This window comes from Triturus cristatus, chromosome 6 (genome assembly GCF_964204655.1).
Source record: "Triturus cristatus chromosome 6, aTriCri1.1, whole genome shotgun sequence".
NCBI classification, from domain to species: domain Eukaryota; kingdom Metazoa; phylum Chordata; class Amphibia; order Caudata; family Salamandridae; genus Triturus; species Triturus cristatus.
The window spans coordinates 1,436,436,083-1,436,508,171 of record NC_140589.1 but is presented as its reverse complement, the minus strand read 5'-3'; positions in this window follow the sequence as shown (position 1 = coordinate 1,436,508,171).

The window sequence follows — 72,089 nt, the reverse complement described above, 5'->3', positions numbered from 1 at the left end:
GTTTTTCAGCAAACGAACACTTAGGGGCCTATTAGGATGGCGGTCGGAAAATCTCCCCGACCTCCATGGTAGCGGGAAAAGACCGCCCGCAAGGACCGCGGCATTACCATCGGTCCAATTACGATGCTCCGCAGTCGAAATCCGACCGTGGCGGTCGGATTCTGGCAATTAACATTGCACCGGTTGCTGCTGCCAGCAGCACCACCGCGGTGTGAAAAGGAGCATGTCATTCACGTCACTGCACTGCATGGCAGGCACTGCACAGTGCCTGCCACCTGGTACAGGGACATGTAGGGGGTCCCACGGGTGATACACCCCCAGTGCACCCACACACCCCCCCAACCCATAGGGGGCACATAATGGCCCCCGTAGACATTCTCCGCATGCCTTTCCATGGCGGTTCCACCGCCGCAGAAAGGCTGGCTACCGCCGGCATCATAATCATGCCAGCAGAGCCTGGCCCTGCACCGGCATCATTGTAGCGGTCCAATTCCGCCCACTAGGCAAGTGTGCGGACTGGTACCGGCGGAAAAGTGGCAGGCGGAGATTCTCACCGCTGCGGTCGTCACTGCCATGCTAATGGGACTGGCAGTTTTCATGGGTTGCGATCGCGGGCGGATGTCCGCCACCGGTCCGGCGGTTGCCACCACTGGCCCGGCGGCCACCGCCAGCCCAGCGGCGGCCATCCACCCGCCATCCTATTAGACCCCTTAGAGTCTTTTTCTCCACCACAGATTGCTGTGTAACCAGTTCAAACACCACTCCGGAAGTGCTGGAAAATCCCTTTACCGTACTTTTGTTCTTTATTTACACAGTCCAAAAAGACTTCCTTAACCCTCTTTCTTCTTCTACGGAAAGTCCCTAAATTTCTTCTTCTTCCTCTTGGGCCTAGGTTATCATCTTTAAAGTTCTTATGTACAGGATACAGTTCATTCACAATCAACAATAAATTCAGATCCAATTGCAAATAAAACATGTTGAAAAACTTCAAGACGAACGTGCATTATCAGAATGCACACCTTGCTCAAAACCAGAGATTTCGGGAACTGTGATTGTCAGCACCCCTTCGATTTCAAGTCCTGGAACTAGCAGTTCCACATAGATTTTCAGTAGGGGATTCCTGCTGATTACTTTCATGGACCTCAGCCTCCCGGAACTCACTACTCCCGGCATCAGTTACTGCGTAAGTCCCCTCCGGGGCAGCGTATCTCTGGCAAGGCACCTTGTCCTTCTTGATCTCCTCAGGCCTCCTTGAGCTTGTTCTTCTTCACTCACTTCCGATTCAGAGGTCTCGAAAACAGGGGCAAGATCTCTCTCGGTAACCAGTCTCAGATTCAGCCTTCTCTGTCTCTCAGGCCACGCTTCTTCTGCTCGTTTAGTCCTTCTGCTTTCCTCCTGAACACCCTGCGCACCACTTCCTTCCGCTGAGTCTGACTCTATACCACTCACAACGTTACCTTCTTCCTCAGAGTCAATATCTGGGTTGTGTGTAGTGTAACCGTGTAACCCTGTGGAAATGTGTAATATTTTACTTAGCATAAGCGGCAGCCATTTTTGGCTGTAGTGTCCATTTTGTTTTCTTCGTAATTCTCCCGTCCTCTGCTGCTTGTCTTATTACACTGCTTGTGTTATCTATTTTAGTTGACTTCCAGACTCAGCTAAAAGCAATGTTCCTTGCTGAGAGTTTGTAGCTGCCAGAGCACCTGGTCTCAGATGTTAACTGTAAATCATTTACTGCTGTCATAAGCATTTCTGCTCCCCCTCCCACTTTGCTGACCACGTAGTTATTTATCTGCCCTTATTTGCTGATAACTATTTCTAAAACTTGTTCTTCCTATTTCTGATCACATGCTTACACTGCAGAAACCCGGTATAAAAGGGACACCGTTTGTGAATTCAGTTTACTACCTCTTGCAGCACTTGAGAGTGTTGTGTGGATGTGCTCCCACTCATGAGTGATTAATAAACTTGTCATTTATTCCAACTCCAATGCTGATCTCTATTGTGTTGGTCTGTGGACCCGTGGACAAGAGGGTGACCTTTTTAGGCACATTTCACCAGTTGGTGCCTGACTCGTGGGGCCCCATCGGAGACGCGGCCGTCCGAAGGAGTGGTCTTGACGGAGGATCGAAATCTTGCTGAGGAAGTGCACTGCACGAGGAGACCTTTGTCTTTGCAGGCCGACGTGACTTTTCCGGTTTTCCCGATTTGACCCTCCAGGCGGTGACCGGTCTTGACTGGGGTTTCTTTTGGCGCAATTTTGCAGTGACCATAGGTCAACCAGGGATCGGCAGGTGGGAGTTGGAGATTTCTGTTTGGTAAGGTCGCTGAAGCGGCACTCTTGATTTGTTTGGCCTGGGCTTTTTGTTTAGATTTGTTATTCATCCTTTGCAAAGTTTGAAGGCAGGTAATGTGGAGATTTTTCTCCTTTTGAAATATTTTGTAGTAGTAATATTTTACACATATTTATGAAACATGCCTGTTCTCAGCACACTTCGTAGGTGGTGTTGCTTCTCTTGTGGTACCAAAGTTACCTTAGAAAAAAGTCAGCCGGCTCCCCCAGAGGGGACACCTAACAGAGACATGTATGTCAAATATGGTATTTCTTCCATAAAGTACAGTACGCTGTGGAACAAATACACAAAGAAAGATTCTGATCTGCAATGGCCTGTGAATAGGTCATTCGATTCTAAAAAGTTTCAATATGTAGAGCAGTGTTTATTTGAAAGAAAAAGTCGACAGGATATGTTTGATTGTTTGCGTATGTGGGAGAAAGAAGTAGGAGAGAGAGCAAAGAGAGCAGAAGCTATAGCAGAAAAAGAACAATGAAAAACTATATATCAAAAAGCGCTAGAATTAAAAAATATAGAAAAGAAGGAAAAAATAGAAAAAGAAGATAGGGAACTTAGATTTGGGGATTAATGGCCAGTACCCTATTAGACGCCTGTTTATCCTATACTTAATAAACCTCAGGATGACTGCCTCCTATTAGAACGCCCCCACCCCGATTAAATTTCCCACTCCAAGTGCCCCTGCTGAGGTTTCTGACGACAAGCATTTGTCTTCAGACAATAAAGAACAAGATGGGCGACAGACTCGCTCTACTTTGACTAAAGCAGAAAAAGATAAATGAAAAACCGCTGCTCGAGAGGAGGCTCGTTGGCCTCACACTGCATCTGTCATTGTAGCTATGGTTCAACAGTGGCAAAATATGGAGCAATTCTATTTTGTAGAAAATTTTGCTTGGGAGGTGATATTTGATTATAGACAAATTTCTCAGGAACTAGAGCCAGCTGATATAAACACTGATTATAAACGATTAACAGAGGGGACTTTCCCTTTTTCGGCCTTATCTGACATGATTAGATGAGAGGTTAAAATACAAGACGCAACATTATGTTTACGAAAGGCGCAAGAAATAGCTAGAAAACAAAGAGGTATAGAAGCAGTTCAAACTCAAGCACAGGACGTACTCTCATGCTCCCATACTCAGCTGGCGCCTAGGTGCCCCAAATTTTGAATGTTACTATAGGGTCGACCAGGCCTCTCATGCATACAGCTGGGTGCATGGCCCTCACGATTTGCCTCATCTACGGATAGAGGGGGTCGCTGCTGCCCCGCATTCGTTGCCTCGCTTCCTAACTCAGGCGCCTACGAGACGTTGTGGAATTTGCAACTCGATCAATTCCACTGTTCACGCATGGAATGCACTTCTCAGAATGTATAATGGAGCACGCTTGTATTCCCCTCGGCTACAGGTAGAGTGGTGCCAGTGGTTTGTGCTCAGCTCGGAGAGGAGCACACTATACTCCCTAAATAAACTGCACATAGATTTAATTGGAGATCTGTTTAAACACGGAAGTGTGGTCACATGGGTGGAGGTGGCTGGTGATGACAATTCGCATTCAGCACCAACGAAATTCAATTTTTTTAGAACCCGGCATGCTATGCGAGCAGTCCTTGGTGATGAGCTCTTAGAGCCTATGGACATCCCACCCCTGACTACACTTTTGAGTTCACAAACTCCTTGTAAATTGATATCTAGACTTTATGCCTTGGCTTTAGCCACTAAGTCCTCCGCTCACAGTAAGGTCAGACAGGCCTGGCAGGAGGACATAGGAGTCCCAATCATGGATGGCGCATGGTCCTATTGTTGGGAAGTCACTCGCAAGATCTCCGTAAATGGTCATCATAGATTGGCACATTTCAAACAGAGTTTATTATTCCCCTCTACGTGTCTTCAGATATGGTTTGCGCAACTCTGATAACTGCGAGCATTGTGGTATGCGGGGGGCTGGGTTCTTTCATCTGGCTTGGCAATGCCCTCAGATAGAAGCCTATTGGGGTAGGATCTTCCAGGTCTTGTCTGACATAATTGGGATCACCCTCAATTCGGAACCTATGCTGGCACTCCTAGGGTACCCTAAGCATCTCCAAAAAAATGTGCGGAACCTTGTGGCGATGGGCCTTCTATTCGCAAAGAGCCGACTGGCAATGCGGTGGATGAGGTGTCCTGTCCCTACTATTGTTTGAATAGGAGCAGGATATGATTTACTGCAACACCCAATCAGATGTTTATAACAAAATGCTCCCACCCTGTAACCGCCCTAAAAGCTTCTGGGGTTTGTATGCCCAATACCGCCTGGCTCAGCAGTTGCTTAACACAGTCTTGTTGCACTCATTTATTGTGTACAGCCCTGTTATATTCTTATTGATAATTTGACACTGTCATGTTTTATCTATTTCTGTTCATGATGCCTCTTTATTGTATATTACCTTGAGTGTATCTTAGTTCCCTTGCCGAGGCGCTATCTGAGATTCCTTTTTTCCCTCCTCCCCCTGCCTGCCACAATGTCACGTTTCAATCTTTTGTGTTTCATAATTGATTATGGTCAATGTGATCTGTTTTTGTTTTAATTTATATGCATTTTCTGTTTGTGTTTTTTGTAATTTGAAATGTAATAATAACAATATTTTTTTTTTAAACTGTTGAAACTGACAAAGTCGGTGGCTGAAGTTTTCTATAGAAAATAAATGTCTTTTGAATTGTCGTACTTTAGAATTTGGGACCGCGTAGGAGGCAGGGCCCTACCCCTGTCTATCCCGGTATTAGTGAACCGCAAATGGTTAATGCGGTATGTACAAGTGCTTTTTGTAACGTTTTAGCTATGAATGCACTGTGTATACGCTATTATACATCACTACGTGGGTTCCATTTTAGAAGCGGTGGCCATCTTATGGTTGCCCTCACATAGGCTACATAGCATGAAGCAAATACGGGCCTTTTAGAGCACATGTGCCTTTCCTTTGACTTTTCTGTGACCTGGGCAGCTTGGCTCCGCTGCCCCAGGTCAGTCCGGTCTCACGAGTTCCCCGTCCTCTGGCCACCTGTGATTAGCATCAGGGCTTGACACACCATAAAGCCTTTTCATCCTACACAAGCCTCCAGCTAATCTCTTTCGCACCTGACTGTTCCTGCTTTATGGCTTGTTTTCCAAACAGGAGATGCTCATGTTTATTGGGGCCTATCGATATCTGATGTGGGATCTGAGCCTTGCTGGGTAAATAATTACGGGCTGGCTTAACTGGAATGTGGGATGGTCATCATGACTCTGCCTTTTTCATTTGTAATGTATACATGTAATGGCCATATCGTAAACCAAGGAATGTGTGCCTGAAGCAGGATATTTTGTATTTAAGGAGAAGCCCGTTTCTGTGATTTTCAGCAGTCTCCTGAGAACATACACGCTGTTGTACTTCTAGGATACCTGTAATTGGTCTGCAGCCAATAAACTGATCTTTGACTTCACCCAGAAGACTCTGTGTTTCTGTAGGTCTGAAACAGGAAGAACCCGAAGTCATAGGGTGTGTTCCCCTGCACCGCTGGGCTTAAAATACCCAGTACTTCAGTTGGCGCCCAACTCGGCGCGATTTCAGCGGTACCGGTTCGAGCCAGAGGTTCGTGAGGAGCTTCGTGTGGAAATTCTGGAGGAAGGCCGCCACTTCATCTACCCCTGCATGTCGACGTGGTCCAAAAGTCTTTTCTGCGAGGTTCTCCGCGTCCCGACGGCTACGAAGGACTGCTGCCCTGATTAATCGCCCTGTTTTGGACCCTTGACGATTTTGGTAGAGCGAAACAATCAAGAGAGTCTTCTGGTGACGCCATCGATCATCAATATTCAGTTAAGTATAAGTGGAGCGTTTCCTAGTTTGAATTTGGTATCCTTCGGGATCATTTTGATTTGGTGCTTGCAACTCCCAAAGCCAGAGGACTCGTGTATTCACGAGACTATCGTATTCGATAATCCTTTGACGTTTGAAACTAGACTAGTGAGCGAAGATGCCTGGTTCTAGTGTATTTTGTAGGTTGTTTTGTTTGGGTTGTGGAAGGGATTTCCAGTTAGAGGATTCATGTCCGGTTCCTCCAATTGGAACTCCAACTTATGAGCTTTATGTAAAACATGGCGTGGGCCCCATTGCATATAATGAAATATGGATCCGATACACCAGAAAGGACGGTGTTTTAAAATGGCCCCAAAATGGTAGTTTCGATACAGATATCTTAGATAATTTGGAAGTTAAATTGTTTAAAAAGAAAGCCCGGCCGGCGATGTTTGATTCTTTCCGCCTATGGCGAAAGGAAGCCAAACAGAAGGAAATTAAGCTAGCGAAAAGAAATAAGAGAGAGAGAGGTATGTCAGTGATGCAAGCAGCTGTGCAATTTAAAGATAATGAGGAGGAACAAATGAAGGAACAGTTACATAGACAGCGCAAACTAGGGATTGATAAATGTTACCCTGTTTTGTCACCCCTTGTGCAAGATGAGACAAAAGAGAATGAGAAAGATTCCCTAATGTCCCATTTGTTAAGTTCGCCACCATATGCGCAAAATGCCACCGCACCTCCACAGCTTGTAAATGCGCAACCTCCAGTAAATATGCCGCAAGCCTTCCCACAGGCGCCAGCTCCTCCTCAGCCGGCTCCTATCCCTGCAGTGCAGCCCTCTCAAGGGCCGCCAGTTTTGCTACCTGTTGCCCCTGCGCTTCCTGCGACTTTGTCTAGCACGCCAGCGGCCTCCTCTGGCGCTCCTTCTTGCACTACCCCGGTACCTGTATCTGAATCAGTTTTTCTTCCCTCTGTCTATCCCCCTGTTTTCATAAATCTAAGCACAAGGCCCCCCTTAACACATACTTTGAGGTCCAAGAGAAAGGGGGAAGAACTAGACAGTAGGGGAAAAGCTCTTTCAGGACCTATATAATTTTATTTGAGACTACAAAGAGTTCTCACCTGCCATCATCAAAAAGATAAAATTAAACAAAAAGAAACATGTATTTATTAACAGTTTTTATTTGTATTTTTTTGAATTTTATGAATATTCATTAAAAGAATTTCACTATTATTATCATTGCTTATTCACATATATATTCTCATTGAACGATATCCAAAAAACACCCTAACACATGATCCCGTGGCTAGTCATATAAAAATACAAATCATACTCTCACTCATACATCAGTCATACTCATATTAAAATATAACACTAATCATTTGGTTGTTTGACATAGTCTCCAGGACAATATAACAACAAAACAGTTATATCAGATATTATCGGGTCTCTGGGGACCTCTCCTCTGGATGAAAAGGGGCCTGTTTTCGCCTCAACTTCTCCTTCAGCACGACAACGACTAGCTAATGTAGTTACTAGTTTAATGTCGCCTCTCTTTGGGTCATCTAGTGCGACTCCTGATTTACAGCGTAAGCAATTGCGCAGTCAGCTGCCTGATCCTGAAGAGAAAAAGACATTAGATCATATGGCGCGTAGGTGGATTATTTTTTCATCACTCTATGATGTGGAATCAGTTGTTGACGTGTTTCATCAATGGGATGCCCCGAAACAGAGGTATGTGTTCGAGAAAATGTGTGAAATCCTCTGTGAGGAATTGGATGATCATGGTAGAGATCCAAGCCCGCAGGAGTTGTGTCGAGTGAGATTCGATTTTGGAAAAGGTACGATTGTGGGCCCCGATGTCAATAGAGCAGTTGCGATCTTATTATCCTTGAGGAATGATGATTGTCAACAGTCGTTGTTTACACAAGATTTCTCTGTGGGGAGAAAGGGAAAAGCGCGACAATACCCTATGAGAGAAGTCCCTCCAGTATGGAAGGAAGCTGTTGCGGCTGATGCCGCTCATGGTATTGCTGCTATGCCAGCACATTTTCAGCGTGTTTGGGTGCATGTCCCTTGGAAACGATCTGAAGTAATAGCGCTTAAACAGACATTGCCTGATCCCCGTAAAAACCCTGCAGGATATTATAAGGAGTTATCACAAACTGCAGGATCATGTATCATGAATTTAGCTGACATTGATATGTTGTTTGGAAATGTTGTTCCACAGCCTTTGTGGGGGTCAATTCGCAATGTAGATCACGATGCAGAACTAGGTGCTACATGGGCTAATATTATTGCCGCAGACACTAGACAAATTGGTGGTGCAAAACCTGAGCCTTTGGTAGCAGAGCTCCCTGGTCGAATTATTACCTACATGAAAACTATAATGCCCGTGATGCGCGTAAATTGGGATAAACTATCCGCATGTAAGCAGAAGAAAGATGAGACAGGGTCTGATTTCTTTACCAGGTTTGAAGAAACGTTTATCGACCACAGTGGTCAAGACATGAGCACTGAAGGTGGCCAACGGTTATTTGTTGATAAATTTGTGCAGAATCTACTTCCCGAGTTGTGTAAGAAATTAAAAGATTCAGAAAGTTCCTGGGCTGTTTCCTCTTCAGCACAAATACTGGCTACTGCACAGTATTATGAGAATAGAGACAAAGATGAGAAGGATAGAACAGATAAGAAAACGAAAGAACTAAAAACAAAGGTCCTCTTGCAGCAGGCTTATCCGCCACGTGGAGGACAGAGTAATTATAGGCAAACACAAGGTATCTATCAGCAGCCCCAACAGTTTCAGAATAGTCAGCAAATGAATGGGTATTATCAACCACGAATCCCTGTAGGTCCCAACCAATGTTCATATTGCAAAGAGGAAGGTCATTTTAAATATAATTGCCCTAAATTAATGCAGCGTAACAGTAATGCGTATGGCGCAAGAAGAAGAGGTGGTCAGCAAGCTCCTAGAGGCAGAGGGCGTGGAAATGCTCCCCAGAACGCGCGTCCTCTTCCGCCTCAAAATACCATAAATAGCTTTGATCAGCAAGCCAACGTGACTGGTAATACAGCTCAGTACTACAATAATGATTATTATGCAGAAGATGACAATGTAGAAGATAATGATTACTAGGACAGCCATAGACAGAGAGAGGGAGTTGTTTCAGTGCCAGTGGATCAGAGTGGACCCTATGTTAAAGTAACTACAGCAAATGTAACGGAGCCCTTTCTGCTGGATACTGGTGCTGCAAAGAGTTCAATCATGCATTCAAAACTCCCTGGCGCGCCTTTGTCTGGCGAAATGAATGTCTCAGTAGGTTTTTCTGGCGCCCCAGTTAGGAACCCGATTTCTAGTCCTATATCACTTTCTGTTGGTCCTTATGAGCTAAAAGCACCCCTCATTCTAACGACAGGTTGTGGTGAAAATTTGCTAGGCTTAGATTTGCTAAAAAGATTGCATGCAACGCTATATTGTTCTCCCTCAGGAGTACAACTTACATTAGGTAAGAAAGTGATTTCCCCGATGTATTTGTCTAAAAATGCAATGCCGCCTGAATTGTCATCCCTTCCGGATGTCCTTTGGGCTACTGGTCCCAATGATGTGGGTCTTTTGGAAATACCGCCATATGTGGTCACTTTAAAAGCCAATGTCAGATTGCCACGTATTCCCCAGTACAAGATCTCCAATGAAGGTCAGAAAGCATTGTTAGCAATTGTCAGTGATTTGATTAAAAAGGGTGTAATTGAAGAGACAAGAGGCAACGTTTGCAATAGTCCTGTTTTACCTGTCTTAAAACGAACGGACCCTTCACAGCCACCTGTTTACAGATTTGTGATTGATCTTAGAGAGGTTAATAAGATTGTTGTACCACAGTTTCCAGTTGTCCCTGATATAACTGCCTTGTTAACCATGATTCCAGCCTCGGCTGCATGGTTCTCAGTGATCGATCTGAAGAATGCTTTCTTTAGCATCCCAATTGCAGAAGAGAGCAGAGACATTTTTGGTTTTAGTTTAGGAGGTCGCAGTTTCCGCTTTAAACGCGCTCCCCAGGGCTACTGTGAAAGTCCATCATTATACAGTCAGGCTTTAAAAGCGCAGCTTGATGCACTGGTTTTACCCAGTGGCGCTATCCTCATTCAGTACGTTGACGATTTACTAATCGCCGCGGATACTGAAAAGATTTGCAAAGAAGCTACCTTGTCATTGTTGCGTCATTTGTCTGCCTTTCATCACAAAGTGTCTCTCTCAAAGCTGCAATATTGTCGACAAGAAGTGACCTACTTAGGTCATCTCTTATCGAAGGAGGGAAGGAAACTGACCCCAGAAAGAATCCAAGCCATTGCACAGTTGAGTGTGCCAAGAACACAGAGAGAAGTGCGTGCTTTCTTGGGCATTACTTCATACTGTAGGCATTGGATTCCTAATTTTTCCTTGTTGGCAAAACCTTTGTTAGCATTAACATGCAAAGACACACCGAATCCTATTCCATGGTCTGAAGAGTGTCAGAAAAGTTTTTTGGAATTGCGTAATGCATTATGTTCAGCTCCTGTGTTGGGTACCCCTGACTACAGCAAGCCTTTTACATTGTATGTTCATGAGAAAGATGGTTGCGCATTATCAGTGTTAACACAGCCTTTTGGCGACAGACCGCGTCCATGCGCATCTTTTTCGTCAACCTTGGACCCGGTAGCGAGGGCATTGCCAAGTTGTCTGAGACCTACAGCTGCCGCAGCTATGTCTATTCGACAGTCTGCTGGCCTAGTAATGGATCATACATTGATTGTTATGGTTCCACATGCTGTGGACACATTGTTAAACAGGACCAGGACACAACACTTAACTAGTGCGCGAATATCTGGTTATGAGCTGACACTGTTAGCAAACCATATACACATAAAGAGATGCAACACATTGAATCCAGCTACACTATTACCAATCCCAGCAGACCTAGATGAGATTGAGCAACATGATTGTCTGTTCAGAACAGAAGAAGAGACGAAAGGGAGAGTAGATCTTAAAGATACTCCCCTGACTGAGTGTGATGGTACTTTATGGGTGGATGGTTCGTGTTTCAAGGTTCCGAATGGTGATACGACTGCTGCATATGCTATCACGACTTTGCACACGATTGTTGAAACTGCACGTGTGCCACAAAATTCGGCTCAAGCAGCAGAATTGATTGCCCTTACGAGAGCATGCGTGTTGTCTGAAAGAATGAAAGTGAACATATATACGGATAGCCAGTACGCCTTTGGCGTGGCTCATAGTTTTGGGCGATTGTGGAAGGAACGTGGGTTCCTGACTTCGCATGGAGCTAAGATTCAGAATGGCAAGCTGGTGAATGATCTCCTTGAGTCGCTGACCCTACCATCACAAGTTGCGATTATGAACTGCAGTGCGCACAAGAAAATCACTGATGATGTTGGTCGTGGTAACGCGTTTGCTGATGAAGTCGCGAAAGAAACAGCAAAAGATGTGAAGACTCGAATGTATGTTGCAGGCCCTGCCAGATGGGTTGGTGATGTTGGAATGTGTGAAAACACAATAGAGAGTGTGAAGTCCCTTCAAGCTGAAGCCACAGAGAAAGAGTTGAGCAAGTGGAGAGAAAGTATGGGTAAGTTGGATGAGAATGGTTGTTGGATTGATTTGTCAGAACATAGGCGATGGTTGTTACCTGATGCATATGTGCTTCCAGTGGTTACTATGGCACATGGAATGGCACATATCAGTACGAAAGGAATCTGTAAGTTGTTGGCTCCAGTATGGCAGAATGCTGGAATTCCTAAGTGTGCAGAGAATGTGGTCAAGAATTGTATGGTATGCTTGAAGTACAACCCTGGTAGGGGAACCCCAACTCCAGCTGGTCATTTTGCGCCTCCATCATATCCATTTGAAGTTTTGCAGTTGGATTTTATCCACATGGAAAGATGCAACAACCTGAAATATGTATTGGTGGTTGTTTGCGCTTTCTCTAAATGGATAGAGGCCTATCCCCTAAAGGATAACACTGCTCTGTCCACAGCCAAAGCCCTTGTGAAGGAATTTTTCCCTAGGTTTGGAATGCCAAGAATGGTGTGGAGTGATAATGGGAGTGAGTTTGTGGGTCAAGTGATGAAGAATGTGTGTGAGGGAGTAGGGATAAAGCAGAAATTTCACGCTGCAAATCACCCCCAATCAGCTGGATTAGTAGAGCGCTACAATGGCGCTCTAAAACTCAAACTGGCCAAAATCCAAGCGAGCTCAGGTCTTAAATGGCCTGACGCTCTGCCTCTAGCACTCCTGTCCACCAGAATGACTGTGCATTCACGAGTGGGACTTAGTCCCTACGAGGTTGTTTTTGGCCGCCCGGCCAATGTATGGGGTGTGCCAAGACCGACAAAATTCAGTGAAATCGAGCATCCAGTACTGCTTGATTACTTGTATGATTTGACGGTTAAACTGCGTGTTTTACACCAACAGGTGCATGATACTCTCCCCCAGGCCTCTGAGGCTCCAGGACACCTTATCGACCCTGGCACGAGGGTCTTGGTGAAAAATTTTCAGCGCAAGAGCAACGATGAGCCTCGTTGGATCGGCCCTCATCTCGTGCTCTTATCTACAAGATCAGCTGTTCGAGTAAAGGGGAAAAAGAACTGGATCCACGGCGCCCACGTGAAGAGGATCCCTTTGCCTCTGCCGTATGACCAGTGGGTCCAGGAGGGTATCGCTGACTCTGAAACAGACACTGTACCTCGTTTTGTGCCGTTCAGTGATGCACGCATAAAAGGCACAACTTCAGCACAGGAAAGTGACGATATTTTGCAAGAAGCTGTGCCACCGTCAATTCGATTGGACACTACAGAGCCTGAACTTTTGTTTCAAGATCAAACAGTACCTCGCCGTTTTCATTACAATCTAAGACCAAGGCCTATGGACAAATAAATATTCTTTTTCTTTTACCTTTTTATTTTTTGCTAACCAGAGCTCTCCCATCTGAAGGACTTTCTTGATTTTTGTTTTTCGAACCAACATCCGGGTTCAGCCGCAGGGTCGCGGTGCCAAGACTTTGGGGTACAGGCCGAAGACGTTAGGTCGACGGTTCTGGTTGGTCTAGGGCGTTCCCTGGACTGACAGGCGTACTCCTTAGCAGAAGATACTCACCCGCCGCGAGCGGCACGATTAGAGGATGGAGTTTTTTAAGATGGAGAGACTCACTGAGGAAATTAACTTTAAAGCAAGAATGTGTAAAATAATGAAGAGCAAACGTTTTGTATTTTTATGCCTGTTTGTATTATGTAGTATGGTAGTGTTTACTGTAGGATTTGTATTCTTCTCCTCTCAAGAGCCCATTGCACCCACTGAACAGCCTATACCTTCTCCTACTGTCTCATCACACTCTTTTCACCCTCTGCCTGAACATGAACAAGCTAGACGGTCTGAATTTGTAAACAACTCGTTTATCCAGCTCCTGCACCAGCACCAACTAGTTATGAATACAACCAATTGCTGGGTGTGTGGTTTAATGCCACATACCATTAATAAGGGTATTCCCTATCTAGTGCTGCCGTATAGTTACAATGGATCGTCATGGGCATTCCAGACCATATTTCTCTATGCACTAGATGCCTACTCCCCGCAACAATCGCGTTCCATCAGACCTAGCACCAATAACAAAGCTTTGATGAAAGGAGTTGCCGATATGAGCAGAGATATCGACGCATACTCATCTATTCCCAAAGAAGAGTTGAGAGCTTATGTAGGGTGGAACGCGACGGGGTATAGTATTAGTCTGGGTGAAAGACAGCGAAAATTTCATCCCCAATCTGGGTCGTACCCCACATAGGTCGGTTCTGTTTGCAAGGTAATGGTCAGAATCCTAGAGCTCAACTGGGAAGAAGTGACTGTACTGAAACGTACACTTTTCCGTCACAGTTTTCCCCTGCGTTTTTGGCTGCCAAGGGTACATATTTTATCTGCAATGACCGAGCATATACATGGTTGCCCCCTGATTTCTCGGGCACATGTTATATTGCAAATCTGCTACCGCCAACATTTACTGCCGCCTCTGACTATCACAAGACCAGAGTTGTGACAGGCGTTGTTAGTAAGGAGGATACTGCCGGTCAGGAAGCGGGAGATTTCTTTTTGGGTTTCCTGCCGTTTTGGGGACCTATGGTCAATAGTAGGAACTTGAGACAACTGACTCGTGTGGTTGAATCCACTGTTAATGTTACGGCTGGTGCCCTTGGTAATTTGACAGCTGAGCTCCAAGCGGATCGCCTCATGACTTTGCAGAACCGCATGGTTCTAGACGTCATACTTGCAGACCGCGGTGGGGTATGTAAGGTTATCCAATCTAGTTGTTGCATTTTCATACCAGACAACGCTCCAACAGTTTATCAAGCCATCTCCAAACTACATAAAATATCTGAGTCCATACACGTGGATAAAGGAGATTGGTCACTGGTGGGGTGGTTCTGGGAACTGATATCTGCCTGGGGTTGGAAAGTTCTGATGGTCATTGGAATGATCTTAGCCATCCTTTTCCTGTTCTGTCTGTGCATACAGTGTGCTCCTGCGATATGTGGCCTCTGTGCTACATTATGTGTAAGGAAACCTGTATCGAGGGACGAGCTAAGTAATAGGATGATGCTACAGCAACATCTCCATGACTTCATGAATATTGACCTAGACTCGGATGGAAATGAGTATAGTTATTGCCTATGTAAGGGCAAAAGGAGGGTCTGTCGTACTTTAGAATTTGGGACCGCGTAGGAGGCAGGGCCCTACCCCTGTCTATCCCGGTATTAGTGAACCGTGAATGGTTAATGCGGTATGTACAAGTGCTTGTTGCACTCATTTATTGTGTACAGCCCTGTTATATTCTTATTGATAATTTGACACTGTCATGTTTTATCTATTTCTGTTCATGATGCCTCTTTATTGTATATTACCTTGAGTGTATCTTAGTTCCCTTGCCGAGGCGCTATCTGAGATTCCTTTTTTCCCTCCTCCCCCTGCCTGCCACAATGTCACGTTTCAATCTTTTGTGTTTCATAATTGATTATGGTCAATGTGATCTGTTTTTGTTTTAATTTATATGCATTTTCTGTTTGTGTTTTTTGTAATTTGAAATGTAATAATAACAATATTTTTTTTTTTAAACTGTTGAAACTGACAAAGTCGGTGGCTGAAGTTTTCTATAGAAAATAAATGTCTTTTGAATTGTCGTACTTTAGAATTTTGGGACCGCGTAGGAGGCAGGGCCCTACCCCTGTCTATCCCGGTATTAGTGAACCGCGAATGGTTAATGCGGTATGTACAAGTGCTTTTTGTAACGTTTTAGCTATGAATGCACTGTGTATACGCTATTATACATCACTACGTGGGTTCCATTTTAGAAGCGGTGGCCATCTTATGGTTGCCCTCACATAGGCTACATAGCATGAAGCAAATACGGGCCTTTTAGAGCACATGTGCCTTTCCTTTGACTTTTCTGTGACCTGGGCAGCTTGGCTCCGCTGCCCCAGGTCAGTCCGGTCTCACGAGTTCCCCGTCCTCTGGCCACCTGTGATTAGCATCAGGGCTTGACACACCATAAAGCCTTTTCATCCTACACAAGCCTCCAGCTAATCTCTTTCGCACCTGACTGTTCCTGCTTTATGGCTTGTTTTCCAAACAGGAGATGCTCATGTTTATTGGGGCCTATCGATATCTGATGTGGGATCTGAGCCTTGCTGGGTAAATAATTACGGGCTGGCTTAACTGGAATGTGGGATGGTCATCATGACTCTGCCTTTTTCATTTGTAATGTATACATGTAATGGCCATATCGTAAACCAAGGAATGTGTGCCTGAAGCAGGATATTTTGTATTTAAGGAGAAGCCCGTTTCTGTGATTTTCAGCAGTCTCCTGAGAACATACACGCTGTTGTACTTCTAGGATACCTGTAATTGGTCTGCAGCCAATAAACTGATCTTTGACTTCACCCAGAAGACTCTGTGTTTCTGTAGGTCTGAAACAGGAAGAACCCGAAGTCATAGGGTGTGTTCCCCTGCACCGCTGGGCTTAAAATACCCAGTACTTCAGAATCATCAAAAAAAACAAACTCATGCACAGGACGTAGATGCTCCGGTGGAAGAGGTTGCACCCAGTAGTACTATAGTAGCTATAAAACCTATGCGTGAAGCAGCACCCCTGTATGTTCCTCCGAAGGGTGCGCTAACCAATAATGATAAAACTTCGGCTGATGAGAAGGGATATTTTATATATAATTGGGTTTACACTCCTTGGAGTAGAGCTGATGTGATGGCACTTAAAGCTGCTTTGCTCGACCTCCGGAAAAATCCTGCCGCCTTCTATGAGGAGGTGGAAGGAGTCATTTGCTCCTGCACTTGGATCTTGCCAGATATTAATATGTTCTTCTGGCTTATTTTGCCCCCTGATATGTGGAGAACAATACGTAAAATAGATGACAATGTGGCATTTGGTGATACCTGGGAACATTTAGAACAAATAGATGTGGAAAGGGAGCCTGCGCAGAAACCTCAGAAGGAGATATTAGATCTTCCTAAAGCTATTGTGACTAAGTTAAAGACTCTCATACCCCCTAAGAAAATAGATTGGACTACGTTAGCGTCCTGTAAACAGAAAACGGTTGAGTCAGTTTCTGGTTTCTTTTCAAGATTTGAGGAAACATTCCATGATTTTAGTGGTCAGTCATTGGCCAATGATACGGGTAAAAATGTGTTTGTCGATAAATTTATCGCTAATATGTTACCAGAAAGAGCTAGTCGCTTAAAGGCCAGCGAGAGTTCTTGGACTACGTCTTCCCCAGTTTCCATTTTGACTATGGCCCAATATTATGAGCGGCAGGAACAGGAAGCGAAAGGCAGGGATGATAAGAAGGTTAAAGTATTAAAGACAAAAGTTATGCTGGCTCAAGTATATGGTCCCCCATTTAGGGGAGGTGGAAGAGTCGGACGTGAAATGTATAAACCTGGAGTGCCCCCTCTCCCTCGAGCAAATTTGTCACCTGATCAGTGTGCTTATTGTAAAGAGACTGGGCATTGGCGTTCTGAGTGCCCTCTTTTGCAAGGTCAGCAGTACCAGCGGGGAAGGGGAAATATGAGAGGACGCCCAGCGAATTCAGGAAACAGGGGAGGTACAGGAGCTCGCCCCAAATTTGACGCAGTTAAACAAGGACAAAATTACTCTAATACTTTTGATAGACAAAATCAATATCAAATGTCTGATTATTCTGCTGATGCCCTTGCAGATTCCGATTATGCATAGGGATGCCTAGGATGGGGTAAGGAATCGGTTGAGGTGCCAATAGATCAAATGGGTCCTTATGTTGACCCAAACGTCTTGGGATTTACTGATCGGTTTCTGGTTGATACAGGGGCTACCCGTAGTGCTCTGTCTAAAAAAATTGGTTCCTAGTGCTCCCCTGTTCGGCACAATGATGACATTGATAGGATTTGATTGAACACCAACACCTAGCCCACTTTCACAGCCACTTGAATTCAGACTTGATAAATTCACTGCAGCATGTCCATTTTTGTTTTCCACTACCACACCGGACAACATTGTGGGTATCGATATGCTTAAATATTTTCATGCCACAATACGTTGTTCTCCGGAAGGTGTGCGTGTTATTTTGAATGACAATTATCCAATGGTAGAGAGATCTTGTCTTATCAATGAGGATGTCGCTCTGGCATCCTTACCCAGTACTTTGTGGGCTAAATCAGATACTGATGTGGATCAAATGGTTATTCCACCTGTACATATTCAAGTATAGGAGGGTGTTTCATTGCCTCGACTGCCCCAATACAAAATATCCCCAGAAGGTGAAGAAGCATTAGCACATATTGTTCAGGATTTGATTAAAGTAGGGGTAGTGGAAGAAGTCCCCTATAACACGTGCAATAGCCCTTTCCTTCCTATTTTGAAAAAAGACACTGACACTAAAATCTACAGATTCATTATAGATTTGCAAGAAGTTAATAAAATTGTAGTGCCCCAATATCCAGTAGTTTCTGATATCACTACACTTCTCACTATGGTCCCCCCTACTGCCACTACATTTTCGGTGATCAATTTGAAGAATGCCCTCTTCTCGATACCCATTCACCCTGACAGCCGTTATTTGTTCGGGTTCACCATGAAAAATAGATCATTTCGGCTGTGTTAAGCTCCACAGGTCTATAGAGAAAGTCCTAGTATTTACAGTCAGGCAACAAAAAGGCAGCTTGATTCCTTTCCTGTACCTAAAGGGGTGGCCTTTATCCAATATGTCGATGATATCTTGTTGGCTGCAGATACCCCTGAGCAGTGAGAAGAAGGAACAATGTTATTGTTATCATTTCTTGCCTCTCGTAATCACAAAGTCTCACGAAAGAAATTGCAATTTTGTAGACAGCAGGTTACCTATTTCGGTCACCTCCTGTCTAAGGAGGGACGTGTAATTACACCAGACCGCATTTAGATTATATTAGATGCTCCCGTACTCAGAAGGATGTTCGTGCACTGATTGGCCTCACTTCTTTTTGTAGACAGTGGATCCCCAGTTTTTCACACATTATTAAACCTTTATTGGGCCTTTTTACTAAAGACACTACGATTCCCCTCCCATGGACTACTGAATGTCAGAATGCCTTCCAACAGTTACGCCAAGCTCTTTGCTCTGCACCAGTATTAGGAACTCCAGACTACACTAAGACTTTCACATTTTATGTCCACGAAAGGTAAGGTTGTGCCCTCTCGGTTTTAACACAGACACACAGCATTAAACAACGCCCTTGTGCATATTTCTCAGCTGTCCTTGACCCAGTCGCCCGTGCGCTGCCTGGATGTTTCTGAGCGGTGGCGGTGGCGGCAACGGCTGTATCAATACGTTAGAGTGAAGGAATAGTTTTGTGGTGCGCAGTCAAAATATCAAAGTTTAAATATCGATCTACACTAATATGGAGTTCTTAATATCGTAGGGACAGAATATCGAAGTCAAGAATATCATTGACCAGAATATCGACATTAAGGTAATATCGATTTCTTTAATATCGAAGTAAGTGTTATCGAAGTAAATAATATCGTTTGCAAAAATATAGTTGTAAATAATAACGATAAGGGCCTCGCCACCGAGCATCCAGGCAGCTCTTCCTCCCGTGCTTGCAGACAAGCACCCTATGACCGAGCACAGGTCGTGGCACAGATCACTTGAAGCTGGAACAGCGGCAGCTTGCACCTGCTGAGACACAGAATGGACCACATCAGCTAGTCCTTTGCAGTAATCAAGGATTAAGTCATCAGTGATGTTTATCTAAGCGGTGGCTGGTACTGCTGGCAAATGCATTGCCCTCCCCATAAGGATTTTGTGCGGTGAAAGACCGATCTTCCTATCTGGGACACTGCGGACACTCATCCATACCAAAGGCAATGCATCAGGCCACTTCAGGGACGTAGACAAACACACTTTTGCCATTCGTGCCTTCAAAGTTCCATTAATCTGCACCACTATCCCAGAAGCCTCTGGTCGATAGCTACAATGAAGTTTCTGATCAACATTTAAAGCAGCACAAAGCAACTTCATGGTTTCACTGTGGAAGTGTGTTCCTCTATCCGACTCCAAAGAGGTTGGAAAACCGAACCTGGGGAACAACTCCCTCAATAGCAGCTTCGCTAATGTGAGGGTGTCACACCTTCTTGTTGGGTAAGCTTCCACCCACTGTGAAAAAACACACATTACCACTAAAATGTACCTCAGCCCATTGCACTTAGGCATCTCGATGAAATCTAACTGCATTCTATTGAAGTGTCCTCCTGACCTCCCAATATCACTTAATGTAGCCACAGTCTTGTTTCCAGCATTCATCTGTTGACAAGTAACACACCTCTGACATACTGCTTCAGCAACCATACGAAATTGTGGATTGTATCACATTTGTCTGAACACTCGCACCATCGCGTCCCTTCCTAGGTGCACAGCACCATGAATTTGCCTTGCCATTGTGCTTAATAAGTCATCTGGTAACACTGCTCGACCATCCCTTGAAAGCCAAATGTCAATGTCCCCTTTCTCACATCCTGATTTGATCCATACATCCTTTTCCTCCCCTGAAACCTCTCCCTGCAGGCGCTTGAGTTTCTCCCAAGTGTCTGCCATGGCTAACATCATGTTGAACTCAGTTCTTTCTGGGCTCTCTCCTGTGTAATCTCCAGTAAAAATGCATCCTTGTTCAGCTCAAAAACGTGCAACTTCATCAGCGTATTTGTTTCCCAATGACACAAAATCCGTGCACCTCCCATGAGCAGCGAACTTTACTACAGCTATTTCCTTGGGACATTGCAACGCTTCCAATAATTGTCTCACATATTCTCCGTTTCTAATGGGAGAACCAGAAGAAGTCATGAAACCCTTCTGAGACCATTGCTGTCCCAAATCATGAACCACACCGAACCCATACTGGCTGTCGGTGTAAATGGTGATTTGGATCTGATCAGCGGCGAAACAGGCGTGAGTCAAGGCAATAATTTCAGTATGCCCCTTCTAAGCAAGCAGCTTCAACCACTCCTGTAATGGTACATACAGCGAACGCTGCTCTCAACTGACCCACATTGTCTCTTAAACATGAACCATCGACAAAGAAAATTTCATCAGGTTCGGTCAGAGGTTCATCAACAATGTCAGGTCTTGGTGTGGTGCAAAGTTCAGTCACATGGAGACAGTCATGGTCTTCACAATCTTCATCATCTACATTTGGCAATGGCATCAATGTAGCAGGATTTAAAACAGAACACCTTCTCAGAGTCACATTCTCCGCGGCAAGTATAACTTGCTCATAGCGTGTGAGTCTATTGTTTGTCAGGTGTTGTGTTTTAGTCCTCGTAATCAACAGTTCAACAGAATGTGGGACATGAAATACCAAAGGGTGACCCATGACAATGCTCTCACATCTCTCAATGCTGACACCGGTTGCAGCAACGGATTTGAGACATCCGGGCAACGCTGATGCTACTGGATTTAAATTAGCTGAGAAATAGGCAACTGGTCTACGGACACCTCCATGACTCTGAGTCAGGACTGACAACGCACAACCTTCTCATTCACAACAGAATAATGAACAGAACTTGTTGTAGTCTGGCATTCCTAGAGCTGGAGCACGACACAGGCCCTCTCTCAACTCCAAGAATGCCACCAGACAGTCATGTCCCATGGTACCGGATCACTCACATCCTTGTGTGTCAGCCTTTGCAAAGGCTTCGCCTTCAAGGAGAAATTGGGAATCCATTGGCGACAGTAGCCAACAATCCCCAAGAACAGTCTGACCTTCCTCTGAGAGGTAGGCACAGCTATATTCATGATCGCTTCAATTCAGTCTGGTGACACCTTTCTCTTGCCTTTCTCAATTCGATGACCCAAGTACTGTACCTCACTCAAACAGTACTGCAACTTGTTTGGAGACATCATGTGTCCATTTTCTACCAAAATATTCAGTAAGGCAATTGTGTTGATCCTGCAAGCATCCTCCGTTTCTCACGCAATAATGAGGTAGTCGATGTATTGCACAAGAACTGAGTTCTGCGGCAATACGAGATCTCAAGATTCTTTTTCAAGATCTGATTAAAAATCGACTGACTCTCTGTATACCCTTGAGGGATACAACACCACGTTAACACACGATCTTCCAGCCGGCAAGCAAATAAATATTGGCTTTTCTCATGGAGAGGTATCGAAAAGAATGCTGGATGCAGGTCAATCACAGTAAACCACTCGGCCTCGCATGGAATCTGGAATAGTATCACTGATGGATTCGGTACCACTGGACGACATGGAACAACAATTGTGTTGACCTTTTGCAGGTCTTGCACGATTCAGAATTTCCCGCTTGGTTTCTGTAATCCCACAATTGGTGAGTTGCATGGACTGCCCATTATCTCCTTCAGGATTCCCTGCTTAATCATGGAAAAGATTACAGGTTTGATCCCTGCGATCGTCTCAGGTGACAGATTATACTGGGGCGCTCTCTGGAACTCAACATTCTGTTTAATCTGGATCTTAACTGGTTCGACACCCTTGATTAATCCAATCTCTTCCCCTGTAAAATCCCACACATCCAGTGGAACAGAGTCTCTTAGGTCAAGTGGAAGCTCTTCCACTGTCAACATAGGATACATCTCTATGCACAAATGTTGATTTGCGACCTTAAAGGTGGCTTCATCGTCCTTAGTCTGTACTTCCACTCCCTTGGGCGTGCAGTAGATGGTACAATTCAACTTACACAAAGGATCCCGTCCTGACAAACAGACTGGGCTTGAGTTGCACACCACAAACTGGTGTCGATCTCGGAACGTCCCTATTCTCACAGGAATCGGCTCAGTCAATGGGCTAGTCATTTTCTTATTCGCCACTCCTACAACTTGGATTGATTGTCCCGAGAGGGGTAGGTTGGGAACTACTGCAGATCTCACAGTAGAGCGGGTAGCACCAGTATCAACCAAAAAGGTGGTGGGATGACCATCAACATCCGCCTCTACAAACGGTCCCCTCTGGTCTACCTCCAAGACTGCCCCAAGAGTGCAGTCTTCCTCCCCCCTCAGGCACCGTCATTTCAACGAGTCTGTGCTGTACTCATTGTAGCTCTCAAAAAGGGGCATCTGCTGGTACGTTCGATTTCCCTGTGGGATTCTCAGAGGTTGCGGGACTTGCACCTGCGGGACCATCGTCCCCCCTTGCATGGACCTAGGTCTCGTTACTGTATTGATAACCTCAGGTACCTGCACTATCTCTGCCTCTTGTTGCACCTGGTTTGCTGGGTTCAATCTACACTTGCGCTTCCAAATCCCGATCTTGTGACAAAGGTGACACGCGATGGTCTTTTTCAGTGTCGCCACATCCATCCCTGTCTTGGGGTCCACAGGTTTCCCTTTCCCTTGACCATGGGCATTCTGGGTCCCTCCTTGATTGTTTCCCTGTCTTCTCCCTAGTGTCCCTCCACTTGGCTGTGTCTGGAGTTCCCTGTCAGTCGTTTGCATTTGGAGTAGCATCAGCTTATCCTTAAACTTCCTGTGTTTCGAGTCCACTTCATCGCTGCAGTACCTGGCGTACCGCAATATTTCATCCACTGACTTGTTCTGCCAGCAGATCAGATATTGCTGAATCATGAAGCTAACTTCTGGTCTCAGACGCAACACAAATTTGGAAACAAACTGTCCCATTTCTTTGGGGTCATAGGTGTCTAGCCCACTGTACTGCTTGAAGGCTTGTAAGCGCCTTTCATAGTATTCATGTACAGACTCCTTTGGTTACTGAACAGTTCGATCTATCTTTACCCAATCAATATCTTGTGGAGAGATTTTGGATATCAGCCATGTAATTACCTGTTCAAACTTTTTCATAACAATAGGTGAAGGACCATTAGTAACAGAGTCCCTGTCTGGTTCAGAAGTTGGCCAATCAACTGCAACCTTACAAGCTGCCCACAAGTCACTTGGCACTACGATATCAAATAAAGTATTCAAGTCAACCACAACACTTTAGAAATTTTGACAAAACGATCGACCTGTTTGTACCATTCGACAGGTATCTCCGTTCGTAAATGCTGCCAAGTCACCTCTACTCCAAGGCACATTCACATACCCTCCACTCTGTACCTCTTGCAAAGGATAGTTCTCCACTCCTATCATTCTCCCTCCTGGAGGCGGTATCTCTCCTACGCTCTTTTTGGTACTCTTCTTTTTGGACCATGTTTCCTCCCACTTATCGAGCATGCTCCTTTCACGTATCCCTATAGTCAATTCTCGAATGTGAGCTTTCAATCCTATGACTCTCTCCTCGTTCAGTTCCTGATCACTGTACTGCAATCTGTGACTTACCTGCAACATCTTCATTTTAGACAAATCCACCTCATACCTCTTTGCCAAATCTGTCAGTTTCTCATGTGCTGACCTTGCCGCGAGGGTTACATCCTTTGCTACAAACAGCAGCTCGTTTGGTTCATAAAGTTCCACTCTTTCCAAAGGCAGGTTCCCGCTAATTATCTCATCTACCTCAGCTTTTAATCTCACAACGTCCAACATCTTTGCTCTTATAGCAACTTTCAGGGTCCCTCTACTAGATGCACCACTCGATTCTTCATTCTCGCTGCTCTGATCTCCACATCGGTTCCCTTCCACTATATTCCCAAGGGCTGGCCGGCTTCCCGAATTTCCACGATCCCAATCTCAATCTCCTGTCATCCTATCATTCTGGCCTCTCACTGGTGGTTCCCACATTCTTAGGTCAGATCTTGAATCGGCCATAATCAGCCATTCCACTAACCTTGCCATTCCCTCCAGAGCTAGTCCACTCTCTCCCTTCTGACTGTGTTAGACTTCCCTCACTTACTTGGTCCGGGTTGTATACTGACACTATGGGGCCAATGGTAACCGGTACTGTAAGAGCATCCGGTAACCTTGGAACACCTGTAACTCCATTAGCTTCGGTACATGCTGGTGTCTGCGTTCTCATCCCTTCTGTTCCTGTCAAGATTTTCCCAATTACTCTTGCACTAGGTTGAGTCTGCAATTCTCCAATCCCCTCTATTGGTACTAATTTTCCCTCTTCTGGGTCTGGGGTATATGGAGGTGGTCTTTCTGATAATAATCTGTCTAACAAGCTGTCATCCGTGTCACCATCATCTTCCCCACTACATTTCTTCTGAGTATCTCCTACCTTCACCATCAACAGAAATAGCCTATCCCCCTCAATAGTTTCCACCCGCCATCTTTTCTCTAATGCGTCCCATCTCTCATCTTGAAATGCCCTGATTGACTTTTTCAGCCTTTCCTGTTTTCGTTCCCTTTTCCTGTCATGTGCTGCTCTCATCCATGCATGTAGCGCCTCAAACTGTGACGGTCTGGGTAGAGGTCGCAATGAAAACATCACGGATTTCAACCGGTACAACACTTCCAAGAGAGTGCCATAACTCGGAAAAGTCAATTCTCCCTCTTTTTCGGTCATTTTATGAAAATTTTCAAGCCAAATTATAGTATGCAATCCCAAATTCGTGGCCATGTAATGGGCTGGTGTATCCTCAGGTGGAGAATCTTCTCCTCCCCAAGTAACCATCCTTCTATCGCCTCTACACATATCTCGTAAAACTTTAAAGCATTTCATGATGGAATCAACCTTCCTTTACGCACAGTATTTTTGTTTTTACTTCCTGATGTCAATCCACCAATACTTCACACTAACTGACCAATCACAGTGTGGCACTCTCTAACGTCCCTCTTCCTCCTCATGCAGCAGTTCCCCTCCTTTTCAATTTGTCTCTCACACTCTTGTGCATCTCTTTCATACAATGAAGTAACTGTTTGTCCACCAAATGACCCAACAGTCACTTCTCAGACTGTCTGTCCACCAAACGACCGGACAGTCTCACGAAATTGTCGACCTCTACTCTGGCAACCGTCTGTCCACGAAACAACCAGACAACTGCCTCAGACTATCTGCCCACGAACGGCCGGACAGTCATGTACTTAATCAATAGGATCCAAACACTCGATGTTCCACATACAGTAACCCACGGCCTGCGTCAGCTACTCACGCACTCACACACACGTTTCCCTATCACCGGTGGGTCAGTCAACAACATTTCATGACTCCCACAATCACTGGTCAGACAATTTCAACTCTGGGTGTCTTCTACACCACAATCTCTTATCCCGAGATATCAATAAACAAATCTCATGGAGCGCACACGTTCGACCCGAAACCACAATCACTCAACTCTTATTCCAACTCCACAAGACATCACACAATCAAAACAACACCATAATCTAACAGACACACATCCCTGTTCATACTCACTCTACAACGAACTGCTGCTTCTGCCGCACCGTCACCCTCCGTCAGTTTCCATCAAATGCCATCGTCCTCCGCTCACGATCCACCGGATCACCATCACTTGGGCTCTAGTCAATATATATCCTTCTCTACGTCTCCTCTTACTACAGAGGTAACCATCCTCTGCTACCAACTGATTACGCCGGATTCTTATCGTAAACTCTCTCTAAAAATCCTCGGCCGACTAGACCTTTGTAGCCTGCTGAAAAGTGTAAAGGGGAGAAAATCAATACATTCAAATCTAAACAGTGAGGACCAATGAACTTAGACTCGGAAAGGTCCACTGACTTCGAATTCTAGTTTAGGGGTTTTATTACAAAGCCAAAAATAACTGGACATACAAGCACTTCATAACGAGATTAAAGAAATACATGGGCACCAATACAAAGTTCATCCTACGGACCAGTCTGATCCAGTGAAGCATAAAGAGAATAAGCAACTCCAAAAATATTAAACTAGCAATGACTGCTCCAACATCTAAATTAGTCTTCAGTAGTGGATGCAAAAGAAATCTATTAATCTGTCCCTACACTATCACTAAAGTGGCATCCCTACTTTGCATCTCCCAGGCAAGATCAAGAAAAGGTGTCAGCTTGTGAAGACTTCGTAAGAAGTGTACTCACTTCTTACGCATCAAAAATATCACGCATTAATAAATGTTACATCTGCAAGCACTACAATTCATTTCATTTCAAAACACAATTAAATCACTTTTACGTGTGCAACTTTAATATGGTGCACGTTTAAATCTATTGCATTACATTACACATGAACTACTTCATTAAGCATTTGCAATGAACATCGAGGCTTACATAATTTCATCTAAATGCCACATTACTTTCTTGAATGGCACGAAATATTTTTCTATCACTACACTGACACTTTTCGTTATTACCACGTTTCTAATAATCACATTTTCTTAGTACAACACAAAATGTATATATGCGGGTGCGGACTATCCATGATTATGATGCACCCCTACAATTTCAGAACATCATGACGCTCTATCAGCTTGACTCCAGTGGCATGGAGAGCACGGGACCCACGTCTGGGCATACCCGTCCCACTCGGGTTGACAAATGCAAAAAGAACAATTGATGGACAGAATGCAGAACATTGTCATACATTCACCCCAGTACAGAGATCTGGGCCTAAATGTATCTTTTTTTTGCTCACCATGCCATTCTAGTTTGGACCCAGCCATATGTAAATCAGTCTTGCACCTGCACCCAATGGGAACAGTCCAGTCCGAACTGCCAGGCCAGGTCCTCCCTGGGCTGAAAACAAGCATCATAGGAACCGGTTTCGGGCTTTCAGTCCTCATCAGCCAGGATAGCTTGACTCCAGTGGCATGGAGAGCACGGGACCCACGTCTGGGCATACCCGTCCCACTCGGGGTGACAAATGCAAAAAGAACAATTGATGGACAGAATGGCTGGGTCCAAACTGGAATGGCATGGTGAGCAAAAAAACGATGGACATTAGGCCCAGATCTCTGTACTTGGGTGAATGTATGACATTGTTCTGCATTCTGTCCATCAATTGTTCTTTTTGCAGTTCTGAAATGCAGCACTAAGGAAAGGGGGAAGACTCAACCCCTGCACAGTAACTCCCTGCCAGAGCAGAGATCAGTGTGTCTTCACATGGTCTTTCTCCAGAGGAGCTGTCAGACAAGAAGACTGAAAGGGAGTTCAGGCTGCACATGGCCAAACTCAAATTTGAAACAGAGGGGAAGAAGGCTTAGAGAACCTCAGCATGGGAAAAGACTGAGGCTTAAAGAGCCTTGGAGGAAAAGAAACTAGCCATGGAGGAGAGGACAGAGATGACTTCTAAGGATAGGACAGAGATGACTTCTAAGACGTAGCCCAAACAGGTGATCTGTATGGAGACATGCAGACTGCTTTCAACACCCTGAAGAAGGCCTTGTGCACGGCGCCCATGCTCACGGCCCCTGATTTCTCCCAGGAGTTCTTGATGCGGGCAGATGCCTCAGAGCATGGCATAGAGGCCGTGCTCTCACAGCTAAACAAAAAGGGCTTAGCTCAACCAGTAGCCTTCATCAGCAGGAGGTTACTCCCCAGGGAACAGAGGTGGAGTGCAATTGAAAGGGAAGCATTGCAGTTGTCTAGGCACTGAAGATGTTGGGTCAATACCTGTTTGGGGCTCACTCCCGTATTCAGACATGCCCCAGACCCCCCAGATGGCTAATACAGATGAGGGGTTAGAATACCAAACTGTTGAGGTGATCCGGCTCTCTACTGGGAATGGTCTCTGTGATGTAACATAGTCTGGAACTTACCAAGTCATGGTCTCTCCGGGTTCTTCCGTCTTAGTAAATGAGAACTCTCATGAGGGTGGGTAGTTATCTTGGTTTTCAGCTGGGGGGGGCACATGTTAGACCTGACATCATTGACGTGATGTTCCCCAATTTGTTTTACCTTCCACCCTCCTGGATTGCTGACTTTGTTTTTGCTGGCTTTAGGGCTCTGTGCATGTTACCCCTGCTAACCAATGCTAAAGTGCTTGTGCTCTCTCGCCTTTAGACATGGTAGCATTGGCTTACACCCAACTGGCATATTTAACGTACTTCTAAGTCCCTAGTAAAGTGGTACGACATGTACCCCAGGCCTGAAAAATAAATACATCACTCATTGTACCACCACTCAATTAGCCCTTTAAACATGTCGCAGGCTTGCCATTGCAGCCTGTGTGTGCTGTTTTAAACTGCCATTTTACCTGCCAAAATAAACCTTTTACCAGGCTAAACCTTCCTTTTTAATACATTTAAATGGCCCCTAACGTAGGCCCTTTAAAGAGTTGCACATGTACTTTTAAGTTTGGGGGAAGGGAGTGGGGAGAGGAGTTGGTTTAGCGGCTAGGATGCTCGACCTCGGACCTGGGGAACTGGGTTCGAGTCTCGGTAATGACGCTAAACATCCTGTGATTCTGAGCAAATCACTTAATCTCCCTGTGCATAACAAAAAAGGAATGTGTGTCCTCATGTTACATAACTGGTGCTATGTAAAGCGCTCTGATACCTGATTGGATTCAGGTCAAGTTTGCGCTATATAAACTCTGCAAAAAAAAACAAAAGTTCTACATATTTTTATAGTGAAAAATTGTTAAAATAATTTTTCACTTCTGCAAGGCCTGCCACTCCTATAGGATAACATTGGATTAACTTATTACATTTAATAAATGATAGCTTTCAATTGGGAAAAGGTAGGAATTTTGAGTCTGGTGTCTAAAGAATTGTAATTTAAAACACTCTTTAATGGGAAAGTAGGATTTTAAGTCACAAATCTGAAAATTCCTCTTTTAGAAAGTTGGCATTTAGTTGTTCTAACCATTTAGAGTTTGCAGCCTGCTTCCTGGGTCACATGAATAGGTGTTGCTGGCAGTTGGGCTTTTTATATTGCTCACAGACACTGAGAGAAATGAGCATAGGTGTTGGCAGGATGGGCCATCTCTATCTTGATGAGGGGGAGGACCTGTCACCTACCACAAGTGCACATCACAAAAGCTCTGCCTAAGCACACTTCCAAATGGATTGATAAAAGTCTATTGTGACTCCAGAAAAGCTGGGGTCAGGAAAGGGAGGGATGGAATTCCAAACACCTCTGGGGTTGGAAACCATCCAGAACCTTATCCTTCTTCAAAGTGGGCACCAGATATGTTATGTTATGTTATCTGCATTTATAACGCGCGCGGCTACTCCGGAGAGTGTCCCGGCGCGGCCCAAGAAGAGACAACATCATAACCAGACCTTAAGAGAAGAGATATGTTTTTAACAGTTTCTTAAAGACTCCAAGGTCATCAGCAAAGCGAAGCGAAAGTGGAAGCGCATTTTAGGCGCGCCCAGCGAACACAACCAAGGAGGCGCCACCAAGCCTATGACGCTGAAATCTAGGTATCTTCATCAGCCTTAGCGAAGAGGAGCGTAAGGCTCTCCCCGGCACATACAACGAAAAGCGCATCTGCAGGTAGCCGGGACCTTGACCATGAAGAGCACGATGGGCCATAGTGAGGGCTTTGAATACCACACGAGCCCCGACCGGTAGCCAATGAAGGGAACGGCGGTAATCATTCACGCTCTGCCTGGGCGCCAAGCCCCCCAGCAGGCGGACCGCCGCATTCTGGGTCACCTGAAGCTTGTTAAGAGTGTAGGCAGGGATCCCAGCATAAAGAGCATTGGCATAGTCAAGTCTGGATAGGATCAGAGCCCGAACCACCGCTTCCCTGGCAGCTTGTGGAAGAAGCGGAAGGAATCTTCTCAGATATAAATATTGGACCCTCAGACCCAACTCTTCAGTACACCTCTAGTCCTTTGGAGGACTCGGAAGGACTGCTGTGCTACTCTGCAAGAAGGACTGCTACTCTGTTAGCATGCTGACCCTGATGTCTGGTGCACTGCTGCCTGAGTGAAAGACTGAACCTGCATTTTGAACCCAGAACCACCAGAGTGACTCCAAAGGCTAGTTGGCTAGATTCCTGATCAGAGACACATAGACAGAAAAGGCTCTAACCACCTTGAACACAGAACCAGGACTCTGTCTGCTGTGAGTCCTATCCCTCAATTGATGCCATCCCAGTCCTGGACCCTTTGAAGTGGGCTTGAAGATGCTGTGCCAACCCTGCTGTGGTCCTGAGGGCAGAACTGACACAACATGAAGCATCTCCTCAAAGCTCCACTTCTGAACCGCCGCTGCATGATGCATCCCCAAAGAAGGACTTCGCATTACAGCCTGAAGACTCCTCGGAACTGCTGCTGTGCAACACATCCTTGACAGAGGCCTTCACCTTGCAAGCCCCTCATCTACTGCATCCTGAATGATGACACAGGACTCTGCATTGCATCCCCACAGCTTTTTTGGATCTGCCAGTGTGTGACACATCTTCATCACAGGACTTCATATCACAGGCCCCTCGTCTGCAGTATCCTCGATGCAGGACCTCGCATCACAGCCTCCCAGCTCCTCTGAACTATCACTACACGAGGCATGTCAATGCCGAAACTTGCAATGCTCCTCAACCAGGATTTAAGGTACTTTGTTCAGCGGGCCTAACGCGGTCCCTGTATTTGAACCACGCTCCATTGTGGTCAGCCTGAACTTCTGCCTTTGTCCCGGTCTGGTGTGACCAGATAACCATAGTTGTCAATTTGTACTTCTAGGCACTGTTTTTACCTAAAACTTTGACATTTCATATCTCTGGTACCATTGATTGGATTTTTTGTCATTTTGGTCTCTAAAAATGTATTATATTTTCCTCTATTTCACTAGTTTCCTAAATCTGTGTTATCACTGTGTTACTGTTTGAAGTGCTGCATAAATACTTTACACATTGCCGCGAAGTTAAGCCTGACTGCTTTTGTGCCAAGCTATCGGAAGGTTAAGCGTAGGTAAATTTAGGGTTTGCTTCTGACTTCACCCTGACAGACATTATGGCTGCTGCTTGATTAGGGTTTCGCCTCCTCAACTAGTAATCCAATTTCTAACACACTTCTTTTGCTTATGACTTAAAAGTGGCTGAGCTATAGAATCAAACCTCTAGGTCAAAAAAGAGTGAATCCAACCAAGTGTTCAGCCCTGGATGACAACCTCTTCACGACATCAAATAAGAAATGGATGGTTGCTTGTACGAAAGGCATGAAGAGATCAAATAAAATTTAGAGCATCAGTACCTGCAGCAACCACTTCAACTCGTTATTCAAAACTGAGAGGATGACCAATTATGTACACACCCTGGCTTTGCCTGGTGTAAGACAGTGAGTCTTTTTATGCATTATTTGTTTTGGTAAATAATAACCACCAATGCCAGTAGCTTCAAGGCACCAACAAATACCAGAAATTCATAGAAATCTCTAAATATAATGCATACCAAGTATAGCGTTGCACTATTATGCGTTCAATCAATCAATCAATCAATCAGGGGTTTATATAGCGCACTACTCACCTGTGAGGGTCTCAAGGTGCTGGGGGTGGGGGGGGGGGGCTTTGGATCAGTCGAAGAGCCAGGTCTTAAGGTCCTTCCTGAATGTGTGCAGGGTTGGGGAGCATCTGATGTTCATGGGGAGCTGGTTCCAGGTCTTGGCTGCAATGTGGGAGAAGGCTCTCCCACCTGTTCTGTTCCTGCAGATCTGGAGGACCTCTGCCAGGGCGAGGTCGGCAGAGGGGAGGTTTTTCTTGGGTACGTGGAAGGATAATCTCTTATTGAGGTATTTGGGTCCAATGTGGTTGAGGGATTTGTAGGCGTGGGTGAGGAGTTTGAAGGGTGCTAATGGAGGTCTCGTAGGTGTTGGGTCATTAGTTTGTGGCGTGGAGTCCCGAGGACGAGTCTGGCGGCGGCATTCTGGATGGTCTGGAGTCTGTGTAGGAGAGATCTGTTGATTCCAGCGTATAAGGCGTTGCCGTAGTCCAGTCTGCTGGTTATGAGTGCATGGGTGACGGTCTTTCTGCAGTGAGGGGATCCATTTGAAGGTCTTGCGGAGGATGCGCAGGCAGTTGAAGCTAGTGGAGGCAACGGCGTTGACCTGGCGGTTCATGGAGAGGGAAGAGTCGAGGATGATGCCGAGGTTGTGTGCGTGGTCTGTAGGAGTGGGTGGGTTCTCGAGGGCAGAGGGCCACCAGTAGTTGTCCCAGGCGGAGTTGCAGGGTCCAAGGATGAGTACCTCGGTTTTCTCTGAGTTGAGCTTCAGGCAGCTTTCTTTCATCCAAGTTACCACGTTCTTCATTCCCTCCTGGAAGCAGAGTCTGGTGTCTTCGGGATTCTTTGTGAGTGAGAGGATGAGCTGGGTGTCGTCCGCGTAGGATACAATGCTGAGCCCATGCTGTCTGACGATGGCGGCGAGGGGGGCCATGTAGATGTTGAAGAGCGTGGGGCTGAGTGATGAGCCTTGGGGCATTCCGCAGTTGATGTCAGTGGGTTCAGAGAGGAAGGGAGGGAGTCTGATCCTCTGGGTTCTGCCAGAGAGAAAGGATCGGATCCAGTCAAGGGCGGCTCCTTGTATCCCTGCGTCGTGAAGTCTGGCTGCAAGGGTGCGATGAGAGACGGTGTCGAAGGCTGCAGAGAGGTCTAGAAGGATGAGGGCCGCAGTGTGTCCCTGTTCGAGTAGCATGCGGATGTCATCTGTGGCGGCGAGAAGAGCGGTCTCGGTGCTGTGGTTACTGCAGAATCCGGACTGAGAGGCATCTAGGATGGAGTTCTCTTTAATGAAGGTGGTCAGCTGAGCGTTCATGCGTTGATGGAATAACAATATTTTGCCAGAATAAAAATTTACAATTTTAATTTGGGAAATAGTCCCACAAGTTTCAGGAGACAAGCATTGGCAGCACTTGCCATGAGGTTAAGCACAAAATTGATCTCGAGATTGGGTGATAGGTCAATTTAATAGGCGATACTTTAATGTTCTCAGAGCAGAAGGCAGCAGAAAGCTTCTCCTAGTTTTCTAGGAGCACACGTGTGAGCAGTTCAGTTCCTCCAGAGAAGAGAAGTTCTCTGCTGAGCTCCAATGGCTAGACAGCTTCCAGAGGATGGTAAGTCAAAAAGGAAGAAGAGTGAAAATCCTTCATGAATAGGCAACCTTCAACCACATAACACATTGTAAGAAATTGTTTACAGTCTTAATTTCGTATGTTGCCAATATATTATATATATTCTTTTGCTGTTTTTATATAGCGCGGACTTGTCACAAAGGTTGTGGAGCGCTTTACATGAGCACCAGTTACTTCACATTCATTGTTTAGGCACGAGGAGGTTAATTGGTTTGGCCAGAATCACAGGAGATTGAGGTGAGAGTCGAACTTGGATTCCCAGTTCCAAAGCAGGCAGCTCTGGAGTAAGGATTACTGTGGTACCTCTATGCTAATTACCATATCTATCCTCGTTTACTATTTTAAAGTTCAGATTCACATCATACAGCATCCTTGGACATTTCTCCATAAACCATGGCTCTGTCATGAATGGCTCAGTCCTAAGGAATTTTTAGATACACGATGTTATTTATTCTTACATTTTGTTGCTATGCAGGTCTTCAACAACATTGCTTTAAATACAGAAGTCTACATTTTACGGTAGTTGGATTTAGGTATATGGTGTGGTGGGGGAATCATTGATAATGAAGGGTGTCAAAAAAGGAGTGACCTTCATATATGGGTTACAATGGCTTCAATTGAAATTTCCCAGAACTGCATTATGGGGAGGAGAGCCGGGTTCTAATAAATTCCACAGCGAGTCCTAACCATGAAAGGAAACCTACACACAGTGCACCCCCCTGCAGTGTAGTATGAAGAGATACCCACCCTTAAAATCAAGGCACAGGCAAGATATGTGGATATGTAGCATGCAAATGTTTCGTAGGGCCACACACCTTGTTAGCTTCGAAGGTGCCACACAAAAGCTCAGAAGAGTGTCAGTTTAAATAAGTGTCAGCTAAAATATTTGGAGCATTGGCAATGTTGATAGGTCACACCATTTTAACGAGAGTGTCAAGCTATTGGATTTGCAGATGTTTGTCTGTAAAGCAATGTTAAAAAGTTCAACAGCCACTGCTTAATTTGGGGGTCTGATTATTGACAATCATTTAGCATGAAGAATCGCTAATGTCATGTAATTTCACTGATGAGTTATGGACACAATTGGAGGATGTTGCTAGTTTTGCAAAGTAAAAAAAAAGTGCATTTCCGCAGACCAATCTGCCAGTTTGAGTAAACTAATAATGCCATTAACTAGAGGGCGCTGACTTTGGTTTATTAAAATAGTGTGCCTAACATTAGGAACATTTTTGCACTAAAACGAAAATACTGCACTTTACAAAACTGTATTTTCCTCTGCATGACTCAACTCGACCTAAACAGCATGTTGAATCCTAACACAACCACGATGTGTGTTTTCACTTCACCTCTCATCCCACAAAACGGAATGTGCACCAGTATAATGCTCTGTGTTGATGCACTGTTCTTAAAGAGCTCCAGAGCAAACATTTGCAACACTCAAGGCCTTTCCTGCCTGTGTTACTGTCGGCCTATTCATTTAGGAAACTGTCATTGTTTTGAGTGTAACCATATTTCTACTAACACATCAGATGGCATAGGGTCAAGGGGTTGGTTGTATTATTCATATTTGGGGATGCATTGGAATAGTGCTAGATGATGCTCTATTACATTTGTTGTTCTGATTTGTCAATTCCTGTAATGATGTGTGATCACCAGATGCTGGCAATGCAATTTTCACTGCGAGTTATATTATAAAAGGTGCTGAAATTGGAGGTGAGCCATTCTGGATTGCCCTGACCCTTTGACAGCAGAACTGCACTTGATTTGGCCTTAGAATATTGTTGCTCTGATACATGACTTCATGTCAGAACTTTAGCCGCATCTGATTGAGCCTTATGCTAATTCTTTCTACTGATTCATCATGCATTTTGGCTTTTATTTTTTGCCTTCTGTACTGCACTTTATTTACTATATCGTCATGGTTTTGAACCTTTGGAAAGCTCTTATCCCTTCTTGTTCTGAAACTTACTCAATTGATTATGCTGATTTATTTACTGTCAAAACTGTTATCTGCTGAGATACATTTCCTCATATGTTCTTGAGGTTATGATCCTGCGTGGGTGCTTTGTCGTGATTATCTGATAGGATAGCGTCAACGAACTGAGGGGCATATTAGCAAGGGTAATATCGCCCCTTTAGCGGCACTTTTTGCCACTAAAGCGGCGATATTTTTATCGCCCTATCAGCAAGCTGTCGCTAACAGCTGTTAGCGACAGCTTTCTTGTGAAAGCGACCGTGTTGGGTGCCGCTTTGCATGTCAGCGATAATAATCGCTAATGACATGCAAAGTAGGCGTTCCCGACCACAAGACCAGGAAAACAGCCGCTAACAGGCCTATCGCCTATCAACAGTGAGGCCCTGGCCCCGGTTAGCGATGTTAAAAGTTGCGCTAACCAGGGTCATCGCTGGATTTTTAACACCTGCCCAAAACCTGACTAGTGCATACTTAACATGGGGGGGTGGATTATGCTGATATGACCACAGGATCGTAACAGCAAGGTTTCCCCCGTCCCCCATGCAACATCGCTGGTTTTGTAGCGATGTTGGCCCATTTCTCCTGCTATCGCTGGATTACTTATCGCCATGGGGCTAATTGTTGCTAATACAGCGTTAGCGTGGCGATATATTCCAGCGATAGCAGGCGATAAATATTTTTGCGCTAAGCGCGCTCTGTGATGTTTATCGCAGCTTCTTGCTAATATGGCCCCATATGCATCAACTACTTGCTCCTTGTCAACGGGATTCAGATGATACGCTTCAGAGTAATGACATTTGAGGTCAGCCAGCACGTACTCTCTTAGGGGCATATCAACAACAACCGGCGATAATTATCGCTCAGCGCTCTTAGCGTGAGGATAATTATCGCCGGCTAGCGTGAATTTTTATCGCTGCGATAGCGTGCTATTAGCAACGCTTATCTCAATAGCGATAAAAATCTACACGCTAACAGGCTAACGTGAGATTATCGCTGGAAACCCAGCGATAATCACACGTTACCTTGTTGATAGGGACAGGCAAACTTAGCCATGATATCCTCCTTCCATAGGATATCATGGCTAAGTCTGAAAATTAGCAGACGTAAAAAAGCAGCGTTAACCGCGGTTAGCGCTGCTTTTTTTGTCTCTAACGGGGTTAGCGACATTCTTGATAATAGGAGAAATGTCGCTTAGCGACATTTCTCCTATTATTTTACTCTGGAACGCCCCCTTTGCATCTCATTAGAGATGCAAGGGGAAGTGTAGAGTAAAAGGGTGCTAACATGCAAATTTGCGTGTTAGCACCCTGTTGTTGATAGGGCGCTAGTTTTATCTCTGCTTTTTTGGCTTTTAAAGCCAAAAAAGCTGAGATAAAGCCCTTGTTGATATGCCCCTTAATAACATATGGAGTGAAATGAAGAGAAAACATTCATTAAAATGTGGAGTAGCATAGATGCAGTCGCCTTGAATGCCTAAGCATAATACCACCCACCTGAATCTCATTCATGAAGAATTGTATCTCAGGATCGAAGTAAACGCAAAAGCTGTAGATAAGCAATTTTTAAATATGATTGCTCATATTATGGCATGATTTCAAAAGTGCCATGTTGCTTTGGCAGGTACTTCATGACTATGTGGTGGCATTTCTCTATGCATATCATTTTGTGACTTTATTAGCATTAAATGTAACTGCTTTCTTGAGCCCAATCCTGTAATAGTAAGATTTGCTCCGAAATTAAGAATGCAGGTACTTGAGAAAATGTAATTGCTTTATGATGTTTTTCGCAGGTACGGTTGTACGTGAGGAGGACTGGAGCATTATTTCACCGGGTACAATAGGTATGAGCAAGCATGAAGCACTGGGTGCGCAAATCTAAGGGGGGACACTTTAGGGGAATGTTTTTGGGCATATTATTTATTCGTTTGAACACATGTTTTAAAGGGATAACGCTGTTCATTGGAAAGATTGCATAACATGTTAGAATGTTTCACAAAATCTAATGAGCATAATACTAACTCTGATGCAGAGCGGTCTGAGTTGTAAATCTATGGCAACTTTTTAGTTTAATTTTGTAGTTACCCCTGAAGAAGGGCTAAAGAAGCCCGAAATGCATTGGGTAAACATGAGTAACTGCTATGGATAAACCATGTATTCCGCCGTGCCACAGAAGAAAAGGCCTGGATAGGCTTATCTGTTGCATTAGAAGCATTGGAAAATATACACATCTCACATGGGAATGGTGAAATGAAAAGAATAAAAGAATTCTGGAGTGAACTAAAAGGAATAAAAAAATGTTAAAAACAGATAAGCTTGTGGTATTTTTGTTAAAATCCATCAATCAAGCAGTGCGCCTGGTGGAGTAAGAACACTATGCTCCAGTTTTAATGATTCAACTAAAGGAGAGGAGTTGACCTAACGGCTAGGGCGCTCGACCTGGGTTCGAGTCTCGGTAAAGACGCTGAACATCCTGTGATTCTGGGCAAATAACTTAATCTCCCTGTGCCTAACAAAAAACAAGCATTTGCAATGCAATAGGTCTCGCATTTACGCGAGTTTGAGCTATTGACATTGCAAATGACTGCCTTTTATTTAAGTTTTAAAAACAGATAAATGCATTGTCATTTGCAATGTCAATAGCTCAAACTCGCGTAAATGCGAGACCTATTGCATTGCAAATGCTTGTTATCCTTTATTATCACAAGGCAGGTGATGTTTTAACACCCCTTTAGCCCCCTTTCTTGCCCTCTCTTCACCCTCTGACTCCTGCTGACACACATCAACATACCCATCATTTGCTATTAGTGATTTAGGTGAGCTGGGGGAGGTGCGGGGCTATTTGTGTTCAGGGGCCAGTTCCTGCTCATCCAGGTACTGAGCAGTGAACAGAAAAGTGACTCCTGCTGCCTCATTTAATTCACTACCATCAGCAAGGGTGCCAAAATGTCCTCCCCCCAGGCCCAGGGCGCTATTTTAGCAAAGACCATCTCTGAGTCCAAGCTACTTGTTACTGCTCTGTGGAAGGGAGACACACACAGGCACAACCAGGGGGCGCCGGTGCGCTCTTTTCTTGCTTCTGTCTGCCACAGAGGACAACAGGGTTATGTTTTCCAGAGATGCAATTACCGGGTCGGCCAGGAAATGGAGTCCTGGCTGCCTCCGGTATACAATGTCGACTCCAGACCAGCACAGAATCACATAAAACATAAAAAACCATGCATGTGCCATTAGATAGAACATCTTGTAGTTAGGCGAGGGGCGTATCTTCCATTGGTGCAGCAGGTGCAGTGGCACCGGTGTCCAGAGTCTAGAGGGGCACACTGAGCCCAGATTATTGCTGAATTTAATAATTCAAACAGGGGCCCATTTCCTTCCTTGCGCTAGGGCACGCGACACACTGACCATGCCTCTGAGTAACGCAACAAAATAGTAGAGAAAAACAAGTGGAAGGATTGTAGAATGGTGAATGCAACCTACAGACTATGGGAAAAAGAATCCCCGACCAGAAACGGTGGGGGAGGGGGGTGCAATTACAAACCATGACCAGGGTGTGGAGACACAGTGTTCAGGAGCATAAGGTAGCCTTCTATAGAGCTTGAAAGTCACGGACCTCGAATCTCACCCCTCCCCCCTTCCCAGGGGCGTCACGCCTAGCCAAGGCATTCCTAGATCTGTTGAGCTAAATGCTTTCATCACTTTGCCACACTGCCCATTAGGCGAGCAACCCTTAAAATGTTTGCGTGAATTCACTGAAAGTGGACACATGGTGACCTATCGCGAGAAAGATGGCGAGAGTGCGATCGATCGACAGTTATTGAGCGGCAGAGGGGAGGGAGTAAACTGGAGAGGACTGACCTATATGAAGAGAGGGGAGCTGGGAGAGAGCGATACACTGGCAGGCGAGATTAGGGTGGTTTAATTGTGCGGGGAGGAATAGAGGGCGTGTTGATAGAAACATATGAAGAGGAGTTCTTGCACGAGAGAGAAACGGAGAGTGAGGAGGAAAGAAAGCGAGAAACATGCAGATAGAGTGAAAAGAGGTGCAATGGGTGGTTATAGAGAGCCAAAGAAAATGAGAGAAAGGCTAATGAGAGGAAATACAGACGACAGAGAAATGAGACAGGGTGCCTAAGAAAGATTGGAACAGACTATATAAAAAGAAGAAATAGAAATATCAAGAAGAGGTAACGGAGAGAGTTAAATAGGAAAGAAAGAGTTGTAGGAAGCACAAAGAGGTAGAGAGAGGGGTGACTAAGGTAGAAGGGGAAATGTCAGTTCTTGTTATGAATATAAGTGTACTGGTTGCATGCTGTGCAAACACACTTTTAATATGTCGAGTGTTTATAACCATACCGGATACCAAACTCCTCACATGATGGGGTGTTGTCGAAAAGAAAGGCCTCTGCATTATGTTCATCCTTAAATGAGATTGAACGTCATCAGGAGGGGCGTGGTTGTAAAGTAGTGAAGCGGCACAGGCGCCAATTAGTATGAGGAGGCCACTGCACCCCAGTTATAACAGTTTTTACTACTAAACTAGGTAATGGGGCCCCATTTCCCTTGCTTGCATAAAGGCCCATCAACAGTAGATCAGACAGACATACATAATTACTCAAGGAAACTTGCAGCGTGCTTATTGTAACAAGTCAAGAGTTAACAAATAAAAAATAAAAGTCTGGAAAAAGACCGTTGGCCTCTGACCGAACTGTGAGCGATTCCAGCATACACCGACACTGTGACTAATCGACACCCTGTTGGCCGGGATTAAGCCCACCACAGGGGCGGTGCAAATCCGAATAAATAAACGCTTTCGTGAAAACAATGAACAAAAGAAAAGCACGCCGCGCTCAACATAAGTGTCCATTTAAAACAAGACACGCCCGGTGGAGCGTGGCGCGCGCGCTTGGCGGGGGCGGGGGAGCGCATTCCAGGCGGGGGAGCGGACCCTTTGAAGTACGATGCCAAACGGATTGCATGGCGGCACGATGCACGTGATTGTGCGTGTGCTCGCCATGCAATCCACTTTTGGGAGCACTTTTGGGAGCCCCTTACTAGAGTTTCGCATAGCGATTGCTACGCAATAGCTAGGCGAGACCTAATTAATGTGTGTCCTCATGTAACGTAAATGCTATGTAATGTGCTCTGATACCTGATTGGATTTGGGTCAAGTTTGCGCTATTCGGACTGCACGCAAAAGCAAAGCAAAACGCGTAAAGTGAGGTGTGCATCCTTTCCCCTCTACTGCTGATGACATTATTTCAAAAGTGCCATGTTATTTTGGCAGGTATTTCATTGCTTGTGTGGTGGCATTTCTCTATGTCATTTTGTGACTTTATTAGCATTATTTATAACTGCTTTCTGAAGTCCGTTCCTGTAATATTAAGATCTGCTAAACCTCCCCATTCTATCCCCACCCCGAGCTTTAGCTTTATATTTACTTTAAAAAATAAAATAAAATAAATTACTTTATCTCCATGGGCCCTTTTCCCCTGTCTGCTCATTGCCCCTCCCATTCCGGCTCCTCCCTCCCACCTCCACTCGTCTGTTTCTCCACCACCTTCCCGCTTTATTTTTGATTTTGCTTATTTAAAAAAAATCTTTTTTATTTTAAGGGGCTCAGCAGCTGCATACTTCTTCTGCACCACACACTTCTTTTGCTTTTAGCTCGCTTGCAGTTTTTACATTTAATTTACCAATTAAAAAAGGCCGTCTTGCAACAGTAAATTAAAATTAAAACTAAAAAGCTAAAAATGGACATGGTGTGTCACAAGACATGCAAATGTGATAACATTTCACAATACATGCACATAAATGTGGCCCTCCCGGAATGCTTTGTTTGAAAAACGTATTCCAAGCCCATGAGTATGCATACGTCAGGAAACACCAGTGGCCATCTTGAACCAGGTTTTCTAAAAGGAAAACATTCCAAGATGGCTCCCACGCAAGTATAGGCATCGCTATTCACTGGCGGCCACTTTTAATTTTTTCCAATGCTTTACATTCAATCATTGGCATATCCAATTGACCTGTGACCTGTCAGCTTTGTAAGCGCTCCAAATACTTTACCTGACTCCCACTCCTGACTGAGCATGAGGGTCATAAGGTATGCTCAAACTGAGACTGTCTCAGTTCAGTTTGGGACAAGGAAATACACCCCATCAGTTCAAAAGTTTTTTATGCTCATGGGTTGTCATTATGCTTCTGTTTGCAGCATGCAGCTGTCCTGTAATTGAAATTGTATTTATATAGTGCTTACTACCTCTGATGAGATGCTTTTTGGTGAGTAGCACGCTACACTGAAAAAGTTTTAAACTTTACATTAAAGTTAAGATATTATGAAGTTAAAAAAAATTCTAATTAAAAATATAAAAGGTCAAAAAGTTTAAGTTAATAAGTTAAGTTCAGGCCAAACATTAGGAAGCTAAAAGCTAGAAGATAAAATGATAAAAACACACATCAGGGCATGGAGAAACCAGGTAGACATTGTGACAGAGAGACACAGGAACAAAAACAATGACACTCAGGCACGGAACGGGGAAACACAGAAATAAAGGATGCTGCAGATATCGGGCTCAGAGACACAGAGTTCATGATTGGGAAACATAGACCAGCAGGTTCCCACATTTAGAAGAAATCGCCTGAACTTTCTGATGGTTTCCAGACTGAGTCCCATGCATGCAAACAAAAAGAACTATTACAACGTTTTTTTAAATTCAAATTAGGTTAAAACGGGTTGAAAATGTTAAATGTTAACAAGCTGAGTTCAAACTGAAACTAATGTAAAAAGGTAATAAGCTAATGGCTAGAAAGTAAACAAGATAAAAATACTACCAGGGCAGGGAAATACAAGGACAGGAAGACACTGAGACAGAGAAACAAGTTTAGATAGACATGGTGACGCAGAGTCACAGATTGGGAGGCACAGACAAGGAAGCTCCTACCTTTGGAAGAACCCTGTGAGGTACTTGCTGGAAACCAGACTCAATAAAACTTAAGAAAAAGCATTATTAAAGTTATGTTTCAAAATTAAAGGGAAAATGTTTTGCTCAAAGTTAAAATGTTTCAATAAATGAAAGGTAAAAAAAAGGTAAATAGATAAAAAGCTCCCTTTTAAGTTAAAAACATTTAAAAGTTTAAAATAAAAAATTTGAGTTTTAGTTAAAACTTAAGAAACAGAGGAGTTAAATGTTTAAAATGAAAATAACAAAATCCCACTGGGATAGGGAGAGACCAGGTTAGGGAGTCATTTCGAACAAGAGACAGACATGAGTGAAGGAAATAAAGACACAGGCATTAGGATACACAGGTACGGAGATTAGATGACACGTAGTGAATGCTGCTGCTTTGCAGACCATATTGCATGCGCGGAAAGAAAGCTTCTGTTATTTTAATACCCAGTGGTAAGCACTTTGGTGGCTAGTAGAAGTAGCATAGTTAAACACAATATTAAAGTCTTTCTTTTATGGTTTTGCTTCAGCACTGGTTCCAATTCTTCCAGTGCCTTTAAATGGTCACCTCCTCTTCTCATTATTTAGAAAAACTTCTCCTTCCCCTGGCTGTGACATCGTGTTCCTCTTCACTCCTTCTTGGATTTGTCCTGCCGCTTCCAGCGGTGGCTCCTCCTCTATGGCGGAGGATCGTTGGCTCCCTGCCCACAGCCAAACTAATCGGAAAAAGCTTACCTTTGTGCTGAGATTTGCCAATGCTCCTCTGAAGGGACCGCCCATTTTCACGTCACCATCCTGTCTTGGGGGTGGGGCCACAGCACTGCAGCAAGGGGAGGAGGAGTGGTGGGCAATGCTGTCGGTGAGCATGACGGTTTGGCTGACCGTGTTAGGGCGGCCAAACTGTCGTATGCACTGACATCTCTCAAACCCAGCTGTGTTGCTGTGTGGAGAGACCAGCAGGCACAGACTCTCCGCTCCCAAAGGAGCGCAAAATAAACCCGCTCTGCCCAATCCTGCTCTCAACGGTCACAGCAGTATTTGCATTGGCCGTATGGGAGTCTGGGAGCTTCAGCCTGTGCCCAGAGGAGCAGAAGAGCGGCGAGCATAGTGGCGACCCAAACACCTACAGGTAAGGTTTTTTTGATTGTTGTTTTTTTTTTGTTACAGCTCCTCTCCCCCCCACGCAGGCTCACCAGATTTCCCTGACACCAGCCACTACATACTGCTTCTTTGCTGATGACACACCGTATTGACCTTCTTTGAACTCTTGCAGATTCTCACTCCTAACCAGACAACACTTTCAAGACTCCCTGCACTCCTTCCTCAATTCAGTCTTTCTAACTATTGGCACCTCTTTTTAGCAAGATGATATCTGCTACTTCCCCAGGCACCTTTGAAATGGGCCACCAAATCCACCACCTAAAATAGCAATGCAGACCTCAAGGCATGGCTTCCATTAAATGTTTTTTGTTCATTGGAAAAATATTACTACCTCAGAAAAAGTACTTTACAATCTACTAAACAATGATGGGTTATGCATTGCTTCTGCAATTGTCATTTTTTAAATTAAGTGTCATTCAATTGCCATTTATGTCCCACTCCTCAGTCTAAACATAAAGAAGTTAACTGTTAAGAAGTTAAAATTGAAAGGTAATTGACTAGTTTTAGTTTTATTAAAGAAAGAGTAAGTTACAAAATTCAGTTTGTTGTTAAAAAGTAAAAATGGTAGCAGGTTACAAGATAGACGTTACAAATGACCTAAGCTCACTGGGAAAGGGAGACACTGTGGCTGACAGAAGGTGCTACAAAGAGAAACAAGCATTGGCAAAGCCGATAGGTCTGGACTTGCCCGTCCTCCCTTGGATTTGTCATTGCTTGTTTTGTCAAGGGTCTTGCAAACATTCTTATTGTGGCGGCTACTAGGTCCGCGCCATTATTAAAGTCAAACATTGGTTAAAAAGCATGTATTGCCATTGTAGTCCATGTTACTTAAAGGAGCTAGTTTGTGTGAGCATGTGTTCCTTGTGAAAGAGCAGAATGCTGTCACTCACAATGACTTTATCCAATGGCTGATGTGGGTTATTCTCCTGCCCATGCTGCAAGCTGCAGTGGGTGGATGAATGACACACAACAGAAAAATGGATCAAGAAGGCTGGCTGAAAGCACATATATGAAAGTAACACCAGACCAAAAAAAGCTGAAACTGGAAGGCACAGAAGTTGGGATTTGATGACAACGATGTTGGACGAAAGATGAGATATGGACACAGCAAATGAGAAACTCAAACACTAGGAAGCAGGAGGCACAAAATGGAACACAAAAAACAATAAGAACAACAGACACTGGAAATGAGTGATAGATACCTAGACACTAGAAATGAAAGACACACATAAAGGTAAGGGCAATAGTAAACCGCTGATGAGTCGCTGGTCTGCTCTGCTTCTGCTGTTGGGGGAAGATAATTTGCCAACTATATAGTTTTTAGGCTCTGTTGTCCACATATGTGTATGGTATGAATCTTTTGGTTCTTTTGATTTAGTGAGGTAAGCTTGTGTGAGGATGTCATGTAGTCCCTATAACCCTATATAGGATCTGCGCGTTTAGACCACATACACTGCGGGATTGGTGTCCAGACTGATTCCAGACACCCACACTGAGTATGTTAGCCTGTATATCAGCTACCTCACAGTGCCACTGTAAACTCCTCTTACCTAGGAGAGAATAGTTCTTGGCAACTATCAAACATGACAACTCTGTCCTGCCAGGGATCGTGGACTCAGTACAGTACTTTTCGGTCAGTCACTCGTGCTTATTTTGTCTCAGAGAAATACACAGAATAAATGGTGGGGACGTTCTCCAATAAGCATTTATTGAACCAGCTTCATTCTAATGTAAAATAGGTGTGCTGAAACAGCCACAAGACAGTAACAGATATAAATGATTGTAAGCACCAATAGTGTAAAAGGATGGTAGATTCCTACCACAGTGCTAAAATAATGAATACAGGCAAGTATAACAAGCATTTGCAATGCAATAGGTCTCGCATTTACTAGAGTTTGAGCTATTGGCATTGTAGATTGCAATGCCTTTTAATAATGTGTTGGTTTTTTAAACAAGTCAATGAAAGACATTGTCATTTCCAATGCCAATAGCATAAACTCTCGGAAATGCGAGACCTATTGCATTGTATATGCTTGTTTGTCTTTCATATTATCAGGCTGACTTAAGGCTGCACTGCATACTCCATTCAGGTAGCCTCTGTGCCATTTTGTTGCTTAAAAAATATAAGTGATGTTGAGTTAGTGGCAAGAAATTTGACGTGGGCCCTCTCCTATCACAACATTGTCTAGTTATGCCAAGCATGAAAAATAGGACCAAAGGCCCTGTTTTGTTACGCAGTTAGTCACAGACCGAGGGACTTAGAAAACACATGGGGCCCGATTCACAGAACTAACTTAAGACAAAATCCTAAACTTACTACCATTTTGGTATTCACAGAAGGCACTTACTCATTTTGGTATTCACAGAAGGCACTTACTCATTTCGGTATTCACAGAAGTTAGGAGTCCTAACTTTAGGACTCCTAAATGCCTTCTGTGAATACCGAAAGTCTTAACATTAGTATTTTTCTCAGTTTAGTAGTAGTATAGTTAGGACTCCTAACTTTAGGACTCCTAAATGCCTTCTGTGAACACCGAAAGTCTTAAAATTAGGATTTTTCTCAATTTAGTAGTCCTAAGTTTAGACTTAGGACTACTAAATTGAGAAAAATCCTAATTTTAAGACTTTCGGTAGTCACAGAAGGCATTTAGGAGTCCTAAAGTTAGGAGTCCTAACTATACTACTACTAAACTGAGAAAAATCCTAATTTTAAGACTTTCGGTATTCACAGAAGGCATTTAGGAGTCCTGAAGTTAGGAGTCCTAAACTTAGGACTACTAAATTGAGAAAAATCCTAATTTTAAGACTTTCGGTATTCACAGAAGGCATTTAGGAGTCCTAAAGTTAGGAGTCCTAACTATACTACTACTAAACTGAGAAAAATCCTAATTTTAAGACTTTCGGTATTCACAGAAGGCATTTCGGAGTCCTAAAGTTAGGACTCCTAACTTCTGTGAATACCGAAATGAGTAAGTGCCTTCTGTGAATACCAAAATGAGTAAGTGCCTTCTGTGAATACCAAAATGGTAGTAAGTTTAGGATTTTGTCTTAAGTTAGTTCTGTGAATCGGGCCCTTACATTTTTGGCTTTAAAGATGTGGAGTCACAAAAACATTTAAAAGAGCTCAGTCCACGGAAGCAGTCACCCGTCACTTATTTGTTTGACTGCGTCGAGAAAGAGATGCTTTCTACGTCTGCCACTGACACAAAGTCAGGTCGGACATTTTAGTGGGGCATCAATCCTCTCATCTCCCATTGGGGGCGTGGTTTAGGTCGATGGGGTGGCGAGTGGATTTAGCACGGTGGGGGTGGGCTTGGGGAGCTGGAGGCGTCTTTAACGGGCGGTGGTTTGTATTTACATCTAAACACCTTCCTCATCTCTGGCAAGGATTACAGCGGTACCCATGAGGAGTTTGCTGCAGCACATCACATGCCAATGACGCATTGTCTGCAGACTTTCGTACCTGAACAATAAAGTTCGAATCCCCAGTGGCTTCTGTACGTGACCTCAGTGTGTGACCCTGAGCATGTTACATTATCCTCCTGGGCACCGCTCTTTCATTGGCACTTTGTTTATATGAAGGTATCTAATTATTAGTCATCAATTGTTTAAATGTGAAAAACATAATAACGAATTGAGATGCAAAAAAAAACCCGATGTCTTCATGTGTTATGAATGTTTCTTTGCCTCGAACATGCCACTACATCAGAGGTTATCCCTCATGAGGTATGTGGATTGCCACATTCGTAGCACCTCAGGGCGATAAAGAGGATGTTGCAGGGGGTGAAGGGGAGGTGTGGCGGGAATGGACTGTGCAAATTGTGCGAAAACCCACAAAGTTGCCGCATTTGTTAGTATTTACGAGCATTTGCAAGGCCTTTCACACACCTATCTCCGCTCACAAACGTGCAGCAAAGTACTAGTGGCGTCAGCTGCATCCCCCCTCATTTTGCAGGTGCTATCGAGGAAAGGAAGTATGCAGAGGAAATTATTTTCCATGTGAAGAAAAAAAGAACTGGAATTTCGAAGTAATCCCAACTTGTGCGTCAGCCCATTTAACACAATTTGGCCAGTCTGCCCTCGTATACTTAAGGCAAATAATCACATGCAAGGAGCGCGTGGCAGTCGCGATCTGTAGCACCCAAGGGGGTTGTACGAAATTGTTGAACACAGATGTCTGTGACCTCATCATGCTTGCTTATTCAACAACGTCAGAAGTGTGGTGTGGCAGAAAGAAATGGAAGAGGTAGAGGTGCGTTGTCAACATCAGAGCTCCGACTGGATTTAAAGTGACAAATTGAAACAAGGATGTGATAACAAGCAGGAAGTGGGATAAGGGAGGGGGTGGCAAATGGTGTGCACTTTCGCGGGCGCTTTGATGTTCTCAGTGGCCGCGCGGCTCACTGAGAACATCAAAGCACCCGCGAAATGAACACGCAGGCTGCCAAATGGTGCGCGCACCCGGCGCACAGGCACTGTAGTTGGGGGCCTGAAAAGCACTCGTTTGCACTTCCAAATCCCCGTTTTCTATAGCTCTCGCCAGTGCAGCGCTAAAGCGCTGGCTCAGGCGAGACCTAAAAGCTTGTGTGATTGGCCTCCACTCCCCGACGCAGTTTTAGGTGCTGACACGTGACTGACTTGTCCCAACCGTTCCAGAAATCAGTCAGGGGTAGGACAAGAGATAATCTTAAGAGTGGGTACCATCTGCTTCTGTGCTGCTGCATGGGCTATCTAAACTCCTCCCCTGGCTGCTGCAGTGGGGTTACTGCCGGTCATGGCTCAGCGCACCAGCCTTCCAAAGAATCGCTCAACTTTAAATCGGCTGCTTAACATTGCACAGATGTGCGACACAAAGCGCAAACAATCAATGTAAAACATGCACTATGTGCAAATGTGTACCGCCATAATATGCAAAGCAAAATGTGCCCCGATACAACTGTACGCAAAAATGCAGACGCCGCTCTAAAGGGGGCCTCTTCCTGTATTCGCATAATGGGCGTTTTAATCATACATGGGGACCGCACGAGTTCGCTGTGCAGGGACTACAGGTATGCCTTTAAGATACAAAATATAATACTTGTTAAGAACCGCTCAGGTAGCGGGGAATGGTTAGTGTGGCCTGGGACAGCGACGTCCTTCTACCGAGATTGTTGTATCGAGAGAGGTACATGAGGCCGTTATCTGTGCCTTTGTTGCTGTCCTGATGGGTGGAGATCGTGCCTGCGTGTAGGGGGCGTGGCTTCGCGGTATGGGTTTCGATTCCGACAGCTGCAATGTCTTTTGTTGCTGTCCCGATTTATGGAGAGCGCGTCCGTGTGTAGGTTTCAAATTCGGCTCGGGGTCACGCGGAAATAAAGAAGCGCTGTTTGATGCCTGCTTCCTAGTTATGCGTTATATAATACAAGCATTTGCAATGCAATAGGTCTTGCATTATTTAAGTTTGAGCTATTGGCATTGCTAAATAATGCAACACCAATAGCTCAAACTTTAATAATGCGAGACCTATTGCATTGCAAATGCTTGTTCAATGTAGCCAAAGCCTTGCTTAGCACCTGAAGTTTGTACGCGGTGCATAGCAGAGCAGTCATTGTGAGGCAATTACGAGGTACCTTACCCAGCGCGAGGCTGCCATGTGCTGCTCCTGACATCGGAGAGTGAGGACTGAGTGCGGCGCTCCTGGAACTGTGAGGCTGGCGCGCACTGCTTGCAAAGATTCTAAACGCATGTTAGGTGCGCGGTTGAGAGGACCCGTGAGGCTGATGTGCTCTACCGTCTGCCCCTAGGAATTCCATGCGCGTGGAAGGTACGCGTGGCAGCAGACTTTGTTGGCGTCACGGCTGACTGGCTGCAATGCGTTTTATTCGGTTTATGCCCCATACCCTGAATGGAGGAAAAGACTGGAAGGCGAGCAAGGCATTACAACAAGGTATTACAGCGGCGGACTATGGGATTTTGGAACCGCGAGGTTGCTGCTTAGTGACATGCAGTCACGACATATTTAATTGAATTTAAGAACATTTGTGAGCATCTCTCAGGATCGCTAAGTGAAGTAGTAATATGCAGATTGTTGAGGGGAAGAGTAAACTGAACGACTATGAGCAATGTGAAGCATTCCTTATTGAAGAAGATTAAGCCTGGACAGCGCAGTTAACAAGACAAGCCCGGCGGAGCATGGCGCGCACGCGCTTGGGGGCCCCAAACTGAACGACTATGAGCAATGTGAGGCATTCCTTATTGAAGAAGATTAAGCCTGGACAGCGCAGTTAACAAGACAAGCCCGGCGGAGCGTGGCCTGCGCGCGCTTGGGGGCGGGGGAGCGCATTCCAGGCGGGGGAGCGGACCCTTTGAAGTGCTCCCAAAAAGCAGATTGCATGGCCGCACGATGCGCTTGATTGTGCGCGTGCTAGCCATGCAATCCGCTTTTTGGGAGCACTTTTAAAACCCGCTGACAATAGTCTCGCTTGCGATCGCTTACGCGATAGCAAGGCGAGACCTAAAAAACATATAGTAATAATGCGTACTCCTACAATGCAACCCTAACTAGATGTACCTGCGTGTACCTAACATGTATGTAGGTGTAGAGCCAAGAATCCCTCTAGGATATAGCCAACCCCATTACCTGAAGTGAGAGATTGTGGGACCCCGTCTTGGTCTCGAGATGAACACCCCGTGAGGGATGTCAGACCACTGCGAGCTGGAGTGTCTGCATGCAGGAACCTCAGTGTCTTGTGTCAGTGTGTCAGCATGGAAGTCCTTTTCTCCTCTGCCTGTCTTGGCAAAGATATGGTTTTTAAATACCCAAAGTGTTACCCTCAGGGGTTATACCTTGCTGTGTCATGTGGGACTAGGATGACGGAAGGAATGACCCCTATACATAATTATTATGCAGAAGATGGTAATCCTGCTGAGATTCCAAGAATCCTCATGCATAATGAATGAGGCTAGTTTTCAGAGAAAACCCCATGTCATTTAGGTTTTACCGTAACTAGGTAAAAGGTCAGTACCAAGAACCGTTATGTAGTGTAATGGCAGGGTAAATATAGGTGAAAGGTATGGTTGCTACCTGAGCCTATATCGGGCACCTGTATGAAACATAACACCCACTCCTCATCCGACTGGACGACATATAAAAAATGTCAATAATGTATTTTTGTAAAAATACACAGACAACTAATAAGGCCAATAGAAAAATGCTAAAATTCCATCATAAGCCGTAGAAGTCTATTAAAATATGCTTGTATATATGGTCCGAACAACTATGAGTGCCTGAAAGCCATGCTATTCCGAGAAGATAAAAAGTGTTTTTGTTTTAAAATTCCAAGATTTGGTTGTTTTTGAAAAAGGCTGAATTTTTCCCAGCACAGGATGTGCCAAATGTTTATGTGTCCTGTGCAGGAGACGCAACATCACTGCTGCTTGCCATCGCAGACGACGATCCATGCAGCACCTCACAGATCAGGTCAATTGAGCACAGATGATCTTCTGCAGTGCCCACAGCCAATGCTAGGGAAGCTTGTATGGCATCCGTGACTTGTGTGCTTCTAAAGGAGCCGGTCTCCGTTCCAACAGGAGCTGAAGCATCCTGTGGTGGCTCTAAGAATGCCGGCATCAACATGAGAATACGCTGAGGACACAGCAGTACATGGGCCTTTAACGGGTCCAGTAAAGCATCCACGTCCGGTGGTGCAACCGATGGAAGTGTTAGACAGAGATCCAACACACATTCTTGTCCACAGAACAGAAAGCGGAGGACAAACAGAACACAGTCAATCCAGACTGGTCGAAATGATAGGAACCAAGACTCAATCAGTTCCAGAAGGCGAGGTGTGCCCAGATGGAGTACCAATGCCATTACAGTATTAGCGTTCCAAGAGCGTATTTTCCATCTCCTTGGAGACTGGGGTGTCCATTGCGTAGCAGAAAAATTACAACAAGGATTTCTGCTATTAGAAACAGGATCATTGGAAGACCTTCAAAAATGCTTCCGAATACGGAGTGTATGAAGGCTGAAATCACTCCGAAGACTGTCTGAATGGTGCTTTACAGTCCAGAACCTATGGTCTTCAATTGGTGTACTATACCCTTCGTATCAGGCATGTTAAAGATATGTTGTACCATTTCTGTGAAATGGAAAGGGCAGTTTGTTCGTACAAGTGCCTGTATCTCAGCTGAGGACCTTACAACCTGAATATCAAAGGTTTCTCGTGTGTAGGTTAAGGGCACAGTTTTCTGTAGAAGCACGGCTTTCATTCTGCTCAGAGTATCAAAATGCATAAAGGAAATATTCAACGAAGGCCATAACGGCACCTTCCTGACTGTGTTGGTTGGTGGAAACAATACTTGCATACAGCAAGTAACCATGGAGCTTACAGTGACAAGATATGCAATTCCCGGAAGCATCCCACAACAACCTTGATCATTTAGCATCAACTAACTCCCATTCGAGAGCAACTTGAACACCGGATTAATCACGGCAGCCGGGGAACCTTTCAAATGACAGGATAAGTTTGCAACTGAACCTTTACAGGCCTGTGAAGCATGATATCCTGGCAAATGAGTGATCCATTTAATTAGTTTTCTTAGTCTGTACTGCTTAGAAAAACTTCCATGTCCCCACTCCTGCATCGAAATCTATATGCCAATTCCCAAGATTCTTTGATGAATTCCTTACCCATTTCTTCATATCTGCCTGACTGTTGTTGTTTCATGCAATATTGAAGCTGGAAAGTTGTGACCAGTAACTTTATATGGCCATGAATTAACCGTTTTGTGGGACGGTGAAAGGTAATTGGTCCAGTTTTTCAATACACAGCATTGTATATTTTGCTCCTCTTTGTGCCATTGTTATCTGCTTTTTAGTTAGATTGTATACAGAGAACAGGGATGTACTGTAGATAAATTCCCAAGGCACATAACCAGAACGCAATAATTGTAGCGTCCAGCTTAACAACATAATAGAACGTAACTGAGAATGTCCGTGCTGTAATATGGGCAAATCCTCTTCTAGTATATCAATAGCAGATGGGGCAAAGGCATAGACTGGTGCGCTGCGCAGGAAATACCACTGTTCGAGGCTAGGGGATGTCCAGCCAAACACGGGAGGGTCTGGGGCAAGTGGTTGGGCCAGGTGGAGTAGCAGGGTTCTTTTTTCCCTCTTGGTTTGAGCCTGTACATGATAATGTGGCTGGGTTTCGGTCACAATGTGTGTTTGCGCATAATTGGTTAGAACAGTCAATCAATGTACCTTGAAATGGAATATCAGTGCTGTGTATTTCCTGTTTTTAAAAAACTCAATAAAATTGGCTATCAAAAAAAGTATATCAATAGCAGAAGATACAATGTTGCCAAGTGAAGAAATCCTGGATGTTAATGTGGTTATACCATTATCAACAACCGCTAATGCTTTTTCTGGGTTAATTCTGTCAATTTCACAAAGTCTCTCAGCAGCTTCCTGTTGAGAGATTTTCCAAATTTCATTATAAACAGCATGTAAGAAACGTTTCTGGCGTGGCTTTCAGGGGCTCAATAAAAAATCTCTTAGATCCATGTCTTCTGACAGTAAGGATAAGTGCTGTTTCACCTGTGACAGTGTCGAGATTTTTAGCCAATCAAGGCATAACTTCCCAACACTGTATGAAGTCATTACCCTTGGATGTTCTCTTTATAACGTTGGTCTGGCCTATGGATACTAAACCCTTTGGTGGTACCCTTGAATCTTGACTGACATCTATTCGTGTCTGTAAGCCCAACTAACCATCCCTTCCATTTGGGGTCTGATGAATTGTATGAAACTGTATGGACGATGTCATTAACTGTATCCCCACCATGTGTAAAGTTCTGCCACCCCTGAAAGTGTGTAGGTGAGGAAATCTTAGGTGTGTTCAAGTCCTTGTTCTTGGCTCATCCAAGCCAAGTAGTTTGGTGCACAGTGTCATTCAGAAAGATGATTTGCTGCGGAATGAGGCATGCTCTAAATAGTGCCTCTGTTCCTTGAACTTGCCATTCCTTTGAACCCCAGACCGATTGTATGTCTATAGTGTCCTTTCATAAGTCAAAACCCTGTTCAGACAGTTGGGAAAAAAGGATGCAGAGTAAATTTGTTTGGTGTTTGTTAGCATATTTTTCTGTGCAGTGGTTGGTGCAACCTTATAGTAATATGAGTTCTGGTCTGAAGTGCTAAACCCTGAAAAATAGGAAAATTGTTGTGCAAATGTTCGTGAACTACCTTTTGGAGGTGTTGGGCAATGTTCCCATTGGTGGTATGTAAACACATTACGTGGCATACCGGATTTATATAAAAAGTGATTAACAGTACATACTGTTGAAATAATCTGTGTCCTCTATCATTTCAATGCTTGAAAATACAGCGAAGTTTTCTAAATCTGACAACATGTTATTAACAGTTTAAAAATCCTAATCATCAGAAAATGTACTGGAGGTAATGACATCATTTACAAAAATTCTAAATACATGAGGTATTTTCAAAAGTTCTGTAGGACGTAATACATCATAATCGACCCTGTCCCACAGTATACCATCAGGAAGTGGAACAGCTGTAATGTTCACGGAGGACAGGTGTCTTTGTTCACGATAAGATGATGTATGAGGTTTCAGGACCAAGTTCACATTTGAAACTGCAGAGCGTTCTGGGAGAGTTTCCATTCATGAGTAACTAAAAGATAATCACTAGGCCAATTCAGAATAGAAAAAACAATATTCCAGTTATTATCCAGAGCTGTAGCCATGGTGAAACCAGGTAAGTCTTAAATTTTAGAAATCAGGAAGTTGTTTTTTACGTGAAACTGGAGCGGGTGTTGATTCAGGTTCACTGGGATCAAGAGAGAGGTATCAAAATCGATGAAGTAGCCAGATGCAATTCGATCTATCTTTGGTAGCTCAGCAGGTTTTGTTGAACCGGCAGACGTCTCTTGTAGGTGGTAGGCCGAATTGATACTTGTCTTTCATTTGTGCTTTGATGTTCAGTTTGAATAGGAACGAGTTCCATTTCATTGTTGGTAAGTTCATTACTTTGTATTGGTGACTCTTCAAATGTTATGAGTTTTTCTGTCTGAACTTCCTGTATGGTAGCAAGAGGAGAGCGGTGGCTACCCAGGAGCCCATGCAACCTGCTATGCAGTAACAGCCACATAGTGTGGTTTGATCAGATCAATGGAGACAAATCTTTTTTCTTTTTTGCCGGCAAGAGGCGCAAGAAGTACTGTTCTTGTTTCATCTACAGCCAGGACAGGTACAGGCTTTCTGTATGATGGCTCAAATTCTTTCTTGTCCACAATCTTTTCTGTGACCAGATCCCCAACTTTTGGGATCCAGGCAGGTCTAACTGTGACTGATTTGACTTCCCCAGTGGTGGTGGTTTTACTTGCACGTTGCTTTGTAGTGCCCAGAATTCATTGAGATACTGTAAAACAGCCAAACGTTTATTGATGTCAAATGCTTTTTCATCTGCCACTGTGCTTTCATAATCGAGAACAGGTACCCACATTCTCGTCTCAAAGAGGACTTCATAAGTGGGAACTTTTTGGCATATTGTTGAGAGCCCTCCGGACCCCATATAAGTGTTTGACCCAACTACCACCCGAACCTAATACCCTTGCTGTTAAAGATTGCTTTAAGGTAAGGTTTTTCTCTCCATGCCCAAATTTCCCTCGGGATGGTACGGAGAGGAGTAGCGCAGAGCTACTCCTATACTTTACATGGCTTCCTTGTAATCCCTAGAGCTAAACGCAGGGCCACGGTCAGAAAGTAATGGGCCAACTGCGTATGTCCCTATGAAGACTCGCAAATCTTTTATAACAGTTCAAGCATCAGCCGAGCGCTGAAGCCATACCCATAGGAATCTACTGCATGAATCCACAGCCACCAAGATATACTTGTAAACCCCATCTGATTGTAGGGGGCCGCAGTGGTCCAAATAGACGCAAGCAAGTGGTCAGTAATGGTGTCTGCGCTGGGCGTGCTACAGTGGAACCCTTCATCTGCTGACAGATGTTGCACTTTAAGACAAAGATCTTTGTCTGTTTAGTTAATTCCGGCCACCAATGGCGTTGTTTCTATAAAGAAACTGTTGCGGTAACTCCTGTGTGTGCAGATCCTAGACACTCGTGTGCAGCTAGTATTAAGCCTAATCTGCGATCCATGTTTGGTATTACTCTATCCCCCACTCCTGGAATTTGAGCATACGGAATGTTATTTGCTTCGAACTTGTAGGAGTACTTGAGTGGAAATGTCTTTAGTATAGCTGAGCCGTTGCTTGTGGCAGTGACAGTTACCAATATGTCTCCGTCTATTCTCGTTTTTGAACGAGTGATTGCAGCTACGGCAGCAGTTTGTACTGCCCCTTTTTCTGCTTCATCGGCCAATGAATTCCCTTCAACGTGAATGCCATCACGTTGATGCCTCAGTGTGTGTATCACGTGAGCTCTTGGTAGTTTGTTTTTCAACTCAGCTACCTATTCCCATAGCATTTTATGCTTTATTTTGCAACCTTTTGAGTCTTTAAACCCATTCTGACCCCAGTAGTGAAGATATTCATTGTATGACTGGACACAATGAAATTAACTGCACACAATCAGTGTGGGGAAATCTCGATCCGTATTTATCAGTGCCAGTAACAGGGCTTTTAATTCTGCCAGCTGTGCCGTGCAGTTTCCTAGACACTGTGTCTTCGTACTGCTAGGATGGAACTTGCCTTCTTGCATACGACCCTTTACAATCGCACACGCAGTGCTGTATTTTTGTTTACTTCCTATGACCGGCTGAGCAGATCCGTCACTGTAAATAACATATTGATACTGATCTAGAGGCATTATTTCGTTCGGGAGAGGATATTCTTGTTCGTATTGCAGAAATGCTTGCGTTTTAAGTGTAGAGTCAAATTTGTAATCTACATCTGTTGCAGTGAGAGAATTAGACCATTGTATTCATCTCGGATGTAAAGCTTTAGCATTCGGAATGCTTGCCTTTGTGACAGCCTCTAAGGCTGGTACCGGAGTCACGACAAGTATTCGTTTCCCCTGAGCCAGTGCTCTTTCTCTCACTACAGCTGTCTGTACTGCTGTCAGATTTTTTCTTTAGAAGCAAAACGCATTTCTGCGATTGTGTACAGGTGTGATTTATATGCTATAGGTACTCTTTCGCCTTCTTTGAAGGATAGGTAAGTGTACCCGGATTGACCCGCTATAACACGGATCACCAAATTTGTGGAGTTTACACGTGTGTGTAAGTCTTTGGAAGCTATCATGTCAGCTTGTAAGGAATGAAGGATATCAGTGTGCATCTGAGTTCAATGTCAAATTGAAAAATCAGGTCTTATTAAGTCATAGAAAGGTTTCACTTTTTCTGCATAATCCACAATGTATGTTCTTCCAAAATTTAGGAATCCCAATATGGATTGTAAATTTTTCATAGATTTCGGAGGCTGGAGCAGCGCACACCATTCTAAAAAGTTAGCTGCCAGGCTCTTTCCTTCATTTGAAAGCTCGTATCCCAAGAATAGGACATTGAGGTGGGTTATCTTAGATTTTTTAAGTTAAATTTATAGCGAACCCCAAAATGATGTTGCTCACCCTGTCAAGTGATCCTTTAAATCATCATCCGTCAGATAAATATCATCTTCATAGGACAATGCCTCTTCATCCAAATTCTGGAGTTACCCTAACTGAGAACAACCCAGGGCTATTCTTATACCCTTCGGGCAGTCTCAAAAATTGTAGCTGAGAATGCTGTCAAATATCTGCTTCCAGGCGCTTTATTTTGGTGGAAAAATCCATTTGAGATATCTAGTGTTGTTGTTTATTTTTTCCGCACTATGGTATTCATAAATGCGGCACTGTGTGCCTTCTGTACTGCAAATGTTTTAGTGCATGTGTTCAGCTTTCTGTAGTCTAAAACTAGACAATATGAATTATTGGGTTTTATTACATGAAACAAAGGATTATTCTTTGAAGAGGTGCAAGTTCTATTATACGCTGGTATTCAAGTTGATCTAAGATCTCCCTGACCTGTTTTTTTGCTTCTTGTTTTATTGGGGACTGTCTCTGTGGAGTTGGAGTAGTTTTTACTGGGATTACATGGTGAGGTGACTCAGCATCCCACCCAACATGGTTGAGATATAGTGCCGGAGCGAGTGCTACTGCCCACTCCTGTGCGTATGTATGTTTTAAGTATATAGGAACGAGGTCGGAAAAAGCAGGTAAAATTACTGTTTCTCCTTTTGGGCAATCCATAACAAGTTGAGGTGGCCAATCTTTTTCCGCCAAAAGTATGTCATATCCATAAGTCAGGTTCTCCCAAAAGAAACCTTTAATTTTTCTGGATTTGTTCCCTTCCATTTGGAGTGTTATTACTTCCGAGCGGACCGAGTCTCACTTTGTTCTTTGGATGTGGGAAGGTGCCTTTAAACCAGTTTATATGCTCCGGGTAGGTGAGCGGAACTTCAATGTCCTCATACGGACAGTATTCATCTGGTGTTTCATTGTCAGTGTAAGAATGAAATGTATTTGTGCGTGCATCTGCTGGTGGGAATTTAACCCATGAATAGAATACCTCTGTTTGGTATGATTCGTGTGCCTCAATCACGAAAGTTACTGTCCCACCCCTAGTTGTGACTACATATTCTGCTAGTTTTAAAGTAAGGGCAGTTCCGACAAATTCTGAAATGTTAATTTCACCTTTCTGCTCTTCCTCCCATGCTGCATTCACATGCTGTGCTGGTGCAGCAGCGTCTTCAGCAGCCATTATTGAAAAAGGTTTTCAAGGAAAGGTTTCAAGGAAACTGAGATATGGTTTTATGCACAACAGAGAACTGTTTGTCCTTCAAGCTTGATAATCCTACAGCCATACATAGGATATGCCTACTCAGCTGTGGCGAATAGTTCCCCTCCCACTCCAGACGTCTCTGAGTAAATGTGAGTAGGGGTCTCTTGAGAACAGCATGCCTGAACTACTCAGATTTGACCGTTAAATAAGTACCAAACCATTGTTGGCGGCGCCATGTCGTGTAGTTCCTATAAACCTATATTGGGTCTGCTCGTTTAGACCACATAAACTGTGGGATCAGTGTCCAGACTGATTTCAGACACCCGCACAGGATATGTTAGCCTGCTTACCAGCTAGCTCACAGTGCCACTGTAAACTCCTCTTACTAAGGAGAGAAGAGTTCTTGGCAACTATCGAACATGACAAATCTGTCCCTTCAGGGATCGTAGACTCAGTACAGTACTTTTCGCTCAGTCACTCGTGCTTACTTTGTCTCAGAGAAATACACAGAATAAATGGTGGGGACGTTCTCCAATAAGCATTTATTGAACCAGCATCATTCTAATGTAAAATGGGTGTGCTTCAACAACCATAAGACAGAAACAGATATAAATGATTGTAAGCACCAATAGAGTAAAAGGATGGTAGATTCCTACCAAAGTGCTAAAACAATGAATACAAGAAAGTATAAAAATACATGACAGTAATACTGCATACTCCTACGATGCAACCGTAACTAGATGTACCTACGTGTACCTAACATGTAAGTAGGTGCAGAGCCAAGAATCCCTCTAGGCAGGGTATAGCCATCCCCATTACCTGAAGTGAGAGATTGTGGGACCCCGTTTTGGTCTCGAGATGGACACCCCGTGAGGGATGTCAGACCATTGCGAGCTCAAGTGTCTGCATACAGGAACCTCAGCGTCTTGCATCTGTGTGTCAGCATGGAAGTCCTTTTCTCCTCTGCCTGTCTTGGCAAAGATATGGTGTTTATATACTTAAAGTGTTACCCTCAGGGGATATACCTTGCTGTGTCACGTCGGACTAGGATGACGGAAGGAATGGCCCTTATACATAGTCATTATGCAGGAAATGGTAGTCCTGCTGAGATTCCAAGAATCCTCATGCATAATGAATGAGGCTAGTTTTCAGAGAGAACCCCATGTCATTTAGATGTTACTGTAACTAGTTAAAAGTTCAGTATCTAGAACCGTTATGTAGTGTAATGTCAGGGGAAATATAGGTGAAAGGTCTGGTTGCTACCTGAGCCTATAACGGGCACCTATATGAAACATAACAAGAAGTGGGGTCTGATGTTGGTGTCTGTCAGAACTTGTTCAGAGGCCATGACGTAAGTATGGCCATCTTAGCCACAACCCTGGGGACTGAGAGATTTTAACACTGATATCCTACTTTCACACTGAAGACTGGCCACCAAGTACACCCTTTCCACATAATTGAGCAGTCTAAAATATCTCAGGGTAGTAGGACATAGAACTCAGACAATTAAACCACAAATATAATAAAAATTGTCCTGGCTAGTGCTTTTCTTTGTAATAAAGAGAAATACTTTAATCACACACAAAAATATAATACTTCATAAAAGAAATACTTATCTGTTACATGGTTGAAAGATGGGTGCTAAGATGTTCAAAAACACATAGATAAGATATTCAGGTGTAAACCTGGCACCGGTAGAAGTTTACTATAATATGGTGCAAACAGCTTTGCTAGTTCTGTGACCTGTATTCCAGTCTAGGAATACCTCACTACTAAGGCTCTTTAGAAAGATTCTTTCCCACTAGGTTAAATAACCCACTGGAGCTTTAGCAATGGACATACAGGGAATGTTCAAGTTCATGTGGTCCAAGTTACCTGGTGGAGTTGGTACTGGAACAGACGGGCATTCAGCAGCTGGTAACCACTGCATGGGCAAACGGTCCTGCTCTCAGCAACAGTGGTGGTGACTGGCAGCGCCACGACAGTATAGGTGCTTGTGTATGGTGGTTCCAGGAAGGAGCAACGCTGGTCCAGCAGCACCTCAAGCATTTGAACTTAAAGTCTGATGTTGCAGCAGGGTCAGCACCAGTTTTCCAGCCCCTAGTAGATGGCAGGATTGTTACGCTGGCTAACACATAATGATGTCATAGGATGAGTCAGCTCACTTGGCATGTTTTAGAAACATGTAGGGAGAACAGGAGACACTCTCTAGAGTCATGTCAGCATCAGTAACACTCTGCTGTTTATTTCCACTTCTTTTAGGTTTCCACACACTTTGGACATCATGGCTAGGCTTCCCTCCTCAGGAAGGGTTTTCTCCGCAGGGTCAGACACTCCTTTGCCTCTTTTAGAAGGCCAGGCCATAGGAAAATCCACCCTTCTCCAGAAGGATGCACATATTTCAGGTGGTGTCCCTTCACCTGTGGGAGACTGGCTATTGAAGACACCAGCCCTGAAATTTCAGCAGACCTTCAAAAACTCTGCACTGCCTCCCTTGGTCAGAGAACCACTTGGAACTGGAACCAAGTGGGATAGTTTGTGTCTCACTTCTATACACCTTTACTAGACAAGGGATGTTGATCCCACTGTAAATTTCCAGGACAAGTGAGTAGCGAGAAAAATGAAACACCCGCCACGTTGAAACATATGTCTGCCACTAAGTGAGAAAAGAGTGGCATGCCAACCCCTCCATGGAAGGTTCGCAAGAGTTGTTACCCCAACAAAAGTTTTCTTCCTTCTTCGTTTCCTTCTCTTTCCTCCTTAGCATTTTTCTTTCCTTCTTTCCATTGTTCTTTCATTCTTTCCAATGTTCTTGCCCCTCACTCCTGCTTTCTTTTTTCTACCATCTTTCTTTACTTTTTTATTTTTCATTCCTCCCTTCTTTTGTGCAGCCACTCCATTTGCCTCTCCCATTTTCACAACATCTTTCATCATTTCTCTTTCTCTTTGTAACCATGTTTTGTTCCTTTACAACCTTTGGCCCTCACACGACAACAGTCATTGTGTCTTCTTTCTCGCTGTGTTATTTATTAACTTCTGTCTTCTGACTTAGAGTGACCTTCAGAGTTAAGAAGAGTCATAAAAAACAATGTAATCTGTCCAATAACAGCCCCAATCAAGCTGGTATAGAAAGTGCTTCACTGTGCCCTTAGTCCAGGAACAGGTTTGGAATGGATCCTTTTCACAGTTCAGATTGCCTTCTGCAGAGAAGACACATTTTAATCAAAGGTCCTGGCATTTACAGCAAGTAGTGACAATACTGGCTCCAACTGAAGCATCCAAAACATAAACACACTGAAGTTTAAAATCAGCCTTCTGGAGTAGTACTCGGGGAGATAGGAAGGAAACAGCCCCAGCCTAGAAGATTCCCTCTTTTTCAAAACAGAATCTTCTTATTCACCTCCCCTTCCCCACTATCAAACAAAATGGCAGTGGTCAGGAACAGATATTCATCAAATACTTGCTAACAGGTCACACTTTAAAAATTAAGGGGGCCCTATTTCCATCCTCCCACATTTCAGTATCGGAGGCTACTCTAGCTCAAGAATGCACTTCCACTGTCTGGGGAAGCTTTACCTCAGACTCCATCTTGTGCTATGTTTTACCAGGGGTATCCAAAATGGATACTATTGGTCTCTGCAGACATACATGTAAACAATATGGAGTGCTGCTTCTAGTCACCAATCATACAAACTGCATGCAGAACATTATATGTGGGGTCCTGCAGGCATCACCCTTTTCCCTGATCGGGAAAGGGGTAAGCTGCCACCACCATTGACTATGCATGACCCTGGACTTGGACAAAAGTTCCATGTTGTAGGTAGCTGGCTCTTTATATAGTATACCAAAAAAGAGGTATGCCATGTAAAGAGTTCAGGTATCCTTTATAAATGACCAGGGGCTAGCTTTAGAAATCCCAAGGTGCTCCATTTGTGGTAGTGTAGTCGAGCAGCCTTAGGCTTATCAGAGAGGAGTGTTAGGTATTTGTAACATATGCAGAGCCAATAAATGATGCACACAAGTATTTTTATATATATTTCATCTAGGCGTGGGCGGAACTCGCGGAGTTCTACTCTACGGAATTCCGTGGAGTTAACAAAAAACTCCATGAGATTCTGCGGAGTTCCACGAGTGGAGGAATCGGCTATCGTACATGTGTGTGACCTTCTGATTGCGCTTAGGCCTAGTTACGGTACTGTGCCTAGTGAAGCATAGACGTGCTTTACATAGATTAATATCGCTTTCTGAGTTTGACAGCTGGACTATTTCTTATGTAGGTACAGAAGGCGAAACACAATACCGGCTGTTCTAATGCCACTGTTACCTCGCCCCCACCCCTGGTGTACACAGCCTTCACTCCGTCTCCCCTCCCAGCCCGCGTTTCCAGGAATCCCACCCTGACTCATTCTCCCCCTACCTGCTACAGTGAAAGGACTGGATCCGCATGGCTCCAACTTCTTCGATCACTGCAGAGCATCCGCAGCACAGAGCAGTCCCTCGCACTGCGTCACCGGGTGATATTCTGAAGTCACCTGTCTCCTGCCACCTGAGAGCCTCCGCACTCCACTGTGTAAACTCTGTCCTCTGAATCTACTCTAAGCTACTGCCAGTCACCTGTGACCTCGCCCAGTCACTTGTGAGCTCCCCAGTTCGCAGGTGAGCCCCCGATGCCGCAGGACAGCTGAGCCACTCTTAGGGCTGGCCTCTGTGGTGCTGATTTTCTTTGTCAGTCTTCAGATTGTTAGAGTCTGAATTAAACGTAAACAAGCTTTGGCTGCGGCAAGAGGTACGGCAAGAGGTACGGTATCCCAGGGATTGGTGCAGGGAGGCTCGTAGGGGTACTGGCATCTCCAAACTTGGTAAGGAGATGTAGCTGACTGCTTGGAGTATGCTAACCAGTTCCTGGGCAGCTACTGCGTTGGTGGACCCCGTGGTCTGCATATTCTTGTAACCTGATGCCGTGGTCGGTGCCTGAAGGATGCAGGGAAGTAGTTCCTCCACTTCAAGGGAGATGCTGGCTGGTTTTTGAAGTACTGGCAACCCTCCGAGGTTTTTGGAGAATGCATAGCTGCAGGATGATTTGGGTCTCTGCAATTTGCGAGTCTGGAGCAGGCAAGCAGGGTTTGGCACCAAACGTCCACAGCACTCTTCAGTTTTCACACTGAAGGGCTCTTCAGTGTCCTCTTCTTCTATGGTCAGGTGAATCTAAATGTCTGGTGTCAGATTGCCAACAAAAAACACGATTTAAGGGTGTTAGGGGAGTGAAGAGTAGTACCAATGGGCTACTTACCCTTGGGGTTACTACGCCCCCATTAGACCACGCGTAACCCAGTCCCAATGTTCCTAATTCTTCCATCACCAAGATGGCAGAATTTTCCTAGAGTGGGGCACATCAGACAGGTTACCTTGTGGGTGTGTCTGACCTGAGTGTGCTCCACTTCTCCTCGCATAGCTAATTTTCCACCTGGCCTGATGCCAAATGAGCCTCAGGGCAGGGGGTGGCATCTCCTAGGTCTAGGGGTGCCGGGGTGACATATCAAAGGTGGCAGAGGCTTTGAAGCCTCTGGTCTTGGTATGCTGATTTACTAGCCATCCTGCTGGGGGATGTATAAACACCTCCGCCAGAGGAAGGCATTGTTCCTGACCTCCGAGACAGGGCTCTCACCTCCTAGGGGGTCAGAAGCGAGTCTGTGGTGACAGGATGGTCTGTACCAGTCAGTCAGCACACTAGATGACTAGAGGGTTCAGGAGGACTGGTAGGGTTCAGGAGGTGCCTCTAAGGTACCTTCTTGGTGCATGTATTAACAAATTAATCACAGGAATCAGTGCGGGTTTATTAATACAAGGTGTTTGATACCAAACACCTTTGGTTTCAGTGAAGTTATCATGTACCTGGGGAACCCGTAATCACCAGTGCCCAGTACATATACTTAAGGTGGCTTCCCTGTTCACCTGCAATGTCTAAGAATCACCTTAGACATCACAGGGGCATAGCTACTCATGCAGAGATGTCCACACATGTAATATAACACACCCTGCCTTAGGGATGTAAGGTATGCTGTAGGGGTGATTTACATATAGTATATGCATGGGCATGGCACACAGGGGGTGTGCCATGTTGTGCTTTCAAAATGGCTTGCACCATTTCACACATTCTGCTATGGCAGGCAGCATGCAGTTTTTGTGTGGGTCCCTTTGGGTCACATAATACATGTTGCAGCCTATAGGGGCTCCCTTTAGTACCCTTGCCCCGGGTACCAGAGGTACCATTTACTAGGGACTTCCAGGGGTGCTAAAGTCCTTGCCAATTGGGTTACAATTTGACATTTACCTTGTTTTAAGGGAAAGAGCACTGGCGGCCTGGTTAGCAGGGACACGGTGTAACTACAGTCATGAAGCATCAGTGCTAGGGCAAAAAGTGGGGGTGACCATGTCAAAAACGGCACTTTCCTACAGCAAGGCTTTACATAGCACTGGCCCAGCATACCCGAACAAACGCATCTACTTTCGCAAACCATCCTGACACCTCAACTCGTCCAGACTCCTACTTACACACATCCCATGAATACAGAAAACCAGATCCAGCAGTTGAGTCTTCGCCTGAGTGCTTCTAAGGCATAGAACAACCTGCTGCTAAACATAAGAGCCAACATAGCATAGCTTGCCTCTTACTTCACTAATGGCATTGTCATTAGGGCGGTGTGCAGGAATGTTTCAAAGTTCATTTTTTAAAACTATTACTTGTAAGGTGAAACACTTCATGTCGCTAGATAGGGGAGTGGCAGAGTGCATCTGGGGCCTGGTAGAGCTTACATGATCTGTGATGGTGCAAAGGGCAATTGTGTTTGAAAACATTAAAATTAAAAACGGAAACACACTTTCTCTTAGAGACTTCCCTGTGGTAGTTTTTTTTCTGCTCAGAAAGTTCTAGTCCTGCCCAAACCATGGATGCATGCCTCTTTCTGTTGTTGGATGAAGTCTGTAACAAACTAGTCTTAGCTATGGCGAGAGTGAGCTATAAACTAAGATCTGTTGTTCCTCTTTCTGGTAAGTAATTGTGTTGTGAGAGTCTTCGGATGACAGCATCAACTTCATTTGCTCTGTCGTTTTTAGGCACTAAGGATGTGTTCTGTTAATAACCAGGTGGCTGCTTGACAGCTATCCTCCCAAAAATGATCCGAAATATACCGTATAAACTTTCCGAATCAGTAACTATAGTAAACCCTGTCTTAATCTGAGTAATAGTGTCTGTGTCTTCTATGTCAAACATATCAGACATCTGAGTGTTGATTGTTGCGCAGTGGTACCCTTGACCATATCCTGAGGCAGTATGTCACCAGAATGAGGGAGATGCCGAGGATGATTTACCGTTTGGCCATTGTTGAAACGCTTCCGATATACTTTTGTCCAAAGAAAAAGAAGCAAGCATTGGTATTGCACTGGTTTCGCCTATGTAATGAATAAAGAGCTATTTTCATCAATTATCGTCCCGTAGAAGGAAAGAGCTCCCTAACAGATAACAGAGGATTTGCCACAGTGGCCAGAGCTGCTGATTCGAGAGCTGGAAATCCGGGTTCAAGTCTCCGTGACTCCCTGCAACGTTCTGTGATTCTATGCAAATCACTTGGGGCCATATGTAGGTAGCATAACATTTACCGATTCATAAAAACCGAATTTTACCGATTCGGTATTTATGAATCGGTAAATAGTATGTAGGTAATTAATCGGTAATCATTACCGATTCCGTAAATATCGGTATTTATGAATCGGTATTTACCGAATCGGTAATAATGCATCCCTTCCCATTGATTCCTATGGGCCTGGAGGCCCATAGGAATGTATGGGAAGCCAGTTACTATTACCGATTCGGTAAATACCGAATCGGTAATAGGGGAGGCATTATCATGGGTGGCAGGGTGTCACATTGACACCCTGTTGCACCCCTGATTCGTGCATGTGTGCACATGTGGCGCACATACATGCCCTAAGGGCATGTATGTCTGCCACATGGCACTTCACAAATTGCACAAAAATGCTTTTTTAAAGGTATTCGTCATTTACCATCAACTTGTAGTTGGTGGTAAATAACTAATCCAGACACCAATTATGCACTCAATTGAGTGCCCCCTACATAGCATTTCTGGATTCGGTACTTACCGAATCGGTATTTTACACATTTCTTAAAATTCCGATTCGGTAAATACCGAATCCAGAAATCAGCCACCTACATCTCAAGTGCCTCAATACCGGTCGGTAACGGGATATTTACCGAATTCCGGCCGTTGCCGACCGGTATTTGGCTTCCTACATATGGCCCTTAATCTCTCCAGGTGATAAATTGAGATATAAATATGCTGCAATGGTAAAAGTCAAAACTTTATGAAAATATGGTTCCAGCAATGCAGATGTTAACAGTATTTCGGTGGCGGGAAACTAATAAGAGAAGCAGATGAGAAACAAGCATTGGTAAATTCAGGGAAATATGCTACAGCCAATAGAAATGGAGAAAAGGTAAGTAGCACACACAGGAACCAGTGAGAAGCCAGGAAAGAGAGCGCTGTGCAGGCGAAACCTAAAAACAATTTTGTTTTTTCAGGACACCTCAATCAAAGAAGGACTGCAGGAGATGGAGTATCTCTTTAATGACCGTGAATTCGAGTGTGGTCTAGTTGCTCGCTGTGAGAGACCGGAAGTGGCGGAGACAGATTTCCAAGCCCCTAGCGCCGCCGGTAGGTCAGGTTGAATGATGCACCAGTGGCGCAACCTGCTGAGTGATATTTACAAGCACACGTAAAGCCACCCTGCATAACTTTACCTGCGCTTGTAAATATCGCCCATTTTTCATTTAATACTTTGCGTGTTAGGGGCTTGATATGGGTGTTGCTGTGTGTTTCCACTCAACACCCATGTCGACTGATACATTTCCAGATTTACGAGGAATCGTAAATCTGGAAATGCATCAGAATGCTACACCACATTAGGGGTGGCATAGCGAGGTGCAATGAGGAGAAATGTTTTTATTTCTCCTTGTTTTTGTCCTCTTTCAATGCAGGCTGCATTTCACAGCACTCATTGGAAGAGAAAATCACCTTAATTGATTGTTTTTGTGTAGGAAGGTGCTCCTTACTGCACAACAACAATCTCCCCATGACGCAGGCATCCTTGTACCATGGTGGACTGGTGCATGGCAGCAGTTTTTGTGCCAGCGCAGGGGGAAGCACAGAGATGCAGCATATTATTGTGAATATGTTGCATCCCTGTGCTTTGAAACTAACGCAGCGCGGCACAGCAAAATGACTTGCAGCACAGCACTGCGTTAGTTTCTTGTAAATCTGCCCCTAGATATCTCCATGACCAGAAGAGTCTAGCAAACAGTGTGTTACATGTGTAGAGTGGCAAGCAAGACAAAATTATAGATAGGAAAAAATGTTCACCTACTTCAATTTTTTACTACTTATTTTCATACGTTTTTTATTACAGTGATTAGCTTTTTCTAAAAACTGTGACTAGGGGCGTGGCCAAGATGGCAGGGTGAGCGGACGCTTCCTCCCGTAGCTCCTCCGGCCCGGCCAAGCTAAAGCCTTTTTGTTATGCTTTTCTCCCCCCGCTGAGGCTCAGCGCGGGAGAGGAGCGTGGCGGAACATCAGGGGCACACATCGGTGCTGTTTTGGTCCGGATCGCCCCGGGGGAACCCCCCCAAAAGTTCGTCTGAGATCAGGGGACGACGGCGGTGAGCCCGAGGGGCGGAGCGTATTGGAGAGCTGTCCGAGCGCCTCGGCTGGGCCTGGTGCTGAAAGCTGCGGTCTGGAGGGGATCTGGCCCGCCGCTCGACGGTGACTGAAGGAGCCTGGCGGGAAGGGGCCCGACGGTGTGGAGGGCTTGGGACGGGTGCCCCGGCACTCGGACTGGTGACGGCGACACCTGGCACTGCGGAGGCCCTGACCCCTAGCCGAGGTACGGCGGACTCCTTGTTGGGGTCGGATCATCTGGCCCCCTGTGCGTGACTAACGGGGGCCGGTGGTGGAACTTATTTCACGGCGGGGCACCTCGGAGGCCCCGGGGGTGCCGCCGGGCCTAGTCGGTGTGGCTTGCTCCGCCCGGCCGCCATTTTGTCCCCGAAGGAGCAGTGGTGGCGACCTCCGCTGAGCCCTGGATGCTGGCTGCACACGACCTCCCGATATTGCTGTCTTGACTACCGGAGGGATGAGCTGTTGGGACCCCCTCGCTGCGGCCCCCTTGGTTGTCTCACGCTAGCTCTTGCGGCTGACGGTGACCGGGCTCGGCCGCCATTTTGTCACCTGTGACGCAGCGACCTCACTTGTGGGGGATCCCCCGGCCCGAGTGCTTGCCGGCGGCTGAGCATCTCTGGGGCGCCTGGAGCGGGGCCCGACTGCGGAGCTGACGATGGCTGGGAAAGGAGGCCCGAAGAAAGGGGACCGTACTCTGCCGGACATGCTTGGCAGGGCCCAGCACTTGCGGGACAGGACACAGCCCTCGCCGGGGCCCTCCCGGGCTCCGGCGGATGTGACTGGAGGGGAGCCACCCGTCACGAGGGCCTTCATGGAGGAACTGTTTAGCTCCCTCAGGGAGGACTTCCAGACACTGAAGCGGGAGGTGGCCAGCGAGGTCCGAGAAGTGCGCAGAGAGGTGGAGGGCCTAGGTGAGCGTGTGGAGGCGGTGGAGACGGAGGGCCAACAGCGAGCGGAGGAGATAGTCCACCTCCAGCAGGACGTTCTTCGCCTCCGGGAACAGTGTGTGGAGCTCCAGGCCCACTCTGAGGACCTCGAGAACAGATCTCGGAGGAACAACATCCGAGTGCGTGGCGTGCCGACTGCGGATGAGGGGTCCGATCTGGGGGGCTATCTGCGGGCCCTGTTCCGAGAAATCCTGGGGGAGGCCGCGGACTTTCCCATCAGCATCGACAGGGCGCATAGGGTTGGCCGCCAGCGCCAGCCATCGGCACCCCCACCGGACATTCTGGCCTTCCTGCCCGACTTTCCACTAAAGGAGAGTATCATGGCTGAAGCCCGCAGGAAACAGCCCCTGACCTTTCGGGATCGGCCGGTGGCGCTGTACCAGGACCTCTCTGCCATCACTCTACAGAAACGCAGGTCCTTTAGGATTGCCACTGACTTTTTGCGCGAGCATGAGACGCCGTACTCTTGGGGTCACCCCTTCCGCTTGATTTTTCGGTGGAACGGGGTATTGCATCAGCTACGCTCCTTGCAAGACATTTGTGGTGTCCTGGGGCTCACGGCAGCGGAGGAAGAGGGAGCTACGCCGTCGTGGAGGTCCTCGGAGGGACGGAATCGGCGGAGGTCATCGAGGCGGCGCTCAGCGACCAGTGCAGGGCGCCCGGACTCCCCTACCATTAGGGCGGACATGGCAGACGCCCTGAGGGCGGCGGCCGGGGACTCGATCGGCTCCTCTAGCGTGGCCTTGACGGCCTAACATACACTCCGGGGGGAGATGTCTTTAGCTTCTTAACATGCTTGGCACGGGGCGGGGGGGTTGGGGGGGAGCGGGCGGAGGTGAGTGGCTGGACGTCCACTTTGCTATTTTCTACGGACTTGCCCGTTCTGGGGCTTGACTGAGACTATGGGGTGTTTGAGTTTGGGGATGGCTAGTTGCCAAGGTTGGGTTTTGGGTGGGGGAGGGGGTTGTTTTGGGGTTGGGAAGGTCCCGTCCGATGTTGTCTTTGCCCGCTTTGTCTTGGCTTGTCCCGCGCTGCGGCCCCGCGCGCCCCACCCGCTGATTCCCTACCCATTGCATGGCGCTCCCGATCCCTGCGAGGAATGCCGGGCCTAAAGGTAGTGACCCTTAATGTTCAGGGTCTGAATAACCCGGTGAAGCGCAGGGCGATCCTGTCGTTGCTGGAGGGGACGCAGGCGGACATTTGCCTTTTGCAGGAGACACACTTATTGCCCCGAGACTGCCACAGGATGCGCTCTGCTAAGTTCCCCACCCAGTTCTTTTCCTCGGCAGCGAACAAGACGGCAGGGGTAGCCATTCTCCTAGCGAGCTCCTTTCGGGGGGAGGTGTTGCATAAGTGTGCTGAACAGAAGGGGAGGCTCCTTGCGTATCGCATGAGCCTGGGAGGCATAGCATTTACGGTTGGCTCCGTTTATAGCCCAAACGAGCACCAGGAGCGCTTCCTAGACTCCGCGCTGGTGGATGTCACTGCTTCCCCGGACCGACACGTTATCTTGGGCGGAGACCTCAACATTGTCTTTGACTCTGGGATGGACAGATCGGCGCAGCGCTTCCCGCAGACGGGGGAATTGTCCCAGGCTGGGAAGGCCCGGATTGCGGACATGGACTTGCATGATCTCTGGCGCTCCCTGCACCCCACGGATAGGGACTACTCTTTCTTCTCGCACGCACACCGCACTTACTCACGGCTGGACTACCTCCTGGTGAGTGGACCGATGCGTGCCGCTGCCACGGCGGCGGACATCGGGGTCCTGACCCTGTCTGACCACTCTCCAGTTATCGGCGTTTTCCAGTGGCCGGCGGCCTCCCCCTCTCGGGGGGTGTGGCGCCTCCGGGACACACTTCTACACAAAAAATCGGTGGTGCAACGCATCGGGGAGGTCATACAGGACTATCTCACTCACAATAGCAACACTGACACCTCGCAGGCGACACAGTGGGCGGCATTGAAGGCCGTCCTACGGGGGGAATTCATCTCTATCTCTGCAGCCGAGAATAAGGAGCGACAACTGAAGAGGGATGAGTTGACGGCTCAAGTTCGGGAGCTTGAGCAGGTCCACCGCCGTACGGGAGCGCCGAGGGTCTGGAGGCAGTTGAAGGCAGCGAGGAAGCTCCTCTCGGCTCTGGATCTTGATAGGGCGGAGTACGCCGCCTTACGTTTGAAACATGCCTACTACACTGGGGGGGACAGATGTGGCAAGCTCCTAGCACACCGGCTCCGGGTCGCGCAACAGCGCAGCGTCGTGAAAGAATTGGTGGGCGCGGACGGGGGGGTTGTCTCCGGGGACGCGGAGGTAGCGGAGTCTTTCCGCGGCTTCTACGAGGCGCTGTATGCTGAGGAGCCCTCCCCGCCACGGGAGACCGATAGCTATTTGGAGTCGGTGACCCTCCCGGTACTGGACCCGGCTCAGGCTGACCACCTGGAGCGGGACATCCATGTGGAGGAAGTGATTTCAGCTATTGCGCGGCTGCAACATGGCAAGGCCCCGGGCCCGGACGGGTTCACGTCGCTATTCTACAAGACTTTTTGCACGGCCGTGGCCCCTGTCCTTACGCGGCTGTTTAACTCTTTCTCCGCACCGGGAGCCATCCCTCCGGATCTCCTGAGGGCGACGGTCGCGGTAATCCCGAAGCCTGGGAAGGACCGGGCCCTTTGCGGCTCATACCGGCCCATCTCTCTCCTAAATGTCGACCTCAAGTTGTACACGGGGATTCTCGCAGCCAGGCTGGGTCCACACCTCCCCGACCTGGTGGAGGCGGACCAGGCTGGTTTTGTGCCCGGTAGACAGACGGTTGACAACACCAAGAGGGTGACACATGTTCTGGAGAAGGCCTCAAGGATCTCGGGGGAGCGGATGTTGCTGTCCGTTGATGCAGAGAAGGCCTTCGACAGAGTTCACTGGCCGTATCTTGAGCGGGTCCTTA